Here is a 72089-nt window from a genome sequence, read left to right on the forward strand (position 1 = left end):
CCTCCGGGAATCACTTGCGGCCAGTTCTGGCTGAAGACCGAGGCAGCGAGACGAGGGAGTGCCATGTGTGGGACGGAGCGCAGAAGCTGCGGTTGTGCCCAGAAGGGTGTGCCTAAAGTGTCTATAGTGGGGCTTGGCGCAGGCATTGGGACAGGCTGGTAGACCACAGGCTAGACTTACTAGTGGGATCTGTCATTAATCACAGCATCGACACAAAAGTACGGCCTGAGGGAGTGAAATGAATTTCAGTCTCCGAGCGAACAGGTGCTGAAGACAGATGGCAGGTACGGCTGGGTCCCGTGACCAGAGCGGTGAGTGTGCGAGCGTGAGAAGGGGAGCACACTGGTGTGTGAGGGGGACCCACCATAGGACAGCGGCGTGGTGGGTCAAGGGCAGTAGCACACTGACGGGACAGTGGAAATCCGGGGTGAGGCTTAGACCTCGTACAACATACGCTCATGCCCACAGGGAGGAAGGGAAACACAGTGGCTTCTCGTGTGCGCAAGAGAAGGAAGACCCTCGTTGATGAACATTACTCTGCGGGATAACTATTGTCTCATGAGCCTGTTCTGGGAGCGAGACTGATAACCAAGGTCTTGGTGTGCAGGGAGGGAGAGGGTGGCTGCTGATTCACCCACGGGTGGTGGGGGTGGGTGGGGGATTGTACTGGGCCACTGAAAATAGTTGAGAGGCTCGTCCAGAACATGCCCGCTGAACACCTTGGTGGGGGGACTGGTGGCGGGATGCTCACATTGTTGCCACTAGGTGAGTTGTGGGGTTTTGCTTGGTGCCTGGGTCTGCCCTCCTGGAGATTCGAGACAACTGGTGTACACTGGAAGGCCTTGCTGTACAGATCTGTTCCCTGCTTGTGCTCGATTTTCTTGCCTCTGTTCCCAGCGTGTGCACGATTTTCTTGCCTCTGTTCCCTGCTTGTGCTCGATTGTCTTGCCTCTGTTCCCTGCTCTTGCTCGATTTGTTTGCCCCTGTTCCATGCTTGTGATCGTTTTCTTGCCTCTGTTCCCTGCTTGTGCTCGATTTTGTTGCCTCTGTTCCATGCTTGTGATCGTTTTCTTGCCTCTGTTACCTGCTTGTGCTTGTTTTTTTCTTGCCTCTGTTCCCTGGGGCGTTACTGGGCAGAGATGGGTGTGTGGCTGACCTAGACTGAGGGATGTCTATGTGTGTGTGGCTCTGTGTGTGTGTGTGTGTGTTGGGCTCTGTGTGTGTTGGGCTCTGTGTGTGTGTTGGACTCTGTGTGTGTGTTAGGCTCTGTGTGTGTATGTGGGGCTTTGTGTGTGGCTCTTTGTGTGTGGCTCTGTGTGTCTGTGTGTGTGGCTCTGTGTCTCTATGTGTGTGGCTTTGTCTGTCTGTGTGTGTGGCTCTGTCTGTTTGTATGTGTGGCTCTGTGTGTGTGTGTGGCTCTGTTTGTGTGTGTGGCTCTGTCTGTGTATGTGTGGCTCTGTGTGGGTAGCTTTTTTGTAGGTGGCTCTATGTGTGGGTGGCTCTGTATGTGTGTGTGTGTGTAGGTGGCTCTGTATGGGTGGCTCTGTGTGTGTGTGTGGGTGGCTCTATGTGAATGACTCTGTGTGGGTGGCTCTGTGTGGGTGGCTCTGTATGTGTGTGTGGGTGGCTTTGTGTGTGTGGCTCTGTGCGTGGGTGCAAATGCAATAGATCTCGCATTTATGAGAGATTTAGCTATTGGCATTGTAAATGACAATGTCATTTATATGTTTTAAAAACAAAAACATAAATAAAAATAATGTCATTAGCAATGCCAATAGCTCTAACATTAACAATGCTGAGACCATTGCATTGTAAATGCTTTTCTTCATTATGTCTGGTTAGCAGAGCAGTTGGGGATACATGGGCATTATAGATAATTGTCCAACTCCCTTCTTTCTCTTGGCAAGCTAACATGTTCAGTGGAGATCCTGAAAAAGAAAGAGATACTAGAGTTGAATATCCCTGGATCACAGAAGAGTTTACCTTCAGGAAATGTAAAAGTCATGAAAGCCTTTTGGAAGATTGTGATTGGTAAAGGAAATATCTTCCAAATTTAAACAGACTTTTGCAAAAAGCACAACATCTAGTGGACTGGGATGAAGACGTTAACCTCATGTTGACCACAAGAACCCAGACAAAATATTGTGTAGCAGAGATCTATGTTTTAGGAATACTACTGATATATGGATGTTATGTTATGTTAAGGGCATTTATTATGCGCACAGCTGCTCCAGCGAAGGAGCGTCCCGGCGCCTGACAAGGAGGCCACACAACATAACTGAAAAAAATAAGCAATTGAGAAGAAACAGACTACGGGAACAAAAAAGTCTTGATCGCTCTACGGAAAGAAAGCAGGTCGGCAAGGGACCGGATTTCAAATGGAAGGGCATTCCATAACACAGCCGCCCGCACCCGGAAAGAGCGTCCTCCAGCTCGGCTGCGTTTGAAACGAGGGACTGCAGCTAGTTCGCGATCCGAAGAGCGAAGAGAGCGCCCAGGAATGTAGAGACACAGAAGATTGTGAAGTATCTGAGCGGAGGGACCTTTTAAGATCTTAAAAGACATACACAACACTTTAAAAGGAATCCGCTGTCTGATAGGCAGCCAATGGAGGGCACGCAGGGTGTGAGAGACAGAACAAGCCCTAGGAAGGCCTACTACTGCTCTGGCGGCTGCATTTTGCACTCGCTGGAGGCGGGTGAGCTCGGCCTGATTTAACCCTATAAAAAGGGAGCTGGCATAGTCCAGCCGAGACAACACCGTCAGGTTTCAAAAAAGGGGAGGCGAGAGGACACTGTTAACCACTCAAGGTAGTGGAAGGTCCAGTAGCAGCTTAGTGTCCGTACTGAGTACTAAGGTTCAAACCAAAAGGGGGGGTTGCTGCACTGTTCCTGGAGAAAGAAGAAGGGGTGGGGAGAGTTTTTTTCCTGGCGTGACCAAGGGTGATCAATGGTACCCTGGGGCATCCATTATGTTGGATGTATTTGCCTCACACACCCCGAGGAGTGTCATGCTTCATCATCGGCGGTTGCTCCTCGTCGGGGAGGCGGTGCAATCCCCGACGGGCACACCTCAGAGAGGGGCTCTTTGGCGGAGATCTTTTTTCCAACAGCCTTTTGGTGAAGTGGGGGTATGTGGGCAGGATGGTATGTTCCTGTGATCAGGTGGTTAAAATGTAACAAGGGGTGCCGGACTCGACTTTATTCTGGGGGTCCCCTGGCTACAGTTAAAAGGTGGGGCTAGTATCCTAGGTGTCAAACAGTTATGTTGTGTGAACCTAGAAGAGACTAGAAGTGCATGTGGTCAACATGTTTCTCGCTAATGGTATCTTAACCGCGATTCTTCAGGACCAAAGTGAAAACAACAACATGCTAGTATCATATCTGTTGTAATGTTACCTTAGTGGATCCTCCTATGCCTATACATAAAAAAGGATAAGGAAACATTAATTGAACAAAAATGCAAGTCACAACAATGCCAGGGAGAAAAATATATACATTTACTTACATGCTGGTGGTATTGAAGGTGATTTTACACATCCACCGCATGCCAAGTGTATTGAGTGTGCAATATAAAGGTGAAGAGCACACGCCATAACTGAGACTGTGACTGGGACTGTGATCAGTGAGGGTGAAGGTTTAAAAACATTAAAGTATAACTTCTAGGTTAAAAATGCAGCAGTCTTAATATAAATGCCTGCCTGTAGTGTGTTAGGTGTTGGGCAGGTCTTATGCGTGTCAGGTATTGGGCAGGTCTCTTATGCTAACACCAATTCGCAACATTATAGGCGAAGCAGCACACTTTTACTCTGACCCGGATCAAGGCATATGCAGTAATACGTTTAAGGTAACCTACTCACCTACTGGTCATATATAAGAGGCCACATGAGTGATCGGCAGGGCAGGACTACGGAGCTGTGCCCTAAAGGTGTGGCTGAAGTAGGGGTAGAAAAAACGCGATCAGGAAAACGTGTTTCCCTGCATAAATATAGGTGGACTACATAACACAAAGAGACCGGGATTGGACCTCGTGGCTCACCCTCTACCCAGCGCCAAACGCACTCACCTTGAAACTTCCGAGTCCGAGTGTTGTCACCTACCCATTCCCGCCGAGCTCGAGTAGATGTGTGAGCTCGGCGGCGGGGGTTATTTAAACAACACCGGACGACCTGTTTGATGCGTTAGGTCACCGCCCCCTGTTCAGGTCACGTGTGCGGAGCCGAGTGCGTGGCGGCCATCTTGTAAAGGTGTAAATACAACGCAGTTGATACTGCCCCGGGTTAGACCTCGTTTAGGAAATGATTAACAGTGCCTCAGTAGCCTTGGACCTCTAAATAGTGAAGGACATAGGAGGGAGTAGCGAAAAAGGGGGGTGTTTCAAGTCGATCTGTTTGTTGAGCCCCTCATGTTAATGCAAAACCGGGCTTCTGTCTTATTATGGATGGTGGCCATCTTGTAAAGGTGTAAATACAACGCAGTTGCTACTGCCCCGGGTTAGACCTCGTTAAGAAATGATTAACAGTGCCTCGGTTGCCTCGGACCTCTGAATAGTGAAGGACAAAGAAGGGAGTGGCGAAAAAGGGGGGGTTCAAGTCGATCTGTTTGTTAAGCCCCTCTTATTAATGCAGAACCGGGCTTCCGTCTTATTTATGGATGGCGTCCATAGTGAAAGGGGTCCATGGGAATGTCGGAGCATCGGGATGCAGTTGACTAAATAAAGTCATGCTGTCCCCCGGCGGCCTTGGTGTTAGGGGATGACCTAAATGTACCATAATATGTCAATGACAGAATCGGGTCTATGTGTGTAGTTCGACCCGGTGTCCACATGGTGGGGTGCCCATGTCAGTAGGTCAGTGGTGGCGCTGGCGGGGGAGGGAGTAACTCATGAAGGGTCTTTGGTCTGTGTATCTGACAGATCTCTTGGCACGGGAATGTGGCTGGTGGCTGAATCTCATGGGGGGATTTTTGGAACATCAGAACTTATAATGAGTGCCAGGGAATGTCTTCGTTAAGCCCCTGTTTATCGGATGACAACCGATGCACCCATCTCTGTTCCTTGTTGAAGAGGACCTTTGTCGGGCAGTTGGGACTGGATTCCAAAACCGCCTGAACCACAAGTTGATGGGTCGCAGCGTCAAAGAATTTGAGTGCAGGTCTCAAGTTGCGCAGAATTCCAAAGCAGGAGGCCGCAGTTCTTTTAGTATGGCCAACAAAACTAAGAGTAGGGTCCATCCAAACCCCCAGATTTTTAATCTCCAAGACCGGAGTAGGGGTGGGGCCCAACTCAGGGGGCCACCAGGTGTCGCCCCAAAGTTCCGTCTGTTTGCCAAAGACCATAATCTCTGTCTTTTTGGCATTCAGTTGGAGACAGTTGGACGTCATCCAACTGGCCACCGCCCGCAGTCCATCTCGGAATCTTGGGGCTTCCGCCCCGGAGTCCCCGCTGATCGTGACCGCTAGCTGAGTATCATCCGCGTATGACACCATGGTCATACCGCAGTGCTTTACAACCTCAGCCAGCGGCCTCACGTATAGGTTGAACAACGTGGGACTCAGCGAGGACCCCTGCAGGACCCCAAGTGTCAGAGGATGGAATTTGGACTGGTGGGGCGGGGCAGCCACACAGAAAGAACGATCCGCCAGAAACGATCGGAACTACTGCAAAGCGGTGCCAGTCACGCCAGCCTCCTCAAGGCGCTGCAGGAGGATCCCATGCGAGACGTGTCGAAGGCGGCGCTCAGATCTAATAAAACAAGCGCCGCCGTTTAACCCGCATCGAGCACCGCCCGCAGATGCTCAACCATAAACAGGAGTGCTGTCTCCGTGCTGTGGCCAGCTCGAAAACCGTTCTGTGTATCATCCAGAACGTTAGTGCGCGAGAGATGGTTAGAGAGGGCGGTGTTAACATGCGCCTCCGCGACTTTGGCTGGCCACGGGAGAAGCGAGATTGGCCTATAATTCTCTGGTTTACTAGGGTCGAGAGATGGCTTCTTCAAAATGGGCATTACTACTGCCTGCTTCCATTTCGAAGGTACTAGGCCAGACGAGAGCGAGATGTTAATCAGATCGCAGACAGGGTTAGAGGGTGTCAAGTCTCTAAAAAGTGCTGGCTTGAGCGGATCAGCCGGAGACCCTGACTTAACCCGAAGAGCTAGCGTCTTAAAAATCTCTGGTTTGAGACAAGGGAAAGAATCTAACACCACCTGTCTGGGGGGATAAGGCAGCCCGACATCCGTGGGAAAAGCTCTATAGATGGAATGGACCTTCTCCAAGAAGAAGGCCGCCAGCGTTTCACATTGAGTGTTGGAATCAATGACGTCGGCGGAGGGTTTTTTAACAACCAGGTCCTTAAGAGCTTTAAAAATGGTTTTGGATGGATTGGGACTGTTGCGGAATTCCAGGGCATAGAATTCAGCCCGGGCTTTGCAGACCGCTCGGTGATAAGACTTAACGGTAGCCATATAAAAGGCTTTTTTACTGTTGTCATATGTTTTCCGCCAGTCTCTCTCCGCACGTCTGCACGAGCTTTTCAGCGCACGCAGTGTACCATTATACCAGGGGCTTGGGTCTCGCGGTCCACACCTACTCACAGTCATTGGAATAAGGGAATCGAGGGCTCTGGTTACCCATTTGCAGAAATAGTCGTAACCAGATTCCACATTCTCCTCAAGGCCCAGTGGGTCCTCGGAGAGAAGACGGTGGAAGTCTTTCAGTTTTAATTTACTCCAACGCCGTCTGGGCAAGACTCGCATCGAGGGTTTAAAGGGAGGCTCTGGCAGTGGGCATTGGATAGTCACCAACAAGTGATCTGTCTAAGACATAGGAAGAGTGGAGGCCACTTTTACCTCAGCTAGATTCGAGAAGAAGGGGTCCAGGATATGACCACCAACATGGGTGGGATCCGAGACCAGTTGGAGCAATTGAAGGGCCTCAAGATCAGCCACAAGACCTCCCACTGAGGCCAAAGCCAAGGTGTCAAAATGGAGATTCAGGTCCCCTAAGATAGAAAAGTTGGCACACCCCACTGCCAGCGAGCTTACAGCATCAGGGAGAGCCTCCCTAAATGCCACATCGCTGCCGGGTGGGCGATAAATTAGCAGGCCTGAAAAAGTGAAGAAAGGTGTAACAGAAACCTTAAACAGGGCACTTTCACAGCCCGCGATCCTTTGCACTCTCCAATCGCAAGGGTAGCAGGATTTGACGGCAAGCGCAATTCCTCCACCCCTCGAGGGGCGATTGAGCATGGAGATCGAATAGCCAGCAGGAAAGGCCAGATTGAGAAGAGCTGTGTCAGAGTCCTGGAGCCAAGTCTCTGTCAGACAGACGATATCAGGAAGTTCCTGTCCCAAGAGGTCGGCTACGTCCTGGTGGTGTTTAGCCAATGACCTCACATTTAGATTCCAGATGGTAATGAAATGCGAGGAAAGTGTGCCACCAGTATCTAACTTAGCTCCGGTATCGCCCAATAAGGCGGGGGCTTCAAGCATCCACCTACCGCATGCACACTGATGTGGACCACACAAAGGATGTACACGAGCAGTATCGCATGATGGCAGGCACCGGCCGATGGACACAAGGGCTTCCCTGGTGTAACGAAGCATCGTGCAACATCAAACGATGAACAGAGTCCTACCCGACCAACGCGACCGTGCGCGGACGGGCGCAGACGGGCAGGACTCTGGCACGACTCCGGCCACGCGAAGGCATGCCCGCTGAGCGATCCCGCTGCGCTAGGGGAGGAGCTTTAAGTAGGCGTTCCTCGCTGGCTACTGCGCACTAAAGCGCAGGCAGCTGATGGTGTCTACAGCAAACACTCACCCCACTCCAAGATGGCGCCCAAAACCGGCAGCCCACCCCAAGAACCGGACCCGCTCAAGCGGCGGTGAGCAACCGATTATTGTGCAAGTGAGGGGATTAAAAGCAGGGGAGAACAAAGTAAAATAAAACAAATAGAATAACAGGCTTTGTTTAAAACCGCTAGAAAGCGCGAAAATGCGCGTGCAGCGCTCCAGCAGCGGTACGCTCCTTGTCAGGGCGGGCCACAGAGGGACTCGCCTTAAGTAGGCGTTCCTTGCTGGCTACTGCGCACTAAAGCGCAGGCAGCTGATGGTGTCTACAGCAAACACTCACCCCACTCCAAGATGGCGCCCAAAACCGGCAGCCCAACCCAAGAACCGGACCCGCTCAAGCGGCGGTGAGCAACCGATTATTGTGCAAGTGAGGGGATTAAAAGCAGGGGAGAACAAAGTAAAATAAAGCAAATAGAATAGCAGGCTTTGTTTAAAATCGCTAGAAAGCGCAAAAATGCGCGCGCAGCGCTCCAGCAGCGGTACGCTCCTTGTCAGGGCGGGCCACAGAGGGACTCACCTTAAGTAGGCGTCCCTCGCTGGCTACTGCGCACTAAAGCGCAGGCAGCTGATGGTGTCTACAGCAAACACTCACCCCACTCCAGGATGGCGCCCAAAACCGGCAGCCCACCCCAAGAACCGGACCCGCTCAAGAGGCGGTGAGCAACCGATTATTGTGCAAGTGAGGGGATTAAAAGCAGGGGAGAACAAAGTAAAATAAAGCAAATAGAATAACAGGCTTTGTTTAAAATCGCTAGAAAGTGTGAAAATGTGCGCGCAGCGCTCCAGCAGCGGTAGAAAACTCAGTTTGATATTACCTGGCCTAAAGCTCTTCATCTTCATCACAAGTGGTGTCAGAAGTGGGATTGCCGAACCTCACCAAAATAATCTAGGCCTAGGTGAAATGTAAATTATGCCAGTGTAATTTCTGTATTTCCAGGAGTTTCATGTTATGCCTTTTAATCGAAATTCCCCAAATCATGCCATTAAACCACTTTACGCAAGTACGCACCGTTTGTGATAGAAATTTACAATCAACTCAAGGAAACAACACAACATGAGCAGCTATTCTTCGCAGCCCTTTTTCTTTTTTGCACTCTTTTTGCAAAAAATTTATCTTTGCAGCAAAAAGTGAAGGAAAGATGCATTTCACCTATATGAGGGATTTGCGATTTGTGTAATCTCACATAATTCTGCTCCATTTTTGTATATTTACTTGCAAGCAAATTATGTGCATTTTTATACACCTGGAACATGAACACATTGTTTCAGAAACTGGTGGAAGAGAAACATCAATGAGGCCAAGATCTTCTTATCGAACAATAGCAGGTCCAAGAGGAGAGACAGATAATGAGGCAGGCCATTCAAATACACAACATTTACTGAATTATGTGGTGTAGGAATCCGTGGCATGTATTTGAAGATAAACTTACATTGTAATGGAAGCTCAGAAAAAGATTCCTTGTGTTAGCTATCCGATGTACATATTCATTATCACAAAGTATGCTCAATAAAGCGAAACCAAATGGTACAGATTATGTAAGGCAATAACAAATTAACTCCAGGATACCAGTAAAGTAAGGATAGCACATTCCATGACCCCTCCAGAGTTTTCTTAATAATTTTTGGGGCCCAGGACAAGACATAATTTCGGGGCTCCCTGTTCGTAACACCTTTCAGTTTTATTACCCATTTTCTGTAGATTCAAGCCTGCATGATCACAAACGTTCAGATACAAGTTACACCCAAAAACAGCAGAAATACATCTCTCCATTACTTACAAATTCCATAAGATTTCATTGGGCAAAGAGAAACAGTGTAAGAATTAGAGGGAGGTAGAGAGGAGAGAGTTTGGGTTATGGAAATAGACAGAAGTGAGCTACATAGACAGAACGTTTATTTTCCTGGGGGACCCCATGGAAGATAGGAATCTTGGGTAATTGCCCACTTTGCCCATGCCTTAAAACGTCTCTTGATTCCTCGAGAGTCATCCTCAAGCAGTCTTCCTCAAGGAGGCCTGGTATTGACCATGAACAACAAAAGGAACAAACCCATCTCACGGGTATTCAATGGATGGTCCTGCTCAGGGCACAAGTCCTAAAAAAAGGAGTGGGGGGACGCTGACGTGACGACGGTGGCTTGCACCATCAGACTCATTGCCTCCCCTCGCTCACCCCTTAGATGAGATTGCATCAGAGAAGCCAGCGCATGAGCAGCATTCTGAATGGACTCCAATCTCACCCCAGAGAGGCCAAAGAGTGAATGTGTGGCTCCATTTGCTCCAGTTATCGAGCTCCCGGTAAAATAAGTGGGGGGACGCCGTCCACCCACGTGGTACCCCGACTCGAGCCCTGGTCCTGCTCTCAGACAGCCAATTTGGTTTCTGTGCAATATCTGATGGTCACATTTTAGTAAAGGAACAGTTCATGCAGTAAGAGAGCGGCTCAGTAAACTTCAATGTTTTAAATTATACTGTTCAATGATGTCTAGGTAAGATGACTTAACACTGATTGCAATAAAAACTTGTCTTCTTAGCACTATACGGTCACTAATCTAAGGGTACAAAATGATAATTTGGATGTGTAGTAACCTTGCATACTTGGCAATGCATTTTCCAATGTATTAGCAAATGAGTCACAACTTAGGCACGAACAAACCACCGATTCAAAAGATATAAAACACATAAATGAGATGTACTTTGAAGATTAACCACGCCAACAGTGTAAAATATGGCACTGCACAATAACGTAAAATTGCAATAGAACACACTTGTCTCGTGTAATTTAGTGAAATAAATGTATTTCAATGTAACAAAGAATAGAGTAACTGGAAATGGAGAGGTATATTAACACGGTTCTGGCGTACAATACTAAATTTTAACAAGCTCAGAAATGTGTTAAAAAATTGGAAAACTGCAAAATATGGAATAGCGTATCTGAAGAGACGGCATAATGAGAAACACAGGCTATTAGTGTTTTTATATAGCAAACAAAGCGGACCTCTAGCAAGTGGGCTGTGTCAGTCAATTATGTGTTCGAGGGGCGCCAAACCAACCATTTCTAGTAATATTGGTTATACAATCTATCAGGATTTCAGTTTGGTTTAATGTCTGCTTCTGTGTAAAGTATTTTCTTTTTTAGCACTAGGGAGAAGCTGCAGCCACTGTTCAAACCTTGTGGTCCCTGAAATTCAATCTTTAGGGAATGAGACCATTGACAGTAGGCGTGGCCCGTGCAGGTAACAGCGGTGGGGCCGCGTTGGGGGGGATTTCGAGGGACGATGGCGAGGGGAAATTAAATATTTGTTTAATTTTCCCTCTGCTTCGTCCCTCAAAACCCCCCACTACAACGCGACCCCACCGCCCCACCTCTGGTACCTGCGCGGACCGCGGCTGATTGACAGGTTGCATCAAATGAGAAGTACTAATGTTGGGTGATTCCACAATTTAACGAGTGGTATTGTCCAAGTGAAGGGTCGTCAAGGCAGTGCCTCCCAGATCTCAGCCTGGACCCTGTGGGCACCTTTGGAAAACCCAATCACTGGACAGAACAATCAGTAGGGCGGCCAACAATATCACACTTTGCCTGAGTCCGAGCAGTGATATCTATTCTAGTGGAGAAATGGAAGTACGCCCTCCAAAGTCTGCCATCAGACAGAACAAAACGCCTCTAACTTGTGCCTAACTTCTTCCTGTCCCCATGAATCTGCTGCATGGTCATATATGTGTTTCTTTGAGATATCAGCACAATAAATTTGCAGGGCAAAAAGTTGCCTAAACCTGGAAGTAATCTGTTGATTTCCTTTGCGGAAATTATGTGAAATGTTCAAAATGTATACAAAATTATGCAAAATGCCAGTTCCGCAGTTTGCACCATATTTTAGTGTGAAATGCGTCCTTAAACATTGGGTAAAACAATAGAACAACATTGTACTTGATGCGAACAATAGCTGCTAGCATTCATGGACGTTGATTCACCAAAATACCAGTGGCAGCAGAAGTGACATCACACACCCTCTGACTTTAATGATATCTCTGGTAGTGAAATCATATGATTTATAATCCAAATTATACCAGGGAGTGAAGTTACGTGACCGTAACCCTAATGAAATCAAAATCCATTACACTGTTGCAGTTCCAAAATAACTGCCTGATCAATATAACAGCACCAAATAGACATATGGCTGAGATACCCGCCACCCCCTCTCAACACAATCCCCAAGAATGGGAATACGGAAACATTTTCTGAACTTTTGGAAGGCGGGAGGGAGTTACCCTCCCGGCCGTATTTATTAAAATATGAAACAAAATTAAAACATTAAAATAACAGTTTCATATCATGTACAATTTCATTTCCACATTACGATGTTTTGGCTGACCTTAACACATTTCTAATACAAAGGTTCTCCTAGCCGATACTAACATCCTACAAATGCATTTTCAAATTGAAATTGTACATCCTAACGTTAAGGGCCAACGGCAAGGTCGTAACCGGTGTCAGATCCCTAAACCAGAACTCCCCCCTCAGTTGTGAGGGGCGGCCGCACAGAGGACTGCACCTCATGTGCACATACCAATTTCCCTTTTCCTGACGGGGGCCCCAATTAACTCGACGCCATCTTAGTGGTCGTTCGAGGACTCGTGTGAGGTGTCTAGAAGGTAGCGTAGACCCCCCTCCCCACCCCACACAACTTACCACATCTGCCGTCGCAGATGTCCTGGCCCCGGGAAATTCCCAGGAGGGGCCCGTAGCCCCTCCTATCCAGGGAGGGGCCTTGACCGCCTTCCCTTTCCTTTCGGCGTCCCATCCTTAGAAGGGACCGCCTCCCCGTTTGAGGGGCCAATGGCCACCTCCCCCCGGGCGCTCCCATCCGTAATGGGTGACGCCCCCCCCTAGGGATCTTCCAATTACTGCTCACCGATCATGACCTTACCGCCCCAACCAAATAATAAATACGACAAACTAAACTAGAGATACTAACTACTAAAAGAGGAAAAACAAAAAGATATTCAAAGTATGAACTGTCTAAACATCAATGATCAACTCTGGCGCAAATACTTTTATTCGATAAAGCATACTGTAAAGAATTATCAGAATTATCCACTTTATTGCATACTGAATCACAACTTTATTCAGAACAACCTGTAAGAAAAGTGAATTACCACGTCAAATAACTTTATTTCAAAACAACTTGCTGTCTTCAGGGGCTGGTGGGTGGGTCAAAATTGGCTCTTCGTTCCGTCTCGAGCTCACGTGCAGCGGGGAGGTGCAGCTTCAGAGCACAGGAACAAGAGGATGCTTCCTTGGCTTGTCGCTCCTTTTATCCTTCTTCGGGCGGGCGTAAACCCGCCTCCGCCCGCCTCCGGGGGCGTGGCTGGCGGCTTCAGTGTCTAGGACAACCCACTCATGGGCGGGAAAAAGCTCGCCCCGGCTACGCCGCTTTGGGCATACCAGCCGAGGCTCGCCTCCCGCCCAAGATGGCTTCCCGGGGGGATCGGGGTACTCCACCATACGTTCGGGGGGACCGAGTGGTCGCCCCTTTCCATATGGCTGAGATACCCGCCACCCCCTCTCAACACAATCCCCAAGAATGGGAATACGGAAACATTTTCTGAACTTTTGGAAGGCGGGAGGGAGTTACCCTCCCGGCCGTATTTATTAAAATATGAAACAAAATTAAAACATTAAAATAACAGTTTCATATCATGTACAATTTCATTTCCACATTACGATGTTTTGGCTGACCTTAACACATTTCTAATACAAAGGTTCTCCTAGCCGATACTAACATCCTACAAATGCATTTTCAAATTGAAATTGTACATCCTAACGTTAAGGGCCAACGGCAAGGTCGTAACCGGTGTCAGATCCCTAAACCAGAACTCCCCCCTCAGTTGTGAGGGGCGGCCGCACAGAGGACTGCACCTCATGTGCACATACCAATTTCCCTTTTCTTGACGGGGGCCCCAATTAACTCGACGCCATCTTAGTGGTCGTTCGAGGACTCGTGTGAGGTGTCTAGAAGGTAGCGTAGACCCCCCTCCCCACCCCACACAACTTACCACATCTGCCGTCGCAGATGTCCTGGCCCCGGGAAATTCCCAGGAGGGGCCCGTAGCCCCTCCTATCCAGGGAGGGGCCTTGACCGCCTTCCCTTTCCTTTCGGCGTCCCATCCTTAGAAGGGACCGCCTCCCCGTTTGAGGGGCCAATGGCCACCTACCCACGGGCGCTCCCATCCGTAATGGGTGACGCCCCTCCCTAGGGATCTTCCAATTACTGCTCACCGATCATGACCTTACCGCCACAGGCCGGATAGTTGACCGGCTATCCGGACCCCCCACAAAACTCCTACCTAAAGGTCATGCTGTAAACTCTTCAACCAAGCTACGAGGTCTCCTATGAGTAAAGAATTCCCCACCCGGGACAAATGGACCCCATCTTCCAGATACATAAGGTCCCCCCTGATACACCCATGAGGAATCGAATGCAAAGTACTTGTACGGAACAGTCTACCAAGCTTGTTATTCACCTTTTTCACAGAATGATTTATAGCAGACACTGAATTAGCCCCCCGCCACACCTTTCGTGGAATCATATGGGACCATGCAATCGTGCACCCTGGAACCCTTCTCGCCAACCAACTTACTGTGGATAGTATCGCCTCGAGAAGTAGTCGTCTACCAGTGGTCACCAGATCATTGCCCCCAAGATGCACTATGATTATAAATGGCGGTGACCTTGTCCGCCCTAACAAACCCTCAACAAAAGGTTGAAACTGGTCAATACAGAGCCCGCCCCTTCCGTAGAAGGTCACCCTGTACCCGTATTCCCCAGCCATGTGAATCATGTCACCTGCTTTGAATACGTCCGCGGCACGCCTCACGTATGAGTGGCCCACGACCCACACCACTTTTTCCGCAGCCGGTGATCTTTGACCGCTGGTTCCCAGGTGTCGGGTCGACTGCACAGTCCGCCCCGCCTCGTAAGCTTGCGAAACTGTAAACCAAACAAAAACAAGAAGCGTGAGTACACGATTACAGATTCACAACATGTGCAACCGCACATACCTTTTGTAACAATTCGAGGACCAACGCCCCAATTGTTTCACTTTTTCCACACTCAGACCCCTGGCTGTAGCCTCTGTAGCAGCCCCTATCCGGAAGGAATGGGTCCCAAAATCGCCCGGGTTCAAGCCCGCGGCCGAAATTGCCATTGCTAGCACCCGCTGGAACTGAAACCTCGTCAGTGGGGTGGCATCAGTGTGCCTCAACAGGGTCCCCCCCCACGATGCCGCCCTCTGCGCCAAATATTCCTCAACGCATACGACGGGGCACATGGGAGATCCGGGACTCCGATGGACTACTATACTGTCCCCGATCGCACCCTGACCGGTCTTGGACCTGGGAAACGAGACCATCATCGTATCCCCCTTAACTAGAACGTGCTCTCGGCACAGTCCCCCCCCGTATCCTGCTTGTTCCTCGCCACCAGTTCGCTTACCCGCATAGCCCCATGGAATGCTAATGCAAAAGCGGCCCTGAATAACACTGTTTCAGACAGGGATGAACAAGTCGCAGGGAGAACGGAGAATAACAGAGCCAACCTCTCCAGACCTATCGGGTGCCTTTCATCTACTCTGCGACCCTCAAGGCGTTGCCACCCACGCAGCGCTTTCTGTACTACGAAAGATGCAGTAGGGTCCTGGATCCCATGAGCCCGCGCCATGAAGGAAATGGCGGCCCGATGCCTCTGGGCCGTGGCTACCGATTTGCCTGCCTGATGTAACGACAGCAAAAACTTTACGACATATTCTTCCTGGCCCCAAAGCTCCCCCCTAGCCGACCCAAAAAGGACTGATAAGAACGGAACGCCCCTTCATATGCCTTCCTCGTCCTGGGTGCTAAACTCTCTCCCACGAGGTTTTGTAGTTCGGGGCACCGAGAGACCAGAGAGCTTCGGGGAATGGGGCCGACACCGGGTCCGCTGTGGGCAGAAAACCCCAGAAGGCCTGCATACGGAAACGAGAAAGCGCATCAGCCGCCTGATTCAGTACTCCTGGTACATGTCTTGCCCTAAAGAGTACGTTCAATTGCATACATAGTAACACAATTTCCTTGAGCAATCTCAGAATCCATTTGCATCGTGCTGCCTGACTATTGATACACTCGACCACGGTCATGTTATCAGACCAGAACACCACAGAGTGATCCCGAAACCCCTCAGGCCATGTTTTCAAGGCCACCAGAATAGGGAACAGTTCGAGAAAAGCAATGTTGCTCGTCAGCCCACACTCGTGCCACCATGACGGCCATTTTTGGGCCGACCAGTGATTACCGAATATGGCGCCAAAGCCTATACTCCCCGCCGAATCTGTCCACAGCCCCAACTCCTCGGAGGACACCGCCGGCTTGTTCCAGACCACCCGACCATTGAAATCCGCCAGAAATTCCAACCAAATGCGCATGTCCTGGCGAATCTCGGCCGAGAGCCTCGTGCGATGGTGCCCTTCTTTAAGACCGACCATGGCTTGAGCAATCGAGCGGGAGAAAGGGCGGGCCATTGGCATTACTCTAAGGGCAAAGTTCAACTGACCCACAGCTTGCTGCAATTGATGCAAGTTCACCTTGGTTTCCCGAATACATGACTCAAGGGAGGCCCTGAATCTCCCCACCTTTTCTTTGGGCAGCCGGAAGCAACCTTCCAGTGAATCGAGCTCTATTCCGAGAAACTCGAGCGAAGTTGATGGCCCCACCGTCTTACCTGGTGCCAGTGGCACACCAAACTGATTCATCAGACCACAAAATTCATTTAGAGCTTGTGCACATTCTGGATCCCCAGCTGCACCCAGGAACAGAAAATCGTCAAGATAATGCATAACATGTTGAAACCCCGTCATTCTTGTGAATACCCATTGCAGAAAACAACTGAATTTCTCAAAATAAGCACAAGATATGGAGCATCCCATTGGCATACATTTATCCATGTAATAGCGACCCTGAAACATAAAACCGAGGAGACGCTGATCGTCTGGGTGTACCGGGAGCAACCGGAACGCTGACTCGATGTCTGATTTGGCCATCAGCGCTCCGGGCCCCAGGTGATTCAACATGGCGACGGCCTCATCGAAAGATGCGTACCGCACCGAACACACCTCCGGGTCTATCGCATCATTCACCGAAAGACCTCTCGGGGCGGACAAGTTATGTATTAATCGGAACTCACCCGGGTCCTTCTTGGGGACCACTCCCAAGGGGGAACAAACAAAATTAGCAACTGGTGGCGTGTCGAATGGTCCGGCAACCCGACCCCGGGTCAACTCTTTCACAATCTTCGCCTGTACCACCGCCGTATTCTGCAGGACCGACAGTTGGTTCCTACACTGTGCCTTACCCTGAAAATTCCCCACTGGGATGCGGAAACCATACGAAAACCCATCTCGCAACACCCCAGCGGAGACATGATCCGGGTATTCATTGAGCCAAGGAATCATTGCCATGGTATCAACCGGGGTAGGTAAAGGCGCCCCTCGGACTATTTCAGACCTGTTTGGCGCTTCCCCTACCTCCGTTATCACCCGTTTTGGCTCTGCACATGGTCTCAGGATGTGAGGATTGCCCACACCCCCCACAGTCGTGCCTAAACTTGCATGACCCCTGGGGCCTCGTACACTTTCCTCTGTTAAAATTCCAGCAGATGCCTTTTTTGCCTGTATTGCCACTCGATCTCGAGTGATGCTCATTACTTGAACCTGCCCGAAAGGGCGCCCCAGATGAATGGCGGGAAAACTCTCCCCCGCTTCCCCCCACCAATGGTGCCTTTAACATGCCTGATTTCTCCATCTTTTGCCAAGAAATGGAGTCGTAACAATCCCACGTCAGAGATGTGTCGAACTCCTTGGCCTTCCGAAAAACATTATCATAACAAAACCACTGATTTCCCTCATATGACTGAGAATACTCCATAATACGTGTCTGGTACACGGGTAACTCGGCCAACATTTCAGGCCTTCGTTCCCCCATAATTGAAGTGAAAATGCCAAATGCTCTGCCCCCAATTACCTATGTTCTCATCGACCTTAAAAGCGGCCATCTTGGCGCGCCAAACACTCGGGTGCAAAAACTCTTTTTGACCCTTCACATGCTCGATCTCATAATGATCAGTTAGCAAAGAAAACATGTTCACATATTTCTCAGCCCATATCCTCTCCTTGATTTCAATCGGAATATGCTGAGCTACTTTCTCCCTTCTCGAGGGTACAGACCCCTCCCCCGCAATCGGCAGTCGCTGCTTACCTGAACTAGAGGCTGTAACCGTAGTCGCTGCCGAACTCGTGCCCGCCGCGGTTTCACCCACTGGAGCCTGCGGGGGAACAAAAGGACATGATGCCTTTGCGGCCTCTCTTGACTGCCGCAACTGCCTCATTACTGCCCTGGCGTTATCCGCCGTGGTGCCTTCGCTATCTTTCCCCAACCACGCTGCCAGCTGTGCAGCCAACTCGGGAGGCATATCCTCCCCGTTCACAGGGGTGACTACAACAGGGATTGGTTGCCCCTCCTTCGGGACCGGGATCGGGGCTTCAGTCGGTGTATTGGGGAGCGCCGGCGGCGCCTCGGGAACCGGGGTCTCTCCCCCAGTTGCCCCCCTCTTGGACCTTCTACCTCTCCCGCTAGGGACTACTCCCGGCAATGCTGGTCCGACGACTCGCTTTGGGCCTCCTACACCGTTCATTGCCGCCATCTGTTTCTTCATTTCGGCCATGTCTTTCACGAGCATGCGGAGCATCTGATCGGTACCGACCCGCTTTCCGACCTTCTTGCCCGGCATTCTCGAACGAAGATTCTCTGAAAGAACAAAGATAAAATTACAACGCTCAAAATTGGCTCTTCGTTCCGTCTCGAGCTCACGTGCAGCGGGGAGGTGCAGCTTCAGAGCACAGGAACAAGAGGATGCTTCCTTGGCTTGTCGCTCCTTTTATCCTTCTTCGGGCGGGCGTAAACCGGCCTCCGCCCGCCTCCGGGGGCGTGGCTGGCGGCTTCAGTGTCTAGGACAACCCACTCATGGGCGGGAAAAAGCGCGCCCCGGCTACGCCGCTTTGGGCATACCAGCCGAGGCTCGCCTCCCGCCCAAGATGGCTTCCCGGGGGGATCGGGGTACTCCACCATACGTTCGGGGGGACCGAGTGGTCGCCCCTTTCCAAATGTCTACTTTAGATACCCCCTATTTTAAGGTGCTGACATGATCTGTGAAAATAGTGGGGCTAATACTTGCAATAAATTGCAGGGAACATGTAAAAGGAGTGAGCGAGACCTCTTAGAGGGTGTTTTTGGGAGGTAGAATAGGCTCTTCCCCCGACATTAAAAAAATAAGTTTACATTGGATTTAAAAGCACAATTTTCACATTAATTTGCTAATAAAAAATAGGCAGCGAAATGGCACTAATTTAATATTCAAGTCCTTTCATACTCCCCCCAAGGCAATAAATCCTTGATTTTTCGAACTGGGCAGTGGTTATTGGTAATCTCCATATGTCAAATATTACCTCCATTGTGCCACGGGCAGTATTTTGTCATGGGTGCGTCTTATACCAATTAGTCCAACAGTATGCCAATGTCAGCATTTTGTATTAATGGAATCAGTAAACGATGACTGATCCTTACGTACAAAATTAAGTATGTCAGGCACAGCGGTTTGCCATGAATGCTCCCTCACATTAGCCCTCGGTTACGTTCCTTATTACAAGAATTACCTCCAATGTGCTACACATATTTTCACATGAACCAGAATATTTCAACTTGTGCTCCATATGCCAAGAATTACTCTTTGTATGCCAGTAACACTTTTCTACAGGTGCCCAATATTGCAAAAAGTCTATAAGCCAAGAATAACTTTCATTATGCCAGAGCCAATGGCAGACTCACAGGCATCACATTCTTACTCCCACTCTCTTGCATTCACTCACACTCATTCTCACTTATTCATTTGCACTCACTTGAACTGACTCAGTCTCACTAACCCTCTTGCACTTACTAATTTTCGCTCATTTGCACTCACATTTATTTGTTGTTACTCTGACTCTCATGTTCTCATTCCCCCAGTCTCACTCACCCTCATGTCTTCTCTCTCTGACTCACTCATTCATTCACACTCCCGGCAGGATATTCGCCTAATCTTTGTGTTCACTGCAGATGTTTTGCCTTTTTCTGGACCCTGCATTTGCTGGTTTTAGAACTTTGTGCCTTTTATACCTGCTAAACATTAGTAAAGTGCCTGTTCCCCCTCTTTAAACAAGGTCAAATTGCCATACTTCTGATTGGTATATTTATCTTACCTTTGAGTTCCTAAAAAGATACCAGGTGTACCCATAAACTGGAAGTTAAATGCCACAAGTGGACTAACACACCTATTGTGCTATCCACTATAGTGGTAGAACAAACATGATTTCAGGCCTACGCTGAGCAGCCTGACTGTAGCAGTGTAAAAGATGCAATTTGACCGGGTAAAATGAATTTGAAACCTCCCTTTTAAGAATTGATAAGTCTCCCCCATGGAGGCTGTAGGAATGTAGAAATGTAATATTAACTTGTCCTTACAGTGACTAACACTCAAATTTATTTTCACGGTGGCAGGCATAGCTGTCCTATGTACAATACCAGAGTACAAATTGAAAATTCTAATGCTGTACTGCGGAAATGAGACTAGATAGAAATATAATTAAACAGCTATTTCCAATAGATATTAAAATCCAATTCAAAAGTGAAGTTTGATTTTAATACATATTAAGGAAAATTAACTTTTAGAATAGAACCTTTTTCCTGTCAGAAGTTCTTGGAGGCTAAATGTACATTTGCTTTTCCACTTCTGCTAGCCAGTAATTAGCATTTGACGTAAGAAAACTACCCCTAGAGCAAAAATAAAGGCCTGGGGTGTGGAGGTGTTGTGTTTTCCTTAACAAGACAACCAGTGGGGATGGGCCCATGGACTTAATTAACTTCAAAGAGGCTTCCCTTTTCACAGGCAAATTTTAGCTGACACCTAGGCCGGGCCGGTACTTTGTCCCATTTAACATTTTTGACAATGTCAAATCCTGCATTGACAGGTCAACTGGGGTTTACATGCATCACTGGTAGCGCACTTGAAATGAATGGAGACTGGATGCCAAAGCAAGTCTTGTGTTTCTGCTCTCTCGTGTACCCATGTATCCTGGACAAAGAGTGGATTCTAAGGGTCTAAAACCTGACCACCTGTTAAAGGCACAAGCTACAAGAGGCATTTTCCCACTACTGCCCAGCTGACCAGTAGAAACTGGACCTTACCTGAACCCTCTTATTGCCCTCTGTCTACTACTCTGTGTCTCTGGGTGCCTCCTCTGTGGTCATGAGGGGAATTAGATCTGTACTCCCGTACTGGATTGGGACTTAAAGGACTAAAGTCAGAAGGTAAAATATTTGACCAGGATCAACCTGGTTGGGATCAGTGACCCACACTTGCGGTCAGCGTCAAATTGCTTCTAGGTCCTGATCTAAGTGACCATTCATTATATTTGCCATTTTATATTTCTTGTTGTTATTCCTACTTAAAAATGTATAAAATCATATCTCGATTTACCCTTATTGGATTTTTGTCATTTTAGTTTCATCTTGTTTCTTAAATTTACTTTATTGTTCTAATTCATTTTAAGATTTTTATTATGTTGCATTTTGACTTTATTACTGTTTTGATACTTCATAAATACTTTACATGCATCACTGGTAGCGCACTTGAAATGAATGGAGACTGGATGCCAAAGCAAGTCTTGTGTTTCTGCTCTCTCGTGTACCCATGTATCCTGGACAAAGAGTGGATTCTAAGGGTCTAAAACCTGACCCCCTGTTAAAGGCACAAGCTACAAGAGGCATTTTCCCACTACTGCCCAGCTGACCAGTAGAAACTGGACCTTACCTGAACCCTCTTATTGCCCTCTGTCTACTACTCTGTGTCTCTGGGTGCCTCCTCTGTGGTCATGAGGGGTATTAGATCTGTACTCCCGTACTGGATTGGGACTTAAAGGACTAAAGTCAGAAGGTAAAATATTTGACCAAGATCAACCTGGTTGGGATCAGTGACCCACACTTGCGGTCAGCGTCAAATTGCTTCTAGGTCCTGATCTAAGTGACCATTCATTATAATTGCCATTTTATATTTCTTGTTGTTATTCCTACTTAAAAATGCATAAAATCATATCTCGATTTACCCTTATTGGATTTTTGTCATTTTAGTTTCATCTTGTTTCTTAAATTTACTTTATTGTTCTAATTCATTTTAAGATTTTTATTATGTTGCATTTTGACTTTATTACTGTTTTGATACTTCATAAATACTTTACATAATGCCCTAAGTTAAGCCACTCTGCTCTGCGCCACAGCTAACAGGGGGTTAAGCTCAAGATAATTTAGTGGCTTTAAGGATTCACCCTGATAAGGGTTGTGATTATTCCAATGTGTGTAGTAGTCACCCACCCCAAATAATAATTCCAGATTCTTATAGTATGCTGTAAAAGATAATTGAAAAAATAAAACCTTCACTGTAGGCGAGTCTTTACAGTTTTCTTTTCTTATAATATTCTGGATATTGTGGCATTTCAGTTTAGAGTTAAGCCTCATTGTGAATATGTTATATATACATGTGGGAATATCATAGAGAGCCTTATTACATCTTCATTAGCTGTTCAAATTGTGGTTCTATTGTCCCTCAGAAATTGCATAAGAATTGCATAAGTACATGATTTACTGAATGCAAATTACAAGTTTTGATTTGGGAGCAACAAATACAGTGTCGCTCTCCTAATAAGGTTAACAGGGCAAAATCTATTGACAAATCACAATTTATAAAATGCTGTGTTGTTTAAGCAAGGGGCGGCCGGTATCCTTTCAAAGTGGTTGGGCTAGTGAAGTGCCCCACCACTTCCAAAGAAACAAACTAAAATACCCACTCCCTCCAAAACCCCAAAGTAAAACACCCCTCCCACCAAAAGCCTAAAATGAAAAATCCCCTCCCTCCAAAAGCTCAAAATAAAAATCCTCTCTCCAAAAGTAAAAAAAAAAAGCCAACTAGAATAACATTACAAATAAATAAAATAAATAGTACTTACCCACGGCAACATGTCCTCTCGGTGTTTCACTTCTGAATCTGCATTCGAGTTCCCCTAACCAATCCAGATTATACTCTTATGCTGTTAACCAGCATGAGAGATGTGCCCGGATTGGATGGAGCGGGCTGGCTGTTGAAAAAGGTACAGGCAGGAGACCTTTTCCGAAGTAGCCCGGCGTTAGCCGCCTCTATACCCACTCAAGTTTACCAAACAAAGAGGCAGGCGCTGGAGACTGGAAGGCAGGAAACAGAAGTTTTATTCCGACGGAGCAGAACACGTCAAATCAGACAACAGGGTATCTTCTCGAGGTGCTCTAACCGCATCTCTGAGGCCTGGCCTCTTATACACAAGTTTATGATCTTTATTGCATGTAACACATTCTTGCAATGCTTTGAAGAATGAAAGGACATCCTCGGAATCTCCCCTTCAGGCCCGTTCCCACACACATTCACAGTTGAAGTCCCCACCCCGGTCACAACAGATGATGATTATTGCGCAGCTGGACATTCCGCCGATTCACGGAATGTGTGGGGTTGATCGGATCTCATAGGGTGGGGACTTTGATCAAATCGAGGGTCCTTTAATGGGGGAGAAGCTTCCTACTGTACGGGGGGCAATAAACAGTATCCGCAGAGCCAGGTGGTGGCCTGGGAACGAGGAAGACAAACGGACACACAGGAAAAAAGGGGGGGGGGGTTGTATCAAAGGACCTGGGACCATGAAAGGAATGAAGGGAGGTGTCGCGCTGGGAACAGGATGGGATTCCGAGGCAGAGCTGCGCTGAGGAGGGGTTTATGACCCAAGGCATGTGAGAGCGGGGGTTGTCAGCGTGTGGGGGATGCCTGTGAGGTTAAGAGAGAGAGAGAGACGCGCTGGCTATCAGCGAGGGGCAGGGAGGCCATGGTGCTCAAAATGGCTGCCGCTTACGCGCACGAATGGGCTCAAAAAGGGGGCAAGATGGCCCCGATAATGTTGACGTTTGCAGCCTAGCTTTTAACAGTCCTCCCTTTTCAACATATCTAGCCAACTTGCCTACTCAATGTCAATCTTCATCAAATTCCTAACCTCGGCATCATATAATGCTCCCATGCGTTCGTTTCCAAAGTCCACAGTCTTAGGGCAAATACAATTTGTACATAATGAACACAAAGGTGGCAGACATTGAATTCCTAAGCATAGACCGCATATTACAACTACAGGAATCAGGATAATGGTGAACAGTCTCCAGCCCCAGTTCTTAACGGTGTTCCAGAACCAACCACCAAGCGACCATTCTTCCTGTTCCTGGTGGACTTCTGAAGAGAGTCTGTGAAGATGTTCGATGGCCTTATACACTGAGGGTGAGTTGTCCGGTATGTATGTACAGCAGCTGGACCCAATAATGCGGCATGCTCCACCACGGTCCGCAAGAACCACATCTAGGACAAGGCGGTTCTGAAGGGCCACCAAGCGGACCGCTTGAAGTTCGGCTGTGTTGTTAGCAAGGATACCAGCTGTGATGTTCATTGTTGTCTCAACTGCCTGAGTCAGATGTCGGATGGCACGGCTGTTTGCCATCGGGTCCCAGAGTGGAACAAGTCCCTTCATAGCATCGAGGAACTGCGCTCCTGTTGAGTCGGCTTGTTCAATGTCCTTGGCTCGTTTTTGTCTATGATGATTCGCTGGAGCCACATAAGTCGGAGGAAGGATGAAGGAGATGAAACAAGTGCCCCCCCAGCCTTTGGGGAGCCAGGTGTAAGCTTTTGTGCCGCAGACGAAATACATATTTGGGGACGACACAAAGGAAGGTGGATCAGTGGAGTCCAAAGTTCTGGTAAAACGGCAAGCACTGCGGCCTACCAGCTGTGTCCCAAGCCCTTCTATGCACAGGTGGCCTGTGACGTTGATGACTGACAGGGCCACAGTCAGAGTGGCAGCCGTTCGTTTCCGCAGGTAGGAGAAGGTGGGTCTGGTTGGATTGTTGAACACCTGCATTTAAATTCGTTCTTTAGCAGGGATGTCCATGTGGATTGAGTCGTTGGAGGTCTGCGGGCAGAATTGTGTCTTTGTTTTGTTTCGCCAGACCTCGTGGAAGAAATGCGTTACAGTTTTGCTGGAGGTGGCATTGTCCTTATAGCTTTCTTGCAAGAGGATCAGCCAAGCAAGGCAAGAGCCGTGAACTGAGAAGGGTGAAGGGATGAATGGTATCGAGTGTCCAGTGGCGTGAGGTAGCAACCCACAGATCCAACAGTTGGTGGCGTTGGTGGCAAGATTGTGCTGGTGCAGCAACTGTACAAAGGAGTTATTCCAAAATTCCTTTCGCCTCTCTCTGAGTTGAGGAGAGAGCGAAATCAGGTAATGTTCCTTCATGGTGGTAGGCTGAGCAGTGGTCAGAAATGCTTCGTGAGCAGGTGCATTTTCTTCCACAATCCAGGGCGTGGTCATGAGGAGAAAGCAGAAAAGGATCGTGATGAAAAGTGCAATTGTCTTTGAGCTGTGGAGCTTGTCTGCTCTCGGGTTTCTGTAGTGGGTATTTCCTGTTGCTTCCATCACCTTCTTATTTGGCGCTTCCATCATCTTCAAGGTGCTCGGTAGCGGGCAGAACCACAGACTTCGTTTAGCGTCTCTCCGGGTGACCCTTGGTGGTGTTTAGGTCACCGTTCTGAGATTTAACTTAGTCCGTGGTCTACTTAGCCGAAGCTCCCTCCTTTCGTCGCAGGAAATACCCTTCTCCGGATGGCACAGTAGGATCAGAGAAATTTGCAAGTTCAAGGGCTTCGGAATCAGGATAGCAGGCTAAAGACGGTCGGTCCTTGTTCAGGAGCTCTTCTTGGTTGTCGATGTTTTCTGTTGTGGTCAGGGTCGAGGAGACCTTCTTGCAGTGGTGCGCGTGCAGCCAGTGCCGTTTCCCCTCCACACGAAGAGCTGTCCGGGTGGTGAGCAGCACTTGCCAGGGGCCCGTCCACCTGGGTTCCAGACTTTTCGTTCGCTGAAAATTTCGGATCAGCACGAAATCTCCAGGTTGGATAGCGTGACCCGGACCCTTGGAAGCATCGGGGATGGCCTGCCGCACCTGCTGATGAATGACAGACAGAGTTTCAGTCAATTTATACAGATAATCAGACATTAGGACGTCCGGGACGTCATGAATGGAAGTTGGTTTCGGTGCAGACCAGACACTCATAGGTCGACCAAAAACAACTTCGTAAGGTGTCAAGTGGTGTTTGGTGGGGGTGGAACGCATCGATAGCAATGCCAGTGGGAGGGCGTCTGGCCATTTCAGACCCGTGGTAGCCACTATCTTGGCCAATTTGAGCTTTAGGGTGGCATTGTGTCGCTCAACGAGACCCGCAGACTGGGGGTGGAAGACTGCGTGGAACTTCTGCTTGATGCCCAGCCCCTTTATGATGAGCTGGATGACTTCGGCTATGAAGTGGGGGCCATTGTCGCTCCATAAAATTCGACAAAGGCCGTAGCGAGGGAAAAATTCCTTTAATAGTACTTTTGCAGTGGCCATAGCAGTGTTGTCACGGGTTGGGTATGCTTCCACCCACTTGCTAAATGCACATACCACTACAAGTACGTATTTCAGGCCTTGGCATCTGTCTAGCTGGATGTAGTCCATCTGCAGGACTTCAAACGGGTGATTTGGGACCCCAAACCCTCCCCGGGGCACTACAGTTCCTTTCCCGGGGTTGTGTTGCAGGCATATCAAGCATTGTTGGACCAGACGTTTGGCAGAGTCTGTGATTTTATCATTGTGCCAAACTCTGGAGACAAGTTCAATCATGGGGGCTGATCCTATGTGGGCAGGGGAGTGTGCCATAGTCAGTATGGGAATCAGGTACGAGTCAGGTAGCAACCATTTGTTTGTGTCTTTTGTCCGCCAGCAGCCTTCGTCATCTTTTAATCCCACCCGTGTCCACTCAGTCAGTTCGTGTTGTGTGCTAGCCATTTGAATGTCTCTAATAGTGCCCCTAGCGTCAGTCCATTTTTCTGCTTGTGACCTAGTCACGTACATACGTGTTGTCGTCCTATTTTCGGCTGTCGTTCGGGCAGTGATGTCGGCTAGTGCATTTCCCTGTCCAATAATGTCCGTCACCTTCTTGTGTGCCTGGCATTTGATGACCGCAAGCCTCTTGGGGAGAAGGACAGCTTCGATCAAGGCGGAGACTAGATCTCCATGCAAGATGGGGGTGCCGTGTGAGGTCAAGAATCCCCTTTCTCTCCAAAGGAGCCCAAAATGGTGAACCACCCCGAAGGCGTACTGGCTGTCAGTGTAAACGTTCGCTGCCGTTCCTGCTGCTAGAATGCAGGCTTGTGTCAGGGCAATCAGTTCCGCTGCCTGGGCAGATCGTTGCGTGATGCGGGCTGTCTCGACTACAGTTCGAGCCGTGGTGACCGCATAGGCAGCTGAAGTGGTGCCATCGGGGAGTTTGATGCAAGAACCGTCCACCCACAGCTCTCCGTCAGGGTCAGGAAAAGCCGTGTCTCTGAGGTCAACCCTACTTCTAGTCTGTTCGTCCGTAAGAGTCACGCAGTCATGTACAGGGTGCACGTTGGGATCGTTCTCTGGTAAGGGTAACAGAGTTGCCGGGTTCAGTGTGGTGCATCTTTTCAGGGTGATATGGGGTGCAAGCAAAGTCAATTCGTATCCAGTCAGTCGTGCACTCGTCAGGTGTTGCGTCTTGGTTTGGTTCAGGAGGGTGTCAACTGCATGGGGTACCAGTACCGTGAGGGGATTCGAGAGCACGATCCCCTCACTCTGTCGGATAGAGATTGCAGCGGCAGCTACAGCTCGAAGGCAGGCAGGCAGGGCTCTGGCTACAGGGTCAAGAGTGGCAGAGAAGTAAGCGCACGGTCGTTGCTTTGGGCCAATGGACTGGGTCAGGACAGATAAAGCGCACCCCTCCCTTTCGTGAGTGTAAAGGGAGAAGGGCTTTGTGTAATCGGGGGTACCTAGGACAGGTGCCGAACAAAGGGCATATCGTAGTTCCGTGAAGGAGGTTTGGCATTCAGGAGTCCAAGGGAGTGGGAAGGGTACGTCTTTGGCTAGCAGAGAAAGCAGCGGTTTCACAATGAGGCTAAAGTTTGGTAACCACTGTCGGCAGAAGGAGGTGAGGCCTAGTAGGGAGCGAACCTGTTTCTGAGTCTTAGGGACAGGTGTTTCGAGAATGGTTTGGATCCGGTCGGGAGTGAGTTTCCTTCCGTCTTTGGACAAAAGGTGGCCCAAGTAAGTGACCTGGGGTTGGCAGAATTGCAACTTCTTCTTGGAGACCTTGTGGCCGTTTTCCGCGAGGAAGTGCAGGAGTTGAATGGTGGCTGTAACTGCTAATGGAGTGGTGTCGGCTGCCAAAAGGATGTCATCGACATATTGCACTAACACCACTCCATCGGGTAACTGGACTTGATCCAGTTGTCTCTTGAGGGCCTGGCTGTAGATGCTAGGGCTTTCTGTGTAGCCCTGGGGTGCTCGGCAGAACCTATATGAGCGGGCTTTTAGGGTGAAGCCGAAGAGATATCGGCTGTCTGGGTGGATGGGAATGGAAAAGAATGCGTTTTTGAGGTCAATGACAGTGAAGGTGGTGGCAGTAGAAGGAATCAAAGTCAGGATGGTGGTGATGTCTGAGACCACGGGGTACTGGGGTACCACCACTTTGTTGATCTCTCGAAGGTCAATGAAAAAGCGGTATGCTTTCTCATCTCCCTCTCCCTGTTTCTTGATGATGGGCAAGATAGGGATGTTGCAAACGTTGCTAACCACTTCCTCTACCACTCCTGCGTCTATCAGTGACTGAATAATCTTTACCAATGCCTTCTCGCCCTCGGGCGATATCCGATATTGTGGAAGTTTTGGGAGTGTTGCGTCTGGTCGGACAGTAATGTGCACTGGGTCAATCATCATACGCCCTACGTCCGAATCCGTCTTGGCCCACAGATGCGGAGGCAGAGTGTCAAGCAGGGATGTGTCAGCGTCAGTGATGGAAAACATGCGTTGGGGAGGGCACTGTCTAAGCAGGACGGGGTTGTCGTAAAGGAAAACTCGAACTCCGTCTTGAGAACATCTAATTGTCACGCGGAAGTGTTTCAATAAGTCAAATCCCATAATGGCGTCAGGGCTATTGGAGGAAAGCAAAAACGTGGAGTCAGTAGAGTTGTTCTCTAAGTCGAAGAGGATCGGGGCGGACAAAGGGTTAGTGGAGGGCGTTCCATCGAAACCTGTCGATATGAGTGAGCCAGACAAGGGTGCCCTTGGAATCAGTCGTTTAGATAACGCACTACGTGTTGCGCCAGTGTCTACCAGAAATGGAGACTTTGTACCCAAGACCTTAGCAGTGACGTAAGGGCCTTGCTGGTCAACATAGAGCTCGACTGGATCCCTCCCTTGCCCTTGGCAGTCCTATGCAAAGTCGTGGGCGTCATCATAGTCAGATTGCTGGCATTGGTTCTGTCTGGGTCGATCAAATGTATTTGGTCTGCCTGATCTGTCATTAGTCGTGTCATTTGAGGGCCCTCGCTGCTGTCCCTTATTTCTCGGTCCACTTGCTATGTCCTTGGGGTCTTTGTTTCTGATTATTTCCAAAAGGATCGGGCATTGGGATTTCCAATGGCCAGTTCCTTTACAGAAAGCGCACTGGTCCTCTCTAATGTCTGTACGTCCAATGTGGGGAGTCGAAGTACGATACTTGGGAGGTGCAGTCTTAGGGACGTTCATCTGATAGTTTCCCCTGTATTGGTCACGTCCTATAGTCACCCCTTGCAGTTGTGCGATCATCACCCTCTCTTTCAAGTCTTTCTTCTTTTTCTCTGTTGCTCTATCGTTTTCATTTTTCTGATGTTCGTAATATTGGGCCATTTGGAGGATAGCCGTAGGTTTGGAGGCTGCCCAACTACTCTCGCTGGCCTGCAGTTTCTGGGAGACCTCTGGTGACAGACCCTTAACATAATTCTGGACAAACAGATGGTGTCCGGTTGCAGTGGTCATGTCCTGGCCGCTGTAATCGGAGAACACCGTTTCGAACCGGGAGAAGTAGTCCGATACATCCTCCTGGGGTTTCTGGCGACAGGCCGTTACTATCGACCAGTCCACTTTCTTTTCTGGAATTAGGGTTTTTAATTTCTGGACGATTTTATCTGGTAGGTCTAAAATGGATTTCAAAGGCTTTTGTCCAGGTTCTCGTTGTTTGTGGATGCCATCGAGTTGTGACCAGGTGTGTCCAAACAGCTCAAGGTGGTCGTCAGGCAGAGATTTCCGGAATGTCAGAATCTCTTGCCGGTCCCATGGCTGGTAGACCCAGTTGTACACTACCCTTCCTTTTGCATCTTTGTGGTTTGCATCATCGTTAGTCCCTTCACCTCGTGGAGGAACCCAGTAAGGGGCAGCTTCTCGTATCGGCATCATGGCGTTAGATTGCCCAGTTTGTGGTTCGGTCACTACGGATGTCGTGGTTTTAGTTTCCGATTCTTGTTCAGTGAGGTGGCGGAAAACCTCAAACGTACGCATAAGGAGGTCCGTCACATCACACTCGCCCTCATCCCCGATATCGACCTTCCGGTACAGAGTCGTTAGGCTCCCGGGACCTTTGTCTCGATATCGGTCCTCGTATGCGTTTAAGACATGGTAACACAGTCGAACGGTAAAATGTCGTCTGTGACTTCCTGTATACGAGTTAAACATATCTGTGATATAATTCTTTCTACCAGTGTCCTTGCTATCTTGTCAATCCCTGCTCGCTCATCTTTGCTTAATCCGTTTGTTCTTGCAGAACCGGCCCTTCGGGTCTCGGGGTCGCCTAACGTTGTTGTTTGTGTAGTATCTAATACAAGGAGTTCGGCCGGCACAGAGGCCATGGGGGCCGAAGCTGTGGCACTTCTCTTGTTTGTACCTGGGGGTAGTGGGTGCTGTGCTAAGAGTTGGGAAGGGGAATATGGAGGGGGCATGTAGATGATCGGAGGACCTAACAGCAGATCATCGTTGGCTCGTTGTTTCGAGGGTAATTCAGGATAGAGCGTAGGGGGCGTTCTAACCGGACACTGGTTTGATGTTTCTATTTCTAGTTTCTGTTTGGCATCCTCTCTTTCTTTTATCTCTTCTTCTAGTTTCTGAGCAGCTAGGTGGGCTGCTTTTTGCAGCTCTTTTCCCAACCTACTCTCAGTTTTCTTTTTACGTTGTTTAGTTTCTTTGCGCCACATGCCGAAACTATCAAGCATAGTGGGCGTTGTCTTGTTTTTACCAAGGGCTGTTTCTAGCGCGTTCATTTTATCATCATCGAAGGATCCTATCAGTGGCCACTGACTTTCTCGATCCTTTTTCGTATATTTATGCCACAGCTTGCTATAGGCTATAGCGATCAATCCATGTTTCATGAACATGTCCTTATTAGGGGTGCCCTCCAGTGGAGCCGGATGGTTCATCTCTAATAAGCGGTCCGGGCTAAACAGGCTACCAATCAGTGGGGCGAAGACAGGCATGACGGATCACAATGGGGACAAAAGTCAGCACTACCTATCTTATCACTGCGTGCAAAGACTAGACAGAATATTTCTATTCTACGTTGTTTGCAGGCGGTGAATACCTCAAGAACCAATATCAAACAGTCAATGCTCGGTCAATCAAACAATCAGTGGGGAGAATAGATAGGCACGCAAAGGTCTGCGTTCCCTACCCTTTCACTACCTGCAAAGAGGGAACCTGTTCTTTCCTGTTTGTAGACAGAGAATCTACAGAAAGCAATCCTCGAACAGTAGTTCGGGTTCAATCAATTAATCAGTGGGGGAGAAAGATAGGCACGACGGCTGTGTTACCTATCCTTCACTGTTTGCAAAGAGAGAGCCTGTTGTTTCTCTGTTTGCAGACAGCGAATCTCCAAATAAATCAATCAAAGAGTAATACTAGTATTTTCCAAACAATCAAACAATCATTTCGCAATTCGTCGTGTTTACACGACCTTACCCGGACCACATGGACAGTTTCTTGTCTTCCGAATCCAGCGCCCGATCGTCCTCTATTCTTCGTATTCCTCGCGGCACTCCTGATGGTTCCCAGTCAGGACCGTAGATCACTCGAGAGAGGTCTGTTCGGAACCAGTGAAGTTCGGATGATCGGCTGTCAGACGAGGGTCTATCGGACAGGTGCACTCCCGATCGTTGCAGTCGTTCACTCTGTCGTCAGGACCTCTCCCACTGGATCCACTGGTCGCTGATGGGCCCCACGTTTGGGATGCCAATTGTTGAAAAAGGTACAGGCAGGAGACCTTTTCCGAAGTTGCCCGGCATTAGCCGCCTCTATACCCACTCAAGTTTACCAAACAAAGAGGCAGGCGCTGGAGACTGGAAGGCAGGAAACAGAAGTTTTATTCCGACGGAGCAGAACACGTCAAATCAGACAACAGGGTATCTTCTCGAGGTGCTCTAACCGCATCTCTGAGGCCTGGCCTCTTATACACAAGTTTATGATCTTTATTGCATGTAACACATTCTTGCAATGCTTTGAAGTATGAAAGGACATCCTCGGAATCTCCCCTTCAGGCCCGTTCCCACACACATTTACAGTTGAAGTCCCCACCCCGGTCACAACAGGTGATGATTATCGCGCAGCTGGACATTCCGCCGATTCATGGAATGTGTGGGGTTGATCGGATCTCATAGGGTGGGGGCTTTGATCAAATCGAGGGTCCTTTAATGGGGGAGAAGCTTCCTACTGGACGGGGGGCAATAAACAGTATCCGCAGGGCCAGGTGGTGGCCTGGGAACGAGGAAGACAAACGGGCACACAGGAAAAAAGGGCAGGAGGGGTTGTATCAAAGGACCTGGGACCATGAAAGGAATGAAGGGAGGTGTCGCGCTGGGAACAGGATGGGATTCCGAGGCAGAGCTGCGCTGAGGAGGGGTTTATGACCCAAGGCATGTGAGAGCGGGGGTTGTCAGCGTGTGGGGGATGCCTGCGAGGTTAAGAGAGAGAGAGACGCGCTGGCTATCAGCGAGGGGCAGGGAGGCCATGGTGCTCAAAATGGCTGCCGCTTACGCGCACGAATGGGCTCAAAAAGGGGGCAAGATGGCGCCGATAATGTTGACGTTTGCAGCCTAGCTTTTAACATGGCCGGATGTAAATGTAAATTGATACTTGTATAGCGCACTACTCACCCGCAAGGGTCTCAAGGCGCTTGTACGAATACCGCTGTGTAACCCATCCTGGCTTTCCCTGTGAGGCGTCCACTCCTGGGCACCCCCAAGGTGGAGGCCAGGCATCCTTAGCGTTGTGGGGGCTGTTGTGGAGATTAAGCAAGCTATTGCCCTGAGTTGCAGAGTGGAACTCCATGATTGGAATAGGCACTGAGGCAAGAATTATCAGGTCCGGGGAATTTTTGAGCCCAAGACCCGCCGAGGCGGGGAATTGAACCCTGGTCCAGGTCTAGACCTCTGTGCTTGGTCTCCCCTCAACTGTCCAAGACAGCTGGTTGGAGAGCTTCAAAGTGCGCATGTCACTTTAGCCAGTGCAAGACAGCCAACCAAAGCGACATGTACTTTGGAGCATCCACCCAGCCACTGCTCCTGTCCTTTGCTGCCAATTGGAAGCAGTGGACATACCCGCATGTCTCTGGGCTCCAGGTAGGCTGGATGCTGCAGCTTGCACGTTGGAAAAGTAAAATTAAATCGTGGGAGGGCAACGTCCCCTGCCCTCCTGAAGAAACTGCCTCTGTGTTTATGGACAAAATATTTTTCAAATATACATCAGGTGAACTACACAGAGTAAATTGCTCTTCATAGTGTTCTTAGGATATTGTAAGCAGAAAAAGTACAAATTGATGTCTGCCATATGGAAACTCCTGGCTTTTTTTTCATCTAGGGTCGTTTAAACAGCTTTTATAACTTTCACATGCAGCAAATTGTACTAACACAAAAGTAACAAAAAAAACCATTGCAATTTTTAAATGGCTTTCTAACTAATGTCATTGTAATGAAATTAGTTTTTATGTGCTTTGCAAAGGTGCTTTATTCTGTATCCTTAGCTCAATTGCAAAGATTTTTATTAATCATGCAATAAAGAATTTCTGTCCGTCATAGTGAACAATGGTATTTTATTTTTCAGATATGTACCCTTAAACACAAGGGCAGTCTGCAATTCTAGGGATATATTTTGGCTAGCTTCCTCTGTATATACCAACATGAAACCTCAGTTCTTAAATAAATGTGGCCATAAAATTCCTATTACATTATTGTCATTTCCGATTATTGGGTCTGAACAGTTTAATGCTCTACTTTCAATCACTGCAATGCTGATATCCATTTGCATATGAAAGTCAGCATTCAAATTCACACATAATGTGCCAAAGAAGGTGCAATAACACAGGTTTATATAAATACATCCTTGCACCGATTGTCCTCCAATGAGACACACTTGCTGGTCCATAATTTATAGTCAATATGTTTACATATCGCTAAAATCTAATCCAGGCACTGTACATAACTTTAAATCTGCTCTCAAAACTTACTAAACACATTCAATTTTGCTTCAGAGATTCCCAAATGTCAAGTTTTTTAAATATATTTTCCTGAAGTTAGTTTCACAGTAAGAATCCTTGAATTGTCAATCATTTTGCGCCCCTAAATTTAAGGTTGCTTACTCTGAAACTATGTATGTGCATTATTTTGCATATAAAAAAGGCTTTTATGCTTTACATATGAAAATATTAAACTCGGAAGCAGCCTCTGACACACTGTGGGGCATATTTACAAGTCACTACCGCGACCCCAACATCACTTTTCAGGACGTTGTTGTGAGTAGGGTGGGGATCTGTGTACCCATCCTGAAGAAGAAGCAGCACTCTTTGAAACAAGTTGACACACGCAGGAGGCCTTGTACATTAATACAACACACCTCCACCTCACATTTTTTAACAATACTGGCACCAAGGCATATTAAATTTTTTTACTCCTTAAGTGCTAGGTATTTTTTAACATTCACTTACTATTCACTCCTGACCCTACCACTCACCTCCTCATACACTACACTTAGTGGTAACATCAGTGCTCCCACGTATTCGCTCATTAGTAGCACGCTGCGTTCCGTAGATGGGTGCGAAGACGCTTATGAGGAAACTGACACCAAGGGCCCTTTTGGTGTGTGAGAGGTATTTAAGAAACACAATGTGTTTTCCACCTATGTAGGAAACACACTTGACCCAAGATCAATCATCATCCATCGCCAATCTCTATTGGGTGGATTCTATTTGTTTATAAATAAAGGCGATAGGAGTTAACCTTATTTACAAGGCAGCATTGAGGCACTTAACATGGCTCAACGCTGCCTTGTGAATAATGCACCCCTTTCGCACTACACTTAGTGTGAAAGGGGAGGGCAAAGGGTATTGCTGTGGGTTTTCCACCTCAACACCCAATGATTTTGACGCGGCCCCATATTTACAAGGGCAGCGTAAATATGGGGTAGCGCCAAAATTGATACCAGGGAAAACCTGGTCTTACCCTGGCAAAACAAGGAGAAATGTTTATTGTCTCCTCGTTTTTGCTGTTTCCATGTGTGCTGCGTTGTGCAGCACACATGGAAACAGCAAAACACCAATGATTGTTTATGTGCAGGCAGGTGTCCCTTCTTGCACATAAACAATCATTTTTTTAAAAATTGCGTTTTGCAACTTCTATGTGTGCTGCATTGAGCAGCACACATAGAAGTTACAAAACAGCATTTAAAGATTGTTTTTTGTGCAGGAAGAAACCCCTTTCTGCACATAAACAAACTGCAATGCAGACACCCTTGCACTATGTGCAAGGGTGCCTGCGTTGGCACTAGGGAGCTAGATTTAGCGCCAGTGCAGGGGGAAATGCAGTGCTGCACCATATACTTAAAAATATGGTGCAGTCCTGCGTTTCTTAAGTGACAGCGCGTGTCGTTAGCCTTTTTGGCTTAATGACACGCTTCGCCACTTAACTTGTAAATATGCCCCGTGTCTCTCTTACATCGCTAGTACAGACACTGATGATGTACTGGGCGGCCTTGATATGGTTAACCATAAGGAGACCCTGAAATGCTATTGCTTGTTCTGCAACTTGCTCTGCGCGGGTTGCCTTAGGCCATTAGAAATCTGGCCTTATCTGCTTTTAGGCTTTCCTCTCATGACTGGGTTAAATGAGTTACTTTCTCAAATCTCTGAGGCTGTTCATCCTCAGCTTTTGGGCTCCATCATGGGAGACAGGAGAGACACAGCGTTTAGCAGATTTGATTCTCTGCCGCTACCACTCCCTGAATTTAGATTTTAATGATTATACTGATTTGGGCTTTACCATCTTCGCCCCGTTGCACCTCAGTCTGTGGTCGGGCTGCTTGTGCTTTTCACTGCCCATTGTTTCCATCTGTCTGCCTTTCCCAGTTCCCACTCCATCTGTACACTGCCTCCATCGGCAGGGAAGCGCCCCCTATTCTAGTGCTGCATTTTTGGACTTCATCTGGTGATGGCATTGGTTTTAGCTATTTTTTAAAGTCCATTCCACCTGTTGTCGGGGGGCTGAAAATTGATCCATCTGTTACTCGCCCCTTCTCACTTGAGAAGGACTTTGAAATCTGCACTCAATGTAGTTTATGGTTTTAAACTCCAACTTGTCCCATTTCATTAATGTATTTTAAAGCTTGTTGGCGCACATATTATAGAAGCCATTTAAATGAACGGCTAAATATATTACATCAATTCTCATGTATACAGCGCAAAAACGATACTTAACATTAATATTGTTAAGGATAGTGTTAAAAATGGAGCCTCTGGTTGGCAGTTATTTGCACACTAAGCAATCTAGGAAGTCACTTTAGTTAGGGTAAGTAAGTTACACCCTCAGAATAACCCGTGCTCACCCTCTTAGTATTTTGGCAGGAGCAGTCATGCTGGCCCTTAGAGTAAATGTGTAAAGTATTTGTACACACAAACAGTAACAGTGAAAACACCACAAAAGGGCTCCACACCAGGTTAGAAAAATAGCAAATATATTTCTGAATAAAACAAGACCAAAATGATAAACATCAAACATTCACAATTTAAGTTATGAATTCTCAAGGATTAAATGCAGTTGTAGTGCTTAGAAACACAATAGCTCCAACCGGGGCTACAATGACGTGCTTGATGGAGTTGAATCCCAAAGTTCAGGGCCAACTGTGATGGAGTGTGGGCCAGCTACTGAGTTGTACCGACCCTAGTTAAAATACGTTGGAAACGCGACAAAACAAAGGCGTTGCGAGGAGCGGGGGAGTTCAGGTGTCACAGGTGCTGGTGCGGCGTCGGTTCCTTACCGGCAATGCAGTTCATTGGTACATCTGTGCTCTGAACATTGTAAGGCCTAGGGGAGTTGCAGCGGCATTGGCAGAGATGTGGCAGTTCCACTGGCAGTGCAGGGTCAATGAATTGTTGAGTTAAACCATGTAGTTTCAACTTCGCAGTGTCAATGTCATACCATGGGACCACCGTTGTGGAAGTGGAGCCGGAGTCGGGCATCACAGACTTTGGTGACGCGGCACTCAGGACTCCCTCTGTGGCAGTTCTTCTGAGGTGCTGCAGTGGTGTCGGGCCTTTGTTGGACGCCGAGGTCAGTGTGTTGGGCGGGGACCATGGCTCCAATGAAGGCAGTGGTCTGGAATCGTAAAGTGGGACTGGCTCCAAAGTCGCGATCAAAGTCGATATGCTAGTTTCTTGTTGAACACAGCATACTCTCTTCGAATGGCCCAGGAACAGGATTTGGTACCACTTGGCAGAGTAGAGCTATCAGCAGAAAAAGCCCAGATGCTGCAGGTGATATATTTGATGGCCCTGGTCTTTCCAACAAGAGGCAAGCTCAACTCGAGCCCTTGGAGAACCTTTAAAAAACAGCAGGATGTAGTGAGCAAATTTCAGTCCTCTCACTTCCAAGACAGAAGCAGCAGGCCAGCACAACAAAGCAAGCAGCAAATTGTCATTCCCTTCTGACGCTAACACAGCTCTTCTTCTATTCTATTCTATTCAATTAGCAAATTTATAAAGCAAATGGCTACCCAAAAGGGCTTTGCAGCGCTTCCTGGCAGAATGTCCTCAACTCAGAAGTGTTTTGAGTATATGGTGTCAGAGGTCCAGTACTCATACCCATTTCAGCATTTTAAATAGTAAAACTTCAAAGGAAAATCTTTGTAGTGCACAATACCCTGCCCCTCTGGCCCTAGCTCCAGACACACTACAGGGAACTAGAGACTGCTTTGTGAGTGGTCGAGCACAGTCCTATTCAGACGCAAGTGTCAACTCCTCCCACCACTCTTGCTCAGGAAGCACCATCAGTATGGTGATGGGCCATTAGGCTATGCAGGGCACATCTCAGCTCACTTTGTGTGTGACTGTTTAGAGTTAATTCACAAACCCCAACTGTCATCCAACCCAGACGTGTATTCTAGGGACAGGCAGAGTCACTGCCTGTCCCTAGAATATACTGCAGAGTCATGGTTAAGCAAGAAAATGCCAACTTTCTAAAAGAAAAAAAGAAAAAGCAATTGATGGACAGAATGCTGAACAATGTCAAACATTCACCCTAAGTGCAGAGATCTGGCCCTAAATCGATCGTTTTTTTCCTCACCAAAGCATTCCAGTTTGGATCCAGGCATATGCAGATCAGTCTTGACACTGCTCCCCAAGGGCATAGTCCAGCTTGAATTGCCAGGTCAGGTCCTCCCTGGACCAGAAACCAGCATTCTCGGACCAGTTTCAGAGTATCAGATATCTGGATTAAAGCTAGTCTGGCTGATGAACGGTGATACCTCGAACCTGGTTCCAAGATGCCTGTTTCCAGTCCAGGGAGGAGCTGGCCTGGCAGTTCGGGCTGGATGGTTCCCATGAAGAACAGGGGCAAGTCTGATTTGCATATGGCTGAAGCCAAAGTGGGGTGGCGGGTGAGCAATAAAAAACCAATGGATTAAACCCAGATCTGTGACTAGGGGTGAATGTTTGCATTGTTCAGCATTCCGTCCATCATCTGTTCTTTTAACTTTCAAAAAGTGGCATTTTCAGACCTGCAATTTAAAAACCAACTTCACTAAAAATTGTGTTTTTAAATTATGGGTCCAGAAACATCAAACTCCAATTTTCTATCACTTCCCAATTGGAAGATATTCTTGTAAAATCTTGAAAGGCTATCTTCCATTTGGAAACGTCCGAAATGACGGATTCGCACCGTTTGTGGATGCTAAAATGTTTGATACATTTGACCCAGAGTGCTTGGAAATTTGAATTAAACGTTTTCTGGTATTATTTCTGTGAGGGTTGTCCCCAACAACAGTATAAAGTAGGTTGCAGGGTTGTAGAGATACAGCGCCTGTCTGCATTTATTTTTCCAATTAATTATATTTACATTTCACAATTAAATCGTGGTACAAAGACTACATATTTTTCTTTTTAAATGCATGTTTGGGATGATTAATTCACACTGTAACTGTATGAAAAGCATTGAAAAGAGGTTGGTCAGTTGCTGACTGCTAATACCAACACATCACTGCTAGCCTCGCTTATATATAAACCGATTTATAGGTGTAGTGGGGTTGTGTCACACAAAGGCCATCACAGAGGGGACTCAAGGACATAAATATGATAGATCCTGGAGAGAGAGATCCAGAAATAGACACGAGAGACCAGCCAGGGGTCCACGGGCTGGCTTAATTCGCATGTATGGGGCCATCGCATCACCGATAAAATATATCAGTCGCAGAGCTCTTTTGGAATGATTACAATAATTGATAGCTGGTAATGTCCATTTGAAAGCGTGCTAGGCAATAATCACATGCAGTTGTGAGCATTTTAATTAACTAAGTGAATCAACAAAATGTAAACAATTACACATGATATGTCACCTTTTAACCCCGTTGTTTAATAATGCATAGCATCAATTGCAGTCATAATAACTTTTTATGCAATGTTTGCTCGTGCAGTTGTAGCGATTTGGTAGTTTAAGAACTGACAAATAAAACACCCAATCGGGGAGCTGCAGAAATTAAACGTCGTAAGAAGCAGAACTGAAGGGAGTGATACCAACGGATCCTATGTCAGTTCATTTAAGGGGATGGCTTGTGTGAAGCATAAAGACTCACCGCGGCTTCTCCTGCCACAGCACAAACCTCAAATTTAAGGATGAGGTGTGCGAATACTGGAGGATTGTGACTGAGGACTTTTGCAGCTGATTTCATCTCTGTTCCAGCATATGTGCATTGCATGAGTAGCGACGCAGCTGAGGAGGCGCCCCACCCGCCATTTTGTATCGCCGCCGAAGGAGCTTGCTCCTATGCGGTTGTCTGCCTCACACGTTTGCCGCCTTTTTACAGAATATGCTTCGCTGCATTTGAAGCATTTACCCTTTACTCTTCAGCATTTTTATAAATAATAACGTTTGCCTCATCTTCCCATGAGCTGCATTTTGGTCTTGTTTAAATCTGTGCTTCAGTGTCACTTCATGCACGTTATACCGCCGATGGCCACCATTTCCTATGTGGTTTTTTCTCTAAATAATACTCTTGTGCCTCTTAATTGAATTCATGCCTCAGATGCCCATTCACATCTGCATTTGCTATGGATTTTCCCCCCTATTCACCCAAGTGACTGAAATAACATCATCTCTTGTGGCGCAGATATTCCTCATGTGGTGCAGATAGCTTTCACAACTTTGTTTACCTCCTGGTTTGTTTGGGTACCTTCTCAGGATATTATAGCCGTTATTTCATGCTACATTCTCCAGACTTGTATTATCACCATTTTCAACCTTTCCAACAATGGCTTTATTAATCTGAGAGGAGTCTTTCTCAGCCACCTTCCCTTTGGGTCTCAAGCAATTGTGACTGAGTTCTCTTATCCTATGGCATTTACGTTTCTTTCATGACAAATATATGTAACATTTACCTGTTGTTGGTTTAGCTACTGTGTTTTACGCTACATATTATCCTTCTTAATCAATATTTATACTCTTTATGACTTCCTGAATTTGCAGAAAGTGTAATGTATGTAGTTTTCTGTAACTCATATTATTTTGTCTCAATGCGACCAGTTGGTCTTATGACTTAAAGGGAGACTACTTGTTTAACTGTTGAATGCTTTTTCTTCAGGCAGCGCATATTTTACACTTCTATATCTGTACTACATAAATTTGCTTCTGTTCCCTTCTAGAATGTCCGATACACTGTATCACATGTTAGTGTGCCCTCCTAAATACAGTTATACACAATTTAAGGACAATGTGACACTATACATTTGCTACTGTTAACTCTTTTGCCTTTCAGGTCCTCACCTCGCTTTCTATATGGGAAGGCAGTTAAAAGGTCTATCTCAACCCAAGCCTGTGCAGCGTAAGTTAACAGTTCACACAAGTTCACGTTATCAGTGTCTAGCCATGGATGACTCTGCCAGTAACTCATCCAAAACTTCAATGTCATCAGCGACTACTGCTTCTTCTACTATTCCGAAGACATCCACTAAAAGACAGAAGAAAGACCCTCCTTCTGCTCCGAAACAAACCTCTTCAGTCACTATGGATTTACTGTTGGAAGAGATACGAGCTCTACGTTCATTTATTGAAGAGACCAACTCAGCGCTCCAGGTTCTCACTGATAAATGGTCCAATATGGAGGAGCGTGTCATCACGTTGGAAAAAAGTGTTGACTCCTTGTCCTCTTCTTTGTCCAAAGTGGAGTCCCTGTCTTCTCAGGTACTAATGCTACATAAGCAAGTGGAAAATTTGGAGAACAGGAATAGGAGGAATAACCTTCGCATTTATGGTCTGCATGAGGAAATGGAGGGTTCAGGCTCTATCACTTTCTTTAAGTAATTTCTTCCGCAACTTCTTAAACTTCCGGACAGCACTAATCTGAATATTAAAAGGGCTCATCGATTAGGTTCAAGACCACATCCATCATCCTCATCTTCAGCCAGAAAACCAAGAGGGTTGGTTATATACTTTCTGGAATACACTGATTTGCTGAAGGTCTTATCTGTAGCTAGAGCACTAAATAGAATCACTTGGGGCCCGATGTAGGTAGCCCTTTACCGATCGGAATCGGCCGAAAATACCGATTTTCGGCCGATTCCGATCGGTAAAGGGCTATCGAGATGTAGGGGCACATTTTCGGTAATTTTACCGAATCGGTATCATTACCGAATCGGTAAATTTACCGATTCGGTAATATGTACCGAATCGGTAAAATAATTACCGATTCGGTAATATTTACCGATTCGGTAAGATTACCGAAAATGCAATGTAGGTAAGCAATGTACTTTCTGCACATGGCTTACAGAATCGGTATTTTACCATGGAATACAAATCCATGGTAAAATACCGATTCCGGTGTGCATGCACATGTGTGCATGCACACCTATGTCATGTGACAGGCAGACCTGCCCTTAGGGCAGGTATGCCTGCCACATGGCACCCAAGCCTGTTTTGGGGGTGCCAGGGGGTGTCAATGTGACACCCCCTGCACCCTTGTGAATTCGGTATTTACCGATTCGGTAAATACCGAATCGGTAATGCCCATTCATTCCTATGGGCTTCAAAGCCCATAGGAATGAATGGGCATTACCGATTCGGTATTTACCGAATTGGTAAATACCGAATTCATCCGATTCGGTATTCCAGCACATCTGGAATACCTACATATCGGACCCATAGATTTACCGAATTTAAATTACCGAATCGGTAAAATTCGGTAATTTAAATTCGGTAAATCTTTTCTACCTACATCTAGCCCATAGGGCCCGATGTAGGTAAATCCCATTTACCGATTTTGAAATACCGAATTTTACCGATTCGGTATTTCAAAATCGGTAAATGGGATGTAGGTCCCAACATCTGGATTCTTTTCCGAATCCTTAAAATTCGGTATTTACCGATTCGGTAAATACCGAATCGGTATTTGCTATTGAATCCTATGGGCCTTTGAAGCCCATAGGATTCAATTCAAATACCGAATCGGTATTCAACGATTCGGTAAATACCGATTTTGTCAAGGGTGCAGGGGGTGTCACTTTGACACCCTCTAGCACCCCCAAAACGGGCATGTGTGCAATGTGGCACACAGACATGCCCTAAGGGCACGTCTGTCTGTCACATGGCACATGTGTACATGCACAGATGTGCATGTACACAGGAATCGGTATTTTACCATGGATTTGTATTCCATGGTAAAATACCGATTCTGTAAGCCATTTGCCAATGTAAAATTGGGTACCCACATAGCATATTCGGTAATTTTACCGAATCGGTAAATATTACCGAATCGGTAATAATTATACCGATTCGTTAAATATTACCGAATCGGTAAATTTACCGATTCGGTAATATTAACGATTCGGTAAAATTACCGAATATGTGCTCCTACATCTCCCTAGCCCTTTACCGATCGGAAACGGCCGAAAATCGGTATTTTCGGCCGTTTCCGATCGGTAAAGGGCTACCTACATCCGGCCCTTGGTCTGGTAATTCCTTACTTTTTATGCAAGATTATGCCAAACCAACGGCAGATCGTCGTAAGGAATTCCAATCATTAAGGCCTCAGTTACGCTCGATAGGGGCACGCTGTGGTCTCTTTCATCCTTTCCTTTTTAAGGTGACCATCAACAACAAGACCAATACCTATGAGGATCCACTTCAATTTAAAAGCTTCCTGTACTCATATCAGGCTCACCCGATGGAAACCTCTATGTAATTACATTCCAAATAAGCGTTTGCATTCGTATCTTTATTCAATATATGTTTCTTTATCTCAAGCTTGTATTATAGTCATGTTTTATTCATAACTTATTAAGTTTTAAGATGCACAGTAAATTATTTTCTTTTTACTGTCTTCTGTATCTGTTTGATATTTCTTCTTTTTCATTCACAGATCATTCCAGCGTCCTTCGATATTCCCCTATGTTCCTACAGCTCGTTGGTTATGTGTTCTCCTCTCTGTCCTTCCTCATGGATCTCTAGCGCGTCATTATTCACTGTAGCCTTCCATCCCTCCACCTTCAGTATGTCTTGGATTTGTTGTAAGTCTTTTGTCTTTATGTATTTTCTATATACTATATTCTTTTTTTCTCTTCTTTCTTTCCTCTTTCCTAGGTCTCTCTATTCATTTATCATAGCATTTTTATCTTTTCTTTTTCTGCATATTATGTTCTCCTTATCTTTTCTATCTCTCCTCTTTCCTTGGTCTCTTTACTCATCTATCTCAGCATTTGTTCTTACCTTTTCCTACCCTCATATTCCTCATTACATGATTCTCCACTATTACTCCTTCTCTTTTCTTATTTATTTTCATTATCTCTTTCCACATTTTATTGGTTCAATGCTCAATATGGTTCTATTTGTTTAAAAATGTGCCTCTTTTTGTATGCATTATTTTGTTACAGTTTTAATATATGCCTTTAAAAATTGTTTAATGGAATGTCAGGGGTTTACACTCACCTATTAAGAGACAAAGGGTTTTAACTCATTTAGCCAAACTGGACACAGATATTGTGTGTATACTAGAGTCTCATTTGTCAGCTGACGAATCTGTAAAGTTGAAAAGAAATTGGGTAAACGATGTTTTCTTTTCTCCAGGTGATGGCAAACGCAATGGTGTCCTTATTCTTTTTCGCAAATCCCTTACCATTACGGTACTTTCTCATTGCTCTGACCCAACAGGTAGATGGGTATTTGTTAAATTTTCGATTGATAATGTCCCACTCTCCTTGCTGAACATATATGCACCTACAGCAGGCGATCCCTCCTTTTGGAAATCTCTAGCATCACAAATAACACAGTGTTATGATGATAATTTTATTCTTGCAGGTGATTGTAATGAAATCTTTGACCCCTTTATTGATCGGCACTCTTTATCTTCTTTTATCCCTCACAAATCTCACAAATTATTCACACAAATAGTAAAACAACACAAACTGATAGACGCTTGGCGACTTTGTAATCCCACAGTAAGGGAATATTCCTTCTACTCCAGTTGCATCATACTCAGTCCAGATTAGATTATTTTTTAATCTCTCATAATGTGGCTCAGTCTCTTGTTAAGGCAGATAATGGCTCCATTTTAATATCTGACCATACACCGGTTTCCATGCATCTTGGCGTCTTAGGCAATCCTAAATTAACTCCTAAATGGCGTTTTAATAACTCTCTGCTTTTGGATCCAGTTTTTACATCATCTTTTACTTATTTTTTTTCATGAATATTTTTTCTTTCATCAAACAAGCAGTACACCTATTCATGTGGTTTGGGACGCATTTAAAGCTTCAGCTAGAGATTTTATTATCAGATATGTTTCCAATAAACATCGAAAAGCACGACATAACACCAATGCCCTTTTAACCAAAATTAAAGCATTGGAACATTCCTATTAATACTCTAAATCTAAGGACTGCTTATCCAATCTTCTTACAGCCAAATTTCTTTTATTTTTTTTGTTTTTTATTGACAAACCTAAAACTCCGGTCCCAACTGACAAAGTAGCTCCAGTTCCACAAACTTCTAACTTACTACAGGACAAAGACCAATCAGCTAAAAGGGAAGTGCGTAGAAATATAAACTTACCCCCAAAAGCTTCACCGTATGTCGTGGTTCTCACTGGAGTGCCTGAACTAGATGCACAATCAGTTGAAAATAACGGGGCACTTGTAAATAAGACTATCCATTGGTTGAATAATAATTACCCTCTCCCGCCAGCCATCAGAAGTAATATTCTAATGGTTGAAAGGGTACCATGGATTGGGTATAATAAAAAAGGGTACAGGGCGACTGTGTGGTGATAACTTTTGAGAACCCACGCACTGCCGAATATATCACAATGAGGGCCTTAAGAAACCACGGCCTGTCCATTGTGGCTAGGGCTTTATCTTATTTCTACCCTGATGGGGAACATCCGGACAACAGATGGAGTTGGACTAGGGACAATCGACATCAAAGAGGCGGAAATGGTGCGAATTTTGATAGGAATCAGTATAACACACAATGGGGAGGGAGGAATGAAGATGGGTGGAATGTAGTGAAATATAGGGGGAGGACCCCTCACTTTCTCCCGCAAAGGTATGACCCAGGATGGTTTAGTAATCAGCAATTTCCTCCGATTACTCCGTGTTATAACCGGTTTGACTGCCTGGAAATGGTGGATTGACTCCCTGAGAAAAAAGAGGTTCCTAAGGCATCTATGCCTGTAAACTTGGGGTTGATTAATCTACCAGGGCATGAGGTGACACACGAAATTCGAGCGGTGGCCGAGATAACACAAGGGAGTCAGGGTGGCCAAGTTGGGGTCACTGTAGAAGCGTTACCCATAGAAGAATCCTGTAAGGTGGTCTTTTGGAATGTGGCAGGTTTAAAACAAAAAATCCTCAATCCATCTTGGGATGATGTAATTATTGGTGTAGGCATACTAGCTTTACAAGAAACCTGGGCCACCGCACCGATACACCTAAATGGCTATAAAACCTATTTTACTCCTGCGGTGGGGGGTTCACATGGAAGACCCAAGGGTGGATTGACTATATATATCTAACCTGCTAGTTTATGATAAGATCTCCTTTTCTCCTGGATCCAGTTACTATCAGAAAACAGTGATAGATACAAGGAAGGGTCCAAGGATTGTCCTGTTAAATTTCTATAATAATTTTTTAAGTAGAATGATTAAGGAACTACTTGCTGCAATAACTGTAGATATGCAGTCTGAAATTGATAAAAAAAAGGGGTGAAGTCATGATACTATGGGGGGGTGATTTTAACTGTACACTGTGTAAAAAGGGTCATAAGGGTATATGTGGCCTGATGTTGGAACAGGATATTAATTTGACGCACTTTGAACATACCCTACTTGGTGATTCACTAAATGAGATGATTTTTAATTTTGACTTTGGGTTTACAAATGAGTTAGCCAACCACACAATGTCATTTGTCCCAACTTTTGTGGGTCGGGGGGCCTCGACCACTATTGATTTTAGTTTGTGCACAAATAGCTCTGCTGGAAGATTGATTAGCTCTAGGATAATGGACCTACCTCTGAGTGACCACTTTCCACAGGTAGTAAAAATGGAGAACCTATTTGTCCCATCCGATAATGTAGTAAGTTCTAAGCATATGGCGCAGGATGTGAAGTTAGGTTCCCAAAATGGCTATACTCTCAAATGGAGTAAAGTGGTCCCGGATGACTTTTTGTCCAAATTGTTGAATAAATGTATGAATAGCTTTTTGATCTGTCTGAATGAATATGCTGAGAGTAATGACATTTTATCTCATTTTAATATTATTGCTACCACAATTAAGGAGGTTCTGTGGGTTACAAGAAAAAATTCCCAAAAACCTAACAGGAAATGGTTTGACAAGAAGTGCACTAAAGCCTTAACACTACTTAGACACGCGATTCATAAAAGACCACGGGATGTAACTCTAATTAGAGAATTGTGGAGGGATTACAACACAGTACTGAAGGACAGGAAGGCCCTGATTAAAAGGGATGCATGGGATGAATTATGTTCGGCGTCACAATCAAAGGATCCGGCTGCTTTTTGGAGGGATATAAATACTCCGCTCCTGTATGATAAAAAAGCACGCATGGAAATCGCCGTTACAGAAGATGAGTGGGTGGCTCACTTTTCCTCCCTTTATAGGGCTGTTGAATCAGTGCCCGATACAGGTTATGACTCCACGATGGTAAATCTAGAACTACCTAAAGCATTGGTTGTAACTCTTCCTGAAGTTCTTGCGAGCCTGAAGGCAACTAAGGGGGGTAAGGTGGCTGGACCGGACGGCATACCAGCCGACCTCTATAAGGCCAACACTGATTTATGGGGGCCAATGCTAGTCCAGCTTTTCAATGTTGCTTTGGCAAAAGGTCTAATCCCTACCTGGTTTACATCAATTATAGTCCCGATCTTTAAGAAAGGTGACAGGCAGAACTGCACATGCTATAGGCCAATTTCTTTATTGGCCTATAGCATGTGCAGTTAAAAATTCTTGGGAGAGTGGTTTTAGTTAAGTTGCAAAGCTGGGCAGAAGAAAAAGGGGTGTTAAGTGATCTTCAATATGGGTTCCAAAGGGGTTTAGGGACTATAGAGCAAGGACTAAATTTGTTTATCTTGCAACAGAAGTATATAAGGGTCAAAAAACAACGTTTATACCTCACTTTTGTTGACTTATCGTCGGCTTTTGACTGCGTGTCACACAACAAACTGTGGGCAATTATGGCCGAATTGGGGATAGACAACGCTATTATATGCTTCCTGAGAGATTTATATTCTGGGGCCACCGCAACTGTCCGGTATGGGAAAGAGGGAGAATGTAGCAGACACTTTGGGATTGGTCGCGGCGTACGCCAAGGATGCGTTTTAGCGCCCTTTTTATTTTTGTTATATACAAATGGTTTGGAGCATCGCCTCGTGCAGGAGGGCAGGGACATGCCTATGGTGGGTGGGAGGCCTGTCCCTGCCCTGCTGTATGCTGACGATGCAGTCCTGATGGCACGCACTCCAAGGGCACTTCAAACTTTGGTTACATCTTTTAATAGTTTCATGCTTAGCTTGGACTTGAAAATTAACTGCTCTAAAACACTGTCTATGTACTGTGGGACAAGAACAAGCAGGCATTTGAAGCCAATTTTTATAAATTCCAATCCCTTAGAGAAGACCTCTACTTTCCCATACCTGGGTATTTTGTTTCATGAAAGTGGCTTATGGTCTACTGCAATTAATGCTAGAACCCTGTTATTTTCCAAAACTATTATGGCTTTACAATGTTTTATAAAAAAGCTAGGAAAAAAACCCATAAAGGAAATTTTAACTATTTATAATGCTACTTGCATTGCTGTAGCTACTTATGGTTCAGGAATGTGGGGCTACTCAAATGTCAGTACAATTCAAGCCATGGAAAATACGTTTTTATGCCACATTCTGTCCGTCCCTGAAAGCACTGCGACCCTTATATGCCATGCTGAATTGGGTGTGGTGTTTGTCACTGATACAATCAAGATTCAGCCAATCCTTCTCTGGCACAGCGTTTGGACAAATGATGAATGTGTGGTTAACCGGGCCATTTTAAAGGACATTCTAGCACTGGACAATATTAACGATTTTAAATGGATATGCTATGTCAGAAACTTTCTTGAAGAATTAAGTTGTGCTCAATACTTTGAGGACCCGTCATCAATGGCACATATATCAAGAAGAGGTCTGAAAAATCTGTGTATTGCCCACTTCAGGGACAAAAGACAAACGGAGGAGTGAAAAAAAAGACTGTTTCTGCCCATCAGGCAATTATAAGTGGAGAGAAACTACAGCCATACCTATCATTATATATGTCAAATCATGAACGTTTCCTTTTAACCCGGTTTAGATTTAACATTGTTTTTAGGTTATTATCTTTTCCTGTGATGAATTGTTGGTCGAAAGACTTATGTCCCTGCCCATGTGATGATGTGTCCCCACAATCTGATATTCACATTTTATTCTTTTGTAAATTTTACACTTTTTTTCGAAGAAAACTTATTATTCCCATTCTCAAAGACTTAAATGTATATAGATGTCGCTTAGCGTTTTTAGAGTGTCAGAAAATGGAAACTGTTTTTATGGTAGCATCACTCGCTGAATTTTTTAAGTCAGTTTTTAAGTGCCGTAAATCCATTCAAATGAATTAATTTCTTTTTTTTTCTTCTGTATATATGTATCTATTTTTGTTGTTTTCTTACATGTTCTTTTGCTGAGATTTTAAATTATGATCACCTGACCCATTGTAAATTGTACCTTTTCATGCTACTTTTATGGTTATTCTCTGTTTTTAACCGAATAAAGTATTTTGAACTTGAACTTGACAAACTGATGAGGAAAACATACATATATACACAGAATGAAACAACCATGTTTTTTTTTATAAAAAAAGTAAATATTAGATCATTCTCCAAACAAAGCTTATTTCAATGATTTTCATTTGGAACACATTGTAGCGTGATTCAATATCAACCCACAAGCAGAGTGTCTTAAAAAAAAACAAAGGGATTCAGATAATAAAATTACCTCAAATTTCCTTAATGAGCGTGCTCCTCTGAGTTTTGCCAGGGCGAGCTCCATAGAATGAATCTCAGTTACTAATGTCCACCATTCCCAGATATTAGGCGGGTTAGGACAAATCCAAGCTCTAGCCAGTATTAATTTAGCGCAAGATATAAGAATCGTCACCAGCGCAGGCCGAGGTAGAAAGGCAGGATGAATGTCAAGTAGTACTGTTAAAGCGGTAATAGAAGGCAGCTGGATCTTCTTAATTTTCATGACTTTGTGTACTTCCCCCCAAAAGTCCCTAAGGCTGGGACAAGAAAACAGCATATGTTCCAAATCTGCTGCTTCTGCTGAGCATTTAGGGCACTTGGTTCGTTCATTGTAAATGTTGTTAGGGGACCATTTGGAAATCTTTTCCGGTGAGAAGTACAACATGCAAGTAGTTCTAAATTGTTGCAGCCTTAAACTAGATGATCGTACCGAGTTATTAATGTTAGATAAAGAGCTTGTTATCTGTTTAGGTGTTATCTTTAAGCCCATCTTGATGCTCCACTTCTCGGCTAGTTTTGAACAGTCATCACTTTTAAAAGCACAAAAATGCCTGTAAGCTTTGCTTATAACTGCTTTGTTTTTAGTTGAGTATAGACAATTCCAAATATCGCAATCAGAGATATCATAAATGTGTTTTTTCCTGCTCAAGAAATCATGTATTTGTAGATATTTGAATCTCATTGTTTCGGGTAGATCGTATAGCGTTTTAAGTGTATGAAAATGTAAAAACCCTTGTGTGCCATACATGTCTCCCAAAACATTGATTCCCTGCCTAGACCATCTAAGGGCCATACCATCATTAAAGATCCCCGGAAGACCCAGGTTACCCCACAGCTGCAATTTCGGGTGGTAGAAAGAAGTCTTGCAAAATGCTAATATTTTTGTCCAGATCCCAACTATATCCCTGGCAGTCTTAAATTTCACCCTCTTGTAGTAATTGGGGTCATTTACTCAAAACAAGAACATATTTGAATCTTTTTTTAGCAAAAATAAATGAAAAAAATGTGTCTTCCTTATTTAGTAAAGTCCGGAGACGCTTAACAAATGAGGACCAAAAATATAGCTTAACGTCGAGAAAGTTGAGACCACCCTTATCCGTGCTAGTTTTTTAAAAGTTTCAGTGACCTTCTGGCTTTTTTGTACCCCCATATAAAGCTACTAAATATTCCATCTAGTTGCTTAAAGAACGAATTGTTTAATGCTAGTGGGATGGAGCGAAAAAGATATAAAAATGTGGGCAGTACCTTCATTTTAATTAAGTTAATTCTGCCAATTAAGTTCAGTGGTAATATATGCCATTTTTTTAATAGTAAGGTGGTAGATTTAATTAGTTCGTTATAGTTGATGTTGTTGATTTCCTGTATTTTATATGTGATTTTAACGCCTAAATATGTAGCGACTTTACAAATCTCGGGGACCGCTACAGCTGGTGTATAATTAGCTATAATTTGTGTCTTATTTATATTAAGCTTGTAGCCTGATACTTTCCCAAACTTATAGGCCTCAGTAGTAACCCCTTGTAGTCCCTCGATGACATCAGAGGAGTAGATGGCAATATCGTCGGCATATGCCGTAATTTTCAATGCCTGTACGCTGGACCTAAAAGGTACTATTCGCGGTTGAGCATGTAGGGCAAACAAAAATCGTTCTAATGAAAGGGCAAATAATAAAGGTGATAGGGGGCAGCCTTGACGGGTGCCCAGAGAAATAGAAAAGTCTGAAGATGTCAGCCCCCCATAACTGATACAAGCAGAGGGGTTATCATACAACGCCTGTATACCCTTTAAGAAGTACCCACCAAACCCCATTTTCGACTTAGCGTGCCAGAGATAGTCCCACCCCACTTGGTCAAAAGCCTTCTCGGCATCCAGCAGAATCATACCGAGTGGGGTGGACTCTGTCTCTGCCGGTTGTATGTTCTTACAACGAACTCCGTTGTAACGCATGCCTTTACCGCGCATGCGTTACTACGGAATGCTATTTTCACACTTATCCTTCTCTACGTATTTTTTTGTGCTGACGTCATATGTAGGAAAAAAGAAACGGCCGTTTCCTTCCTCTGCAACGCCGATTGCCTGCACATCTCGTCTAAAGGTTAGTGGTTTTTTTGGGGGGGGGAGCCCCCCCAAACCTCCTTTTTTTATTTGTACCCTTTACCACACATGCCTTTACTATGTACCTCGTAGTAAACGTATGCGTGGTAAAGGCTGTCGTTGTACCCCACGCATGCGTTGTAATGCATGCGTGGTTACGGTTTTCGTTGAAACGGCCTCGTTGTAGTGGCCGTTTCCCGTCTCTGCCACATCAAATGCTGTTATGGCCGTATTGACGTGGGCAGTGGTGTCTCTCCCAGTTACAAACCCGTGTTGTTGCGAATTAACAATTTGAGGCATGATGGGGGCCAACCTAGTTGCTAATATTTTCGCAAATATTTTTGCGTCCGTATTAATCAGAGAAATGGGTCTGTATGACCCCCTCTCCTCTTTTGGTTTGCCTTTTTTAGGAAAAAAAATAATTTTAGCCCTATTCCATGAGTTGGGAGCTTTTCCGGTTATCTCAATAGATTGTATAACCTTTAATAGTAGGGGTGCCAGTTCTTCTAAGCAAACTTTGTAAATCTCGAGGGGAATAGTATCTTCTCCTGCAGCTTTCCCTGCGGGCAATGCAGAAATAGCTAGGCGGAGTTCTAGCCCTGTTATGTTTTCAGACAGTGAGTTTATTTCTAAAGTGTTACACACATTTATTGAGTTCTCGTCTAAATAATTCCGTACTGCAGCTAAGCTTGGTGTAAATTCCGGAGTGTATAAAGACCTATAAAAAACCACGATTGTTCTAATATATCGTGTGGCTGGTCATAGAGCTTATTATCAGATCCTCGAATGTTAGTAATCAGAGTACCAGCTCTGTCCTCCGCTACTTTATAAGCCAAGATTTTTCATATTTTATCCCCGCCCTCATATTGCGCAATCTTATATTTGTGTATGCTAGCACTGTTTTTTTGAATGAATTTTGCCCTAGTTTCACATTTTAATTGGCCAAGTTTGAGCCCTATTTCAGCAACCATCGGTGAATTTGATCGTAGTGTGGAGACCAGCAGTGCTTCTTGAGCAGCAATATTTGAGATCAGAGTTTCGCTGATTTTACGACGTTCAAGATTTTGTCTAATCACGTATGCTTGCGTAAACCCCTGAATGCTTGCCTTACAGGCATCCCAGAAGATGTTACACATAGTAGAATTTTGATTTATTTCTATAAAGTCAATAAGGTGTATTTTTAACTGTGATAAGTAAGCAGAATCTGACACTAAGAATCTAGGAAAAGAAAATGGTTTGGGACACATACGAGTGTGTGAGATGGAAAATATCAACACTATAGGGTTGTGATCCGAAGAAATTCGGGGGCATACCTCCATTAAACTAGTGTTCAGTAAATGATCACTAGCTAAAGCCATGTCCAACCGAGAGCATTGTTTATGAGGTGCAGAGTAATATGTGTGCCCAGGAATATTGGGATGTAAGTACCTCTAAGCATCCTTAATATTATGAATTCTGCATATGTCTAAAATAGAAGTTCTGGTTTTGCGCATCCACTGAAAACTCCCAGGCCTGGTGGTGTCTAATTGATAGTCCATGATACAATTAAAGTCTCCCATTATTATAAGCTCCCCCCCCCAGTCTAAGAGGTTTATATTTAGGTAGTCAAAAACCCTAGGTTCATCCTGGTTTGAACCATAGACCATTGCAAAAAACACAGATGATGGACAGAATGTAGAACAATGTCATTCATTCACCCCAGTACAAGGATCTAGGCCTAAATCCATCGTTTTTTTGCACTCCACACCACTCTGGGTTAGACACTGGCTATATGCAAATCAGCTCTCACCCTGTGCCTCATGGGAACAGTCCAGTCCGAACTTCCGAGCCATGTCTTTCCCAGACCGGAATCAAGCATCCAAGGACCGGTTTCTGGCTATCAGCCTTCATTCAGCCTGGATAGCTTGACTCCAGTGGTGTGGAGAGCCTGGGACTCACGTCTGAGCATACCCAGCCCACTCGGGGTGAAAATTGCAAAACACACAGATGATGGACAGAATGTAGAACAATGTCATACATTCACCCCAGTACAAGGGTCTGGGCCTAAATCCATCGGTTTTGTGCACTCCACACCACCCTGGGTTAGACACTGGCTATATGCAAATCAGCTCTGACCCTGTGCCTCATGGGAACAGTCCAGTCCGAACTACCAAGCCATGTCTTTCCCAGACCGGAATCAAGCATCCAAGGACTGGTTTCTGGCTATCAGCCTTCATTCAATCTGGATAGCTTGACTCCAGTGGTGTGGAGAGCCTGGGACTCACGTCTGAGCATACCCAGCCCACTCGGGGTGAAAATTGCAAAAAACACAGATGATGGACAGAATGTAGAACAATGTCATACATTCACCCCAGTACAAGGATCTGGGCCTAAATCCATCGCTTTTTTGCACTCCACACCACCCTGGGTTAGACACTGGCTATATGCAAATCAGCTCTGACCCTGTGCCTCATGGGAACAGTCCAGTCCGAACTACCAAGCCATGTCTTTCCCAGACCGGAATCAAGCATCCAAGGACCGGTTTCTGGCTATCAGCCTTCATTCAGCCTGGATAGCTTGACTCCAGTGGTGTGGAGAGCCTGGGACTCACGTCTGAGCATACCCAGCCCACTCGGGGTGAAAATTGCAAAAAACACAGATGATGGACAGAATGTAGAACAAAGTCATACATTCATCCCAGTACAAGGATCTGGGCCTAAATCCATCGTTTTTGTGCACTCCACACCACCCTGGGATAGACACTGGCTATATGCAAATCAGCTCTGACCCTGTGCCTCATGGGAACAGTCCAGTCCGAACTACCAAGCCATGTCTTTCCCAGACCGGAATCAAGCATCCAAGGACCGGTTTCTGGCTATCAGCCTTCATTCAGCCTGGATAGCTTGACTCCAGTGGTGTGGAGAGCCTGGGACTCACGTCTGAGCATACCCAGCCCACTTGGGGTGAAAATTGCAAAAAACACAGATGATGGACAGAATGTAGAACAATGTCATACATTCACCCCAGTACAAGGGTCTGGGCCTAAATCCATCGTTTTTTTGCACTCCACACCACCCTGGGTTAGACACTGGCATATGCAAATCAGCTCTGACCCTGTGCCTCATGGGAACAATCCAGTCCGAACTACCAAGCCATGTCTTTCCCAGACCGGAATCAAGCATCCAAGGACCGGTTTCTGGCTATCAGCCTTCATTCAGCCTGGATAGTTTGACTCCAGTGGTGTGGAGAGTCTGGGACTCACCATAGACCACACATAAGACGTATTTGTTATTTTCAATGCTCAGTGGGGAAATAGCCCATCTACCATCTCTATCATGAGCAGTTTGCAGAGTTTCTGCCCTAAATCGTTTATCCTTAAGGATTGCTATCCCTCTGGGACAGTCCCTTGAGTAGAGCAGACTACAGTATCATATCCTAATTGACAGAGTAGTTTTTTATCTTTGCCAGCTAAATGAGTTTCAGATTGTCTCAAAATGAGGGTTATGTAATCTTCAATTCTTCCGACACAAGGCGTCTCTTATTTTTACTATTTAGCCCTGCAACATTCCATGCTAGACATCTTAATTTATGCATTCAGGGGAAAAAATATGCATCAAACCAAAAACCAAATGAAAGTCTTCTATCCTTAAGTCACACAAAAATAAATATTCGCACATAAATGTATTCCTAATAGCATGTCTCCTCATCAGATTGAAAATACATTTTTCCAAATTTTTACCCTCCAAAACCCCTCACCCTGCGGAGAATGACAAACCCCCTCCCTCCACCCCCCTACCTCCCTCACCCTTCAGCTTCTGCTGCCGCTGTAGTGGCAGCACATACGGTAGAGCGCCTGCAGAGACCCCACCTCCCCCTCTGAATTTTTTTTTCCTTTTTAATCAAAAAAAAATATTATTCCTGAGAACTAAGAGAGAAGAAAAAAGAAAGAAAAAAAATCACAAAGATAGAAACCCTAAGATTTTCTAGACTTGGTCTCCCTAGCTATTATTACCCGTCTGATTTAGGTCTGGCTCTTACTCATACTAGATAGGAATACAGCTTCATTTGTGTCGCTGAAAAAATAAGTGCCACCATTTGGGATAACCTTAAGACGGGCAGGTTCCTGGAGAAAAGCCTGTCCCCCACTGGATTTCATTGGGTCAATCAATTTACGAAGCTCCCACCGTCTATCCATAGTGGCTTTGCTTAAGTCAGAGCAAACAAACATAGAAAAATTCCCTATAACTATAGGAGCGTTAGGACGTGCTTTCTGCCAGACAGCCTGTCACAATAAAAATTTGCCAAAGCAGATAAGAAAAGGACGTGGGAATTTGCTCTTTTTGTTCTTTTCAACTAGAGAAAAATGGTGTGCACGTTGGATTTGAGAGTCCCAATCCCAGTCTGCTAAGTCCGGGAAAGCTTTTTGTAGTAAGCCCACAAGGAAGGCCCTCGGATCGGAGCCTTCAGATCCCTCCGGTATCCCAAGTAGTCTCAGGTTTGATCTTCTTTGTCGATTTTCCAAGTCCTCGACCTTCAGCTGTAGAGACAGAAGCTGGGTGTCATGTTTGCTTGCTTCATACGTGTAGTCACCTCCTCTACGCCCACCACCCGGTGCTACAATTCTTCAATATCCTGCAAGACCCCACTAAGATTGGAAGTCAAGTTTTGTAGAGAGGGCTGCAGTTTGTTGTTGTCTTCCCTCAGCTATAGATAATGATCTTGCGCTTCTGCACGTTGATTAGTTAATATTTGCAATATAATGTCCAGTTGGGAGGGATCAGTCTCTAGTTTATCTTCACCTTCTGGTCCCTGGGGCCTAATTGAGTTTGTATCAGTCGTAGATGTGGCTGGTAGCACTGGGGCTGGGGCTGGGACAGTAGAAGAGGTAGCACATGTAATTAGCGACCTTGTATTATCAGAAAACGTAAGCAATGACTCTTGTTCAATTGATGGCACATTTAATGATTCATTTAGTACGTTGATCTCTGGTGCGGTGGAGCAACATAGAGTACCTGAAATAGGATCAAGATCCGTAGGGCTCGTCCCCGATAGTCTTAATGTCATATTTTTGACAAGACCATTCGCCTCGATCCATTTTCTTAAAGGGCTTTTATCAGCAAGAATTTTCTTAACAGCCAAATTTCAGTTCAATCAGGATACGACCAACAATGCCTCCAATTTTTTGCTAAGATCTAGTGTCAAATACTACAGAGGCCAGAATAAAGCAGGTAAATTATTTGCCAATTATTTAAATGTCAAGCAAAATAAGCTCAACATTGAATCTGTTTTTGGTCGAGATACTCAATTGAAGTTTAAAGATGGAGATATCTTGAATGAATTTTTTCACTTTTTTGTATCACTTTATACATCTGAAACTTCATCTTCTGACCATGACATAACTCAATTTCTATCTCTAATACAATATAATACCCCTTTTACTGATTCAGATTTTTTGCCATTAGAAACTGATCTCTCACAGAAGGAACTTTGGGATGCCTTGAAGACACTTAAGAAGGACAAGTGTGGAGAAGTGTGGCTCAATGATTAGAGCGGCAGACCCTGATGCAGAGGTTCTAGCCTGGGACCAGGGTTCAATTCCCCACCTCAGCGAGTCTTGGGCTCAAAATTCCACGGACCTGATAATTCTCGCCTCAGTGCCTATTCCAGCTCTGGGCAATAGCTTGCTTAATCTCCACAACGGCCCCCACAACGCTAAGGATGCCTGGCCTCCACCTTGGTGGTGCCCAGGAGTGGACGCCTCACAGGGAAAGCCAGGATGGGTTCCACAGCGGTATTCGTACAAGTGCCTTGAGACCCTTGCGGGTGAGTAGTGCACTATACAAGTATCAATTTACATTTACAAGGCTCCTGGTCCAGATGGGTTCACAGTAGAGTTCTTTACTTACTTTTCAACTTTACCCCTCCCTAAATTATGTATCCTTATCTCTACTTTTATGCAGTCGGGTCAATCTTCTGGCTCATTTGCGGACTCCCTTATTTGTCTTATACCTAAAGAAGATAAGGATCCACAACATTGTAAAATTACGGCCCTATATCCCTAGTCAATATTGATTATAAGATTTTCTCAAAAGCTTTAGCTTTAAGGCTAGAATCTCATTTGCCTGATTTGTTTAGAGCGGAACAATCCGGATTTGTCAAAGGACGTCTCATCACAGACAACACCCGTTTATTTTTTGATATTTTGTCTAAGGCCTCGCACTCCTCTCATCCTCTAGTTGGATGCTGAAAAAGCATTCGACAGGCCCATAGCGTTGGATGCTGAAAAAGCATTCGACAAAGTTGAATGACCCTACCTTTTCCGTGTCCTTCAATGGTTTGTTTTTGGCCCAAAGAGGATCACTTTAATCTCTCTTCTATATTCTAATCCTAGGGCAGCCGTGTCAGCAAATTTTGACCTTTCTTCTTACTTTCACCTACATAGAGGCGTCAGGCAAGGTTGTCCACTTTCTCCTTTTCTTTTTAACCTTGCTTTGGAACCTTTTTTATTACGAATTCGCCAAAACGCTGATATTCACGGCTTCACTTTTAAGGATACTACGGTCAAGATGGCAGCATATGCTGATGATGTTCTTATGTTTTTATCCCGTCCTCAGACTTCTCTTCCTGCTTTTTTTGAAGAAGTTCAATCCTTTGCATTTGTCTCTGGTTATAAGTTAAACAAGGATAAATGTGAGATTGTACCTCTCACCAAGTTTACTCTCAGTGCTGATTTTGTTACTTCAGGTTTTACTTGGAGCCCCCAATACATTAAATACTTAGGCTTACACTTTTCCCCGACTGTTTCAGAGACAATCTCCAGTTGTATGGAAAATTGCACCCAAAAATTGTCATCTTTAACGTCGAAATGGCACCCTCTTTATTTATCGTGGTGGGGCCGTTTAGATACCATTAAAATGATGCTCTCGCCCATAGTCTTATATACGATTTCAAATATTCCATTAGCTATTTCATCCAAACATTTCAATAAGCTTACTTCCATTTTCTCATCTTTTTTATGGAGCACTAAAAAAGCACGTATGTCTGTTTCAAAACTGATTCGTTCAAAGTCAGAGGGTGGGGTGAATTTTCCTGACCTTCCTACTTATCACAAATCATTCCTTTTGCACCAAGCATCAAAGTAGCTCTCTGATTCTGCTACGTGTCTCCCTAAATGGCCCTTACTTGAGAAATATTTTTTTTCACCTTTCTCATTTCAAGGATACCTCTCCTTTACGCGTACACCACAATCCATTTCCACTTCCAAAATCAAATTTACTTCCAAGATAATCCCAACTGCGGCTCTGACCTCATTTTCTACCTCACCCATCTGGCATAATAAGAACATTTTGATTAATAATAAACCTGTCTTTTGGAAAGCTTGGAGACAGCGTGGTATAATATGGGTTCATCAACTTTATGATCAAGATCATATCATGTCTTTTGAAAAAGCCAGCTCTATGTTCACCTTACCTCTATCCTTTAAATCCAAATATTCTCTCTTGTCGGAAGCTATGAAAAATGCCACTCACAATTTGCGTTAATCCAACCAACTGATTCATATGAGCTTATGCATACGGATAAACGTAGGACTCTTGTTCTTAGTGCTTCCGCGGCATCCTCTATATACATGTTTTTACTTCCTCTCGGTCAAGAGATAAAACCAAGGTAGAATTAGCATGAGAAACCGAATTTGGAATTTCCTGGCCGATAGACTTTTGAGGTAGAATTTGGCTTAAAATTCGTAAATCTTCTAGTGCGGCTAATACCACACAAACACTCTTTTTTATTTATAACAGACTCTTACTTTCTCCACTCATACTTTATGCTCGACATGCTCATATCCCAGATCTATGTTGGTCCTGTTCGTTACTACAGGCTGGCCTATCTCACATGCTCTTCGCATGTAATTTTGTTCAGAATTTTTGGGAAAAATTATGGGCTCAAATAAACTCCATCTTTAATTCCACTCACACTTTTACCCCCTCACATATTTTCTTACAGCCTTTTACGCATATAGTTTTGCCGTGGTAATTTCTAACCCTCTGTATGACTAATTGAAAAACATAGAGTAAAAATTTGACTTATGTTGAGAATAATATTCACTCTCAGTCTTTCTTTGTGTGTGTTCATCTTTCACTTGTATCTTTATTTCAATCATCTTTCTAAAATATGAAACCTAACAAAGAAATTGTTGTCCCCCCGACAGAACCGGTTGTTGTCTAGAATCTTGCAGGAAAGCATGCCATCCCTACAGTGGGAGAAACTCTTTGAAGAAAATAGTGATTGCAAACTAAAAAAGACGCCGTACTATGTAACAACCAAAGCAAAGGGCCAGTCCTCATGGGAGGATAAAAATGAAGACAAGGTGGTACTAAGGAGGGACTAACAAGCCCAATAATGAATCAGAAGCCAGCATTTACGTAGGACAATGATATGAGCCAATGACAGATATGGGCGGAGAGTCAGCAAGGCTTCTATTCCATACTCCAATACAGCACGTGCAGAGCAGCGCATGTGCTGCGGAAGCTCGACCTAAAAACTTATCAGGTCCCCAAAATCTTTCAAGATTCTATCTATGATCATTTTTCTTACATCCTGTGCTTTGCTCTTACATCCTGTCATATTTAATTCGCACATCAGCTCAATTATCCAATGCGGTAATATTGAGACCTTCAAAGACATCCCAATAGGGTGATTGGGCAAGGCGGTGGGTAACGTTATTGTAAAGCGCTCTGATATCCTTCGGGATCTTGTTCGCGCTATATAAAACTTTATTAAATAAATAAATAAATCATGTGGTGAGAGGTTTAGCGATTGGCCGAATTGTACGAGGAGGAGGAGAAGATGGACTGTGGAGGAGAAGATGGACTGTGGAGCCGAAGATGGACTGTGGAGCTTTCTTCTTACTGCATGCCGCACTAGAGATGAAATGGACTCCAGAGGACACTAGCCATGTTGGAATGAGGAGATTGAGTTCAATTGGCTTTTCCTCTGTGGACTTCAATTTGAGTTAACATGCCCTTCAAGATGCACATTCTCTCCAAAAGATACAGAAGAAGGATGAAAAACCTTATTTATTTGAGCAAAAGGTACCTCAAAAGTAAACAATGAGAAGGATATGGGTACAAATACCAGTTTGCATATGGCACACTTGTAAACTTTTAGACTCATGGTTCTGGTATTGCCAAAATACTTTAGGCAAATAATGGGGGTTCCTGAAACAGGAGGAAGACCAGACATTGGTTGCCTATTGTCAACCCCGGGTAGTGGAGGAGTTGTACAGGAGACACAAACAGCTAGAGTTAATGTTAACAGCTCTGTCTGTCTACACACCAAAGAGAAACAAAGGCGCTGAGCCTATTCTTAAGGAAGCTCTGAGGGGTGACAAAAATATGGACCCACTACTCGAACTGGCGTGCCATAGAAACTAACTACAGCTGAATGGCGGCCCTGTCTGCATCTTCCCTGAAACGTGTCAATTCTCAAAGAGCCAAAGGCGAGTGTTCACCCTAATCTGGCACAGATTTGGACCCAAATACCTGCAGGTGATGATGCTTCATCTGCTGCAGTTCAGTGTGATGCGCGATGGGAAGAGACAGCATTTGGGGAACTAGTTGGATGCTTGACACACTGTGGCTCGCACCACAGACAGAATGAAGCCTGCTGCACTTTGAGCCGGACACAAGTAGGCTGCACTTTATAAGACGTCCCCAGAGACTGGGATGTGGCTGATTGATGGGGAACTATAAGGTCAGTCAGAAAAGGGATCATAGATGCATGAGGCGATGGGATTAACAAGGTGATATCGACCTTGCGTCCTTCTGCTCACCTTCTTTCCGCCTCTTTTTGTTTTAATTTGCACTCCTCCTCTTTTCCTCCCGTTTTTACCTTCCATCCTTCTAGAGTTTCTACATGACACTGGGAAGAAAACGCATTTCGTGGGGTGGTGGAGGCAGGTGCACAGTAATGTGCCAATGAGCTTGCATCTTAGAATTGAGGCCTACCGTGTGCATCAATTAAATCAAGAGAATGGATTTGAAAGTTGTCATTCGTAGCATCTTACACCGATTGTAGGTCCAACTAGCATATTTGACACTAATATCAGTGTTTCTTAGTATAGCAATTGCTACGTGGGTTGATTTTTTCTGGGTGTGTCATTGGATTAAAAATGAAAAATATATACTTTTTTTTACAAGGAAAGAAATTAAAATGTGCTCGTATATTATCTCCTCTATTTTACTCTACATCCTATGAAGTATACTAAGCTGTTACACCCTCCTCAACATGTTATGTTTTTGATGCATTTCTGCCATGTTATGTTAGTACATTCTCTGTCACTTTATGTTCCTACATGGTATGCTCTTACATTATTTCATTATGCTATGCTTTCAAATACTGCGGTACAAAAGGGGGTGGTGATGGGTGGAGCATCTGAACCAATCAAACACTCACACCCAGTCAAGAGATCTGGGTTTAATCCATCACCGTTCTTTAGCCCACTCTGCCACCCCAGTTCAGACATGGCCATATGCAAATCAGTCTGACCCTGTGCCTCATGGGAACAGTCCAGCCCGAACTGCCAAAACATGCCTTCCCTGGACCGGAAATGTTGTCATTTCTAAGCCCTTGCACTTTACCTACCCCTAGGCTGTATATCCTTTCTAATATCTTAAGCTCGAACTCCCTTTCAATCAGCGTATGCTCTTTCACGATCCTCTCCTCCATGCTGCTTTATCATTTTCTTTATCATAATTTGTTACTCCATCCTCTCCATTATGCTGCTCACTTACATTCCTCTCATCAGACTTTGTGTTTCACGTTCACCATGGTGTTTTCACTTACACCCTTTCAAACATGCTATTGACTTACATAGTATGGGTAAGATCTTTTTTTGACCTCATTTTCATAGCCTTATCATCTACTCTTTCATACTCTCCATCATAAGCCTTCAAATCATCTCCATTACTTTTCGTTCTAAAATCTTGCACAACATCCCATCACTAGGTCCCTCGTTACCCTTCAGTTTCCTATACTTTTTCCGGCATTCTTCTCTCATCCTGCCTCCATCCGGCGGTGGTTTCTTCACAATGGCGGTGAAGTGTCGTCCCACCCACCCGCCATCTGCGAACCACACAGGAAAAAATTAAATGGCAAAGAAAAAATGTCATTGGGATTTTATGTTTCTGACGTGCACCCTACAGTAGCGAGCCTACCCTGAGCCCACAGGCATACAGCGTGTGTCCGGCAGCAGAGGACAGAAGCAGTGGCTGGCTGGATGCTCCCAAGTGCGCATGTCACTTTGGCTGGCTGTCTTGCGCTGGGTGGAGACCGAGCACAGGCTTACAGGGTTTGAAGTAGTGTCCTGTAAACCCGCTCTGTCAAATCAAGGCACTTCTCTCATGCTGGTTAACAGCATAAGAGCAGAATCGGGATTGGTTAGGGGAGCTTGACTGCAGATTCAGAATTGGATCACTGAGGAGGACTTACTGTCGTGGTTAAGTACCATTCATTTAATTTATTTAAAATGTTATTCTAGTCGTTTTTTCCCACTTTTGGAGGGATAGGTTTTATTTTGAGATTTTGAAGGAAGGGGGTATTTTATTTTGGTCTTTTGGAGGGAGGGGTGTTTTACTTTGGGGTTTTGCAGAGAGGGGTGTTTATTTTTGTTTTTGGGGAAGTGGTGGGACACTTTACTCACCCCACCACTTTCAAAGGGAACCAGCCACCCCTGCCTCCATCTGTCTCTGTCCTCATCCCTCCCTTCCCCTACTCCTCTGTGCCTTGGATTGCAGCTTACACACGCCTCATTCTCACTGCATCTCTCCTTGTCACAAGTAAGATATTGCTTCTCCTGCTCTTCAGCCGTCTGTCGGAGCCTGGAGGTAGAAATATTCCTCGCCATACATCTCCCTTCTGCTCTGTAGGTGTTTATCAGCCTTTCATTTCCAGCTCTGACTCTGTCTGAGCACTGTTCAGGGGCCTATTAAAGCGGATCACAGCCAGTGGTGGCGCGGGGTGACTCTATAATGAATCTTACGGTTCTAAATGCAGCCACCCTCCCTCGCCTCACTGGTGGTATGTGACACAAACATTCATGTTAAGGATGCTTTATGTTCAATATTTTTGTACTCCCTCAGTACTTCATCTTATCAATATATGTAAGCTCTCTTAAACCCACATAAAGAGCTCCCGTGTGCTCTTATACACACATAGAAGATGTATGCTCAGTCCTCCTGCATTCTGTAGCCCTTGTTGGATGTTGTATTGTAATGGGTAGTGCATTGTCACGTTCATGTTAAATCCTCTGTTTTCATGGTTTAAAAACCCTTGTTCAAAGTAGACAATCATCAAAAATATTGTGCTGGGACCCTTATGCCAGTTTGCTAATGAATACCAATTATGAATCAAAATTCCGCCCGTAGGAGCACACGAATGGCTAACATCAGCCTCAAACCACATTTTGCAAGGAATAAATTAAGAATTTGGAATTGTGTGACACAATTATGAGGAGTCCCCTAGAAAACAAGGACGTTCAGTTGCCAACCTCTGCACAAGTACATTTGCAGTTTTTATTTTGTCATAAATAGGGATATAGGAGGCAAGGCCAAGATGGCAGGTGAGTAAGTGCACTCTCTCGCCCCTCCATCCCCACCTCCACATGGCCTTGTCATCTACCTGCACTCTTGCCTGTCTAAAGCCCTTTAATAGCCTCCGTTCATGCCAAAATTCTCCGGACACCTAGGCAAACATTAAAAATTGAGAGATATCCCCGGGGTCCGGGAACAAAGCCACACAGCGCCATGGTTGACTACGACAGTCAAGATGGCAGCGGCCATGAGGTAGAAATTAACAGAGGAAAGCAGAAGTGATCAGGCGCTTTCCTACCTACAAGGTGCAAAACTCTAAAGCAATGAGGGGGAGAAGCAGGAAAACCTCTCCCAGGCACCATAGCGGCAGTAAAGTGATAGAACCAAGGCCCTCCCATACTCCCCAAGATGGTGGCCACCGCAAGGGCCTAATGATAGCGTAGCAGTGAGGGCGTAGAGTGCGGCCAACTGGAGTGAATAGCAGCTATGCTGGGGGGGCAACCAGAGGAGTGTGGCGCCTGATTCGCGACTGCTGGGGGTGCTGTGTACAGACATGAGGTGGCATTCCAGACTCATATCAACTGCAGGGAGCCCGGAGCAGAAACTTGAACAACCCTAGATTTACCTAGGATGTTGGGCCTGCCCTGCTTGCCCCTCACCCATACATACCCATTCTGGCTGATCCCTGGGGTGCAGCGACCCAAGAAAGGGGCATTAGAGAAGCCCTCTGTACTTCTGCTACCCTGCTAGGGAATGAGGTAAGCGTGGGGGGCCCTGCATATATGAGCAATGCGCCAGCTGGCGCTTTGGAGGCCCACACTGAACCGAGAGTGGCCTGTGACCAAACGCAAGGCCCTGTGGACTGCTCCCTCTTCATAACAGTCACGGACGGGTTCACCAGTGTGGACAATCTCGTATAGCACATTCACGAAAGAGGGCCCCTATTTAACCCTGCTGTGCTACCCATGGGTGCCTTTTGGGGCCCTACAAGCCGAGCGTTGCTGGAAGTAGTCTTATGTGCCTGGGTTAGGCCCATGTAGCGAAGTGGCTCATTTCTTACATTGTCTTATTTTTCACAATAACATTTCTGTCATGACCTTTTGCACATATTTGCGTGCACGACAATGTTGGATTAGTTTCTCTGAAACTACTTTGTTTACAGATCTAACATCGCACAACATTTTATTTAGGCAATTTATTAAGTGCACAAATACCCTTGGGTGTCTCTGCGCTAATTATCATGATGCTTCAAACATCATGCACAAGGCCCTACTACACACTATGTATAATTGCCGTTCTATCTTCATCCACGGAGGACAGGGCTACCTAAATATCCATATCAACACTAATCTATACGCACATCTCAAGGCGGCTTTCCATTATATATAAAGAGCATCCCAAAAGATTAGCAGAGGAAGCACTTCAGCTCACTCCGAGGGCCCCTGCCTGCTGAGATTTCATCATGCAGCAGTTTGAGGGGTGTCCAGTTCGTGACCAGGAGGGGGTCCTACATTCTCTCCCTCCAGGTAATGGGGTTAGATCGTCCTTTGGGGGATTCTTGTCTTCACACCTACACACACTCTAGGTACATTCAGAGTAAGGTTTGCATAATAGGAGTACACAAAATTACTGCCTTGTTTATATGCGTGCATGTATACACTGTCTTTTACACCATGGTAGAACTGTATCTGCTATTTACTCTTTTGGTGCTAGTAATCACTTTTATCTGCTTCTGTCTACTGATTATCCCAGCACATGTATTCTATACCCGAATAACGGTTCAATAAATATGTTGAAAACATCTGACAGAGTATTCTGTATATTTCTCTGAGCATCAGTAAGCACGAGTGACTAGCTGGTCTCTAGCCAGGAGGCGTGTGGCCAAGGCTGGACAGGGCCACTGCCTGGGTCAAGAGGAAGCACTCCCTAAAGGAGATGCTGACCAAATCGACCGGGAGCCAGCCAGGAGACAAACCTCCCGCCACCTGCTCGGAACAGCACACCAAGGGTGATGACAATGAGGGCCCGGTTAACCGTGCCTTTCTGAAGGCCCTGTTCACTTCCCTTCGGGATAACCTCAAAATGGTTATGAGACGTATCACATGATCGAAAAGAGGCCCAATGGGAGTTGGTAGAGGTGGGGTACGGAGTCTCCATGTTGAAGGGCCACACATCCAGCCAGGATGATGAGCTTGAGTACCTACAACAAAAAATCAACCAACTTAAAGAGCAGCATAACGACCTGCATGCGATACGGAAGACCTCAAGAACCAGTCAAGGCGCAGCAATATATAGATTCAGGGAGCTCTAGCCAACATGGAGGAAGCGGACAGAGCCGTAAATGCAGGCCTTCTTAACCAGAACTTGGAAACACCACTCGAACAGGAGATACAGTTCGAAAGAGTACATAAGGTGGGTCCCACATGACCGCAGAGCAACCGTCTAACCGACATCCTGGTCTGTGTCCCTGATTTCCTGCTTTAAGAGCACATCAGGTGTAAAGCTAGAGACTTACACCCCTTGTAGTTAAGAGAACAAATGATGCTGTTCTATCAAGACTTGTCAGCTCTCATCCTGCAGAAAACATGCAACTACTGCCCTATCGTCACCTATATCCCGGCCAAAGGAGTGACCTACCACTTTCGCATCATTTTCGGCTGGGAGGGGAGATTCTACCAGATTGACTCACTGACAGAGAAGTGCAAACTACTACAGATGGAAGTGCCCTCAGAAAGCGACCAAAGAACGACTACTAGATTGAGGAAAGCCCAGAAACGCCCCCAATGGCAGGAAGGGCCAACCGCCCTCAGAGGTCTTCACCCAGACTATGGCCATGGAGAGACGGGTAGTGTTAGAAATGTTATCCAGAAAAAAACTAACAAAAGTGTGCCTGAATGAGGCAGAGACTCAAATGCAGTGACAATGCCGGTGAGATTGAGGCTGGTGGAGGGACGTGGCCAAGGAGAGGAAGGAGTCAGCTGCAGCTCCTCCACTAAGGCAGAGGAGTGTCGCTCCACTGCTTTCAGCAGTGCAAAAAAGCAAAACGAAAATGACACTAGCACTCTGAGGCAGTTTTCAGGGTTAAGCGGGCTAGGTTACTCATTTCACAGCACTTAAGTGTGAATGAAGGTTTGGCCGGTTGTCTCAGGCCGGCAAAACCATAATGCGCACTTTGCATGTTCTCCAACCAGGCTGTATTATAGCCTCGTTGGAGAACATGCACAGGTTCAGAGTCGCGGTCTGAGCGCCGAACCACGGAGCTCCGAGCAATCATGACACTGCTATTAGCTTCATAGTGATTGGCTAGGGAAAGTCTGTGTGCTTCCTGCTTCCGTTCCAGGCTCATCGGAAGGGAAGCGGAGTACCAGCGTGGCCGGCCGAAGAGGTAAGTTCTTTTCTACACCTCAACACCCCTACCCCAACCTTTCAACCCCGCTATCCCGACCCATCATCCACAGTCTCCTGCCTCACCTCCCCCGATCCATGCCTGCTGCAACTGAAAGGAGTAGGAGGAGCCACGTACCATTACACTCAGGCAATCCATGGGACAATATTGGACATACCCCGCACCTCAACTGTGTTGTTTTTCAGTTTTTTTTACTGTTTGTTTTTGAGTTTGTGGGGCCTGGTACTCGCACCTTAATAGAGCGCACTACACTATAAGTGCTCACCAACAAAGAGTTTGCTACGTAAGATACTGTATCTGGGACTGCATGGCTGGGATATTAGATGGTGTGACAGCTTAGAGGATGTTTTTCACTTCCCAAACCACACAATAGTCTAAAAGTCCTCAACCTCAACATAAAGGGGCTTAATAATCTGATTAAACACTGAGCAATCATATCATTTCTGGAATAGCACAGGTGCAGATTTAGGTCTTCTGCAGGAGTCCCATCTGGTGGCTGAGGATGGTCACAGACTCAGATCACGGGCCTTCCCACAATTATTCTCATCTGTGCCCAACAAGACAGCAGGAGTCGCCCTTTCGGTCTCTCACTCTTTTTGAGGTAAGGTGGGGGACAGAGTAGCAGAGATTAAGGTAAAGCTACAGACATACAGAGTGAGTATGGGAGATCATATCTTCATCATATATTCACTCTATGCCCCTAATGATGGCCAAGAATGTTTCGTCTGAAGGACAGCGGCAGACGTTATGTCCTCTCCTGATAAGAAAGTGCTGATGGGGGGGGGGTCTGAACCTTGTGTTTCACAGCGACCTTGCCTGATCAGCACCCAAACATGAAGGTTCAGGGGCCTTTTCCCAAGAGGGAGTACAATGGCTACTGGAGCTGGGGTTAAGGGACCTCTGGAGAGAACATCACACCCAGACTTGGGATTATATCTTTTATTCCCCCATTCAAAAGACATGTGCCTGCCTTGATTACTTTTTGGGGACCAGGGAAGTACAGTCCCCCTCACAACAATTGAGATCGAGCCTCGCTCCCTTTCTGACCATCAGCAGTTTCTCTCACACTAGCACGCCTGCCCTCGTAATTTATACCCGACTGTGGAGATTGAGGGAAATCCTTCTTCAGAGACTAGAAGTGGTCAAGCAGGTCACTCAGGCACTCACTAATTATCTTGAGATAATCGACACAGCAGATACTCCAATCTCTATCCTTTGAGAGACTCTAAAAGCAGTCAGTTGGGGGGAGTTAACAGCAATATCTGCGGTGAACAATAAAATATGACTTGTAAAATGGGAACACCAAAGCCAACTGGGGCTCTGTTGATGTGGCAACAGATGGAGGCGGCGAGAGCTCAGCTGGTGGGACACACCAGCCGACCTAGAGCACAACAACAAGCTACTGGGATGGTGTCCCATCTGTCACGGAATGCATAGAGATCATGGGAGATGCGCCCATTGCATCTACCTTCCGTGACTTTTACGAGGAACTCTACTCAAAGCAAACCCTCTCTATCTAAGAGATGCACACATGTCGCAGCTGACAGCAGACCAAGCCAACTTGCTAGACCTCTCAATCTGGTTAGAGGAAGTGATTTCAGCCATTGCAAGACAGAAACTCATAAAACATTCTGCACAACGTTGGCTTAAATTCTGACCCAGTTTTTGTATACGATAACAGGTCCTGAAATGGTCCCGTCCTCCATGATGAATGCTTCCATTGTCATCATTCTCAAACCTGGGAAAGATCACAAACAATGCAGGTCCTACTGCCCCAATTCCTTCCTCAATGTGGATATTAAATTGTTTACCAGTATTTTAGTAGCATGCCTAAATCCCTTTATGTCGGGTCTTGTTGATTTGTTCCGCATAGACAATGTGGTGATAACACCAAGTGAATCCTACATCTGCTCAACAAGGCTAAATGCTCCAAACGAGAAATCATGCTTCTGGCCATTGATGCCTAATAGGCATTTGACCAGGTGCACAAACCATATACCTGGTGACAACGCTTGGCCATTTTGGTTTTGAGCCCTGGTTCTGCACTTGGGTACTCAGTAATCAAGGCCAACCGAGAGCAACTGCCCAGGTGAATGGTCAGAACTCAGCCCTATTTCCCATCCGCTGAGAGACAAGACAAGTGTGTTCACTTTCACCTCTACTCTTTGCTCTGTGCATGGAGCCCTTCGCTCCAAAAATGTGTGATAGTCTGCGTTTCACTGGGGTTACCTTTGCTGGGGAGGAGCACATAATTCCTCTATGCAGATGATATTGTAGCACTAGACAACCCCAAAGAGGCCTCCTGGCCTTACTTGCTGAGATGGAGGCCTTCAGTGGAGAAGTGGGATTTCGGATAAACATCCAGAAATCGTAGGCCCTGAACCTCTTTCTTCCACCAGAAAAGGAGTCTGTCATGGCCCAACGCTATCCGATCCAATGGCAATCCATCTCTATCCCTTACTTGGGAATCCAAGTAGCCCTGACTGTTAAGGAGCCTGTGACCCAAAACTACGAGACAATCCTTCAGCAAATCAGGAGAGATCTGACGCAACTAGACCGACTCTCATGGCTTGGCTGGGAAGCGGCATGGAAGATGACTGCTTACCGAAGGATTCTTTTCCTTTTCCAGGTGCTCCCACATGCATGATTCATTCCCAGCAGGGGGAGATGCATCACTTTGTATGAGCAGAGGGGAGACCTCGCATGAGTATAGAGTTGAGCAATCAACATCTGGTGGGGTGGTGGGAATCCCCAACCTCATGCTATATTATCAAGCAGTGCAGCTACGTTATATGGTGGAATGGTCCAGGAAAAAATCCGATAACCCTTGGCTGTTCATGGATAGGACCCAATCACGAACTTCTCTGTAGAAGGTCCCCTTCCTGTCTTGCTGACATAGAGCGTGGGGACTTTTTTACTCCCCAGTTACTAAAGCTATCTTCAATGTGTGGGACCGCGTAGCTATCCGTCAGGGGTTGACTTCTTTACCCTCCCTGATGACAACGGTGGCGGTAAACATGAACTACACTCCAGGCCTTACCCAAGCTGCATTCCAAGGCAGGGGCCATCTCCCCTTTGAACAACTCCAGGTAGACTACAACCTCCCGAAGTCTGAGAGGTTGCGATACCTGCAGGTTTAGCACTAGGTAATGCATTCTATAGTGCACCCTGGGGTGCATTGGCCTTGCACTACATTTGAGAAATTATTAACCATAAAAACCACAGATAAATGCCATACTTCTGAACTATACAGCCGGCTCCAACATGCCTCCCCGTGCCATAAACCCCGGCGAAGAAAAGCTGGGAACAAAAGCTGGGGCAGCAGTTAACAGCAAAGGAGTGAAAGGACAAATATTACAGAGCCTGCCATAAAGCAGGTAACACTGCCAGCACTATGACAGCTACAAAAATAGCTATGTTCTGGTATCTCACATCAGTGCGACCACATAAGGGCAGGCCTACGTGGAGCGCTGTTTGCTGGAAACACTGTGGGTCTGCTGGGACACTGGTACATCCGCTGTGGGAATGCCCTAAATTCCGACAGTACTGGGACGGGGTCCTGAATGATATCGACACCCACCTCAACACTCAACTACCTCGATTCACTGAATACATGGTCTTAGGTCTCCCTAACATACTCACATTCCCACTCAAACCACGCAAGGCCGGCACATAGGCTTAGCGTTGGGAGCGGCCCTCCAGAATATCCTCACTCATTGGGGCACAGATAAACTCCTGACACACTTTGTATGGCTCCATCGGGTATGGCATGTGTTGGGAATGGAGAAACTTACCTTAGTCATACCTGCCCAAGGAGACTTCTACAGAGACCTTTGGCGCCCTACAAAGCGCTCCTCTTCACGGAGTTCCGAGAACTGATCTGTCCCAAATAACTACACCTGCTGTGCTTGACAGAAGTTGATGACCCCTTATCTAGAATCATTGAGACTAACCCATGGTTTTTACTTAGTGCCTCCTGATGCCAAAACGTATGATGTGAGTGCTCACAGGAT

Source organism: Lissotriton vulgaris, chromosome 2_2 (assembly GCF_964263255.1).
Source record: "Lissotriton vulgaris chromosome 2_2, aLisVul1.2, whole genome shotgun sequence".
NCBI classification, from domain to species: Eukaryota; Metazoa; Chordata; class Amphibia; order Caudata; family Salamandridae; genus Lissotriton; species Lissotriton vulgaris.